Raw genomic sequence first — 53,271 nt, forward strand, 5'->3', positions numbered from 1 at the left:
TATATATAATATATATATACTCGACCCGTCACAGAAGAAGGTTGAGAAAATAATAAACGTCGCTCCCGAATGAGCAAAATCGTCGGCCGGTCGCCGACTACGATTAATGGGCGTGGCTTAAACGCCGCGTGCCTGCGCATCACGAAAACACCTAACAGCGCGTTCTCTCGGTCGTTGTATGCGTTTCGCTTTCGGTGTGGCGTCCTCTTAATGCCTTTTTTGTGGATTTTAAATGGGGTAACCAACTGAGTTTTGAGTCGAATATCATGCCGAGGATTTTGATTTTATTTTTAGTTGGAATGATTTTGTTGTTTATTTTTAACTGAGGTATTTCTTGGTTTCTTTTTTTTGAAAATAAAATATATTGGGATTTCTCACTGGAAAAATTGAAACCAGTGTTGTAAGACCACTTTGTAAGGCTGTCAATGGTTTTTTGTAGGTAATATTGTACCGTCTTTGTGTTTTGGCTTCTAATTACAATGTTGAAATCATCTGCGAATAGATTGGCAGTTACAGGTGTCCTTATTGTTTCGACGATGTCGTTTATTGCTAATAGAAAGATAGTTACTGCCAATGAGGATCCTTGAGGAATACCGTTTTGTTGTGAGAAAGTGGGAGAAAATGAATTGGATACTTTTACTTGAAAATGCCGGTCAATAAGGAAATCGTTTATATAATTATACATATTACCGTATGCTAGTATTTTGCTTAATATTATAAGTACTCTGTGCTTCCATACAGAGTCGTAAGCTTTAGATATGTCAAGGCTTAACATTCCTAGTGAATGTTTGTTTTCAAAAGCTAGGTCGATTTCTGATTTAATTATGTGTAGGTTGTCAATTGTGGATCTCGATCGACGAAAACCACTTTGTTCTTTATTTATGATATTGTTTTTTTCCAGGAACCAAATGAGTCTAGTGTTTATAATTTTTTTCATTAATTTTGTCATAGTATTTAACAGAGTTATTGGTCTGTATCCCTCAACGGAGTGTTTGTTTTTTCCTGGTTTAATAATTGGAATAATTGTGCCTCTTTTCCAATCATTGGGAAGAGTTCCTAATTTCCATATCGTATTGTACAGATGTAGTAGGTGGTTTCTGGCGATCTTGCCAAGATTGTGAATGAAGCAATATGGTATTCTGTCGGGACCAGGGCTTTTACTTCTACATTTCACGAGTGCTACTTCCATTTCTTTTATGGAGAAAGGATCATTAAGGCTAATTTGGACTGGACACAGAGGATTTATGTCAAATGTTATGGGTATATTTTCTGCCTTTGTTTTTATTTCGTTGATAAATTGTTGTTTGTAAATCTTATCACTGAAGTTGTCTTGGAAGTAGGAACCAATTTTTTGGGCAACCTCTTCAGGATAGGATGTTGTACCGGACTCGTCGGTTATGTGGATTTCTTGGTCACGATTTAAACCTTTGAGTGATCGAATTTTATTCCAAATTAGGGACGGGTGTGTATTGTTGTTTATGGTGCTTGTGAATTTTTTCCATGATTCCTTTTTACTATTCTTGATTAAGAACTTAGATATGGCTCTTAGTTTTTTGAGTAGAATAAAGTGTTCTTGGGTTTTGTTTTTTTTTTAATATGCTCAGAGCTTCCTTTTTATTTTTTATAGCTTCTTTAATCGTGTCGTTCCACCAAGGAACTTTTGGTTTAAAGGTTTGATTTGTGTGGCTTCCTATGGTTTTTTCAGCTGTTTGAGTTAATATAGTTGTGAATGTGTTGACCATTACGTTAATGTTTGATTGGTTAGAATTAGGTAATTTGGAAACTTCATCGTCGACCATTTCACTGAAAAGTGTCCAGTTAGGGTTTTTTAGGTTCCATCTACTATATTTGTTTTTGTTTGAATCGCCCGTCCTAGGGATGAAAATAATTTTGATAAGAATATGATCGCTACTGAATATGTCGGGTAATACTTTCCATTCAATTCTATGTGCAAGTGAGGCAGAGCAGAGAGTCAGATCGATACATGAAAAATTTCCGTTTGCTATATTAATGTGGGTAGGTGTTGAGTCGTTAAGTAACGCGATGCTGTCCTTTTCGAGTAATGTTTCGATTTCCTTACCCCTGGTGTCTGTTTTAATAGATCCACATATTGGACTGTGAGCATTAAAATCGCCTAAAAGAATGAAAGGTGTAGGAAGTTGTTGGATGATGTTTTCTAAATCTATTTTTCTGAATTTTTTTGATTGGGGAGATATATATTGCATATTGTGAGTTTTTCTTTCATTTCAATTTGTACTGCTAAGACTTCTAGATCACTGAGGATGTTTAAAGTTTGACTTTTTATAAATGCTTTGACATAAATGGATGTGCCTCCACTAGCTCTGCCTGCTTCTGAACAGTTTTTGCTGTAACCTGTGTAATTTTTAAGGGGAGCTATGTGATTTTCTTTGAAATTTGATTCTTGGAGGCATATTATTTGTGGATTATGGTCTTGTATTATTAGATCGAGTTCACCTTTTTTTTTTGAAAACCGTTTATGTTCCATTGGATAATAGTGGGGTATGTGTTAGCCATGGTAGTAAATTTTGTTTTATTATTATTATTATTAAATTACGATGTATATATATATATTTTTAATTTACTATTATATATATTATATATTTTTTATACTATAGTTAGAGTTGGTCTTCTGAAGGGTTGCACTCGAATAATGCTTTATTTAGTCTGGTGAGCCTGTTTTTGATACTGACATTTTTGATAGACGGGTAGATCGAGTCAATAATTTCGATCATTTCCATAGGTGAAATGTCGAGTTGGTTGAGTATGCTGGCGGGATTTTGAAAGCCAAGCGTGTTTTCTATAATGTACTTGAGCTGGGAGAAGTTTATTTTAAGGCAGCGGTTCCCAAACTTTTTTTTCCGCGGTGCCCTTTTAGAGGCACCAAGTTAGCCACGGTGCCCTGCTGTATATAACATGAAAGATAGAACAAAAAAAGTACTCATTGAGAACCAATTTTATTAATTTTATTAAACCTAATACAATCTAAGCATTCTAAGCTACACAACTAGTTTAATTATAAATTAATGCATTTTTAAAAAGATAAATAAATAAAAATTATTGTTATTATGATTATAATTATTACATAAAAATATTACAAATGAAAAATATTTACAGTTTAATTTTAATTAATGTGATGTATGTGGCTGCTTATTTTGGCACAGTTTTGCAATGTCAGGTTTTATTTTTGATAATTGGAGTCGGAGGTCAGGTTCAACATTGAGGCGGTTGCGGTATTTGGTTTTAGTTGCAGCGTATGACGAAAATCCTGACTCGCATAAGTAAGTAGTGGCAAAGGGTAAAAATAGTGTTTTCGCTTTCTCGCTTAAACCTTCTTAACTTTTGTCTTTCAAATTTAACCAAAATTCGGCATACGAATTGCTGTTGAAGGAAGATTTTAATGTTAAGTCAGAAGTTAAATCGATCAACCTTTCGTAATCACTTGAAGATAAGCTTGAAGGTTTCATACAAACTGAGAATGGATTCAGTACCCATTCATGGTCTTTCAACAATACTTCCCGATCTGCAGGAAAATATTGCTCAAAAGAATTTTTTAGCTGTTTGAGGTGCTCAATAATCTCGTTGACAATATTAGTAGAAACCTGCTCATCATTTTCTTCCAAAAAGGCTTGCATTATTGGAAAACATTCAAATTTGCCTTTAGTAGTACACTGTGCCCAATAATCAATTTTCCTTTTGAATGCACTTACTTTGTGGCTGGCATCAAAAATTGTCATAGTCCTTCCTTGTAAGGAAAGGCTCAGCTCGTTCATTTTGCTAAAAATATCAGCCAAGTATGAAAATTGACAGAGCCGTGTTACATCATTCATGATTTCACCCAATGTAACGTTGTGGTCCATTAAAAATGAAAGAACTTCAGTTCGTAATTCCATTAACCGCGTAAGAGCCTTGCCGCGTGACAACCACCTGACTTCTGTATGGAAAAGTAATGTACTATGAAGACTTCCCATGTCATCACACAAAATTTTAAAAAGTCGGGATTTCAGAGGCCGTGACTTGATAAAGTTGATTATTTTTATAGCATCATCCATAACGTTTTTCAAAGAAAAAGGCATGGTTTTCATTGCCAGAGCATGTCTGTGCAGTATGCAATGACTACTTCGAATTTCTTTAGATTTTTCTTTTATTTTAGCAACTGCTCCAGCTGTTGCTCCTACCATGGCCTTCGCACCATCAGTACACACATCAATGCAATTGGTCCATGGAATCTTATTTTCGGTGAAAAAACCATCCAATAATCCGAAAATTTGGACCCCCGTCGTATTTGATAAAAGTGGTCGACAAAATAAAAGGTCCTCTTCAAAAGAATGAATATTTTCGTAACGAACAAACACCAACAAAATAGCTAGACCTGCCACATCAGTTGATTCGTCCATTTGTAGAGCACATTTTCTGTATTTAATAATAGAGACAAGTGTTTGTTCTACATTTGTAGCTAAATCTGCTATTCGTCGCGCAACAGTATTGTTTGACAAAGGAATTGTTGACAACTGTTTGGCAAATTTTTCGTCAAGCATACAAGTTGCTATATCAATAAGACATGGTTTTATAAACGTTTCAGCAATAGTATGAGCTTCACCTTTTTGAGCAATGAGGTAGCTCACCATGTAGGAAGCTCTCAATGCATTTTCGTTGTCAGTTTGAACGTGTGTTTTTATTTTGTTTTGAACAGCCAATAGTTCAGTGCGCTTTCGTTTAAAATAATCAGTCATTTTACCTTCATAATCCGGATGGTTCTTTTCAAAATGACGACGCAATTTTCCGGGATACATATGGAACTGTTAGGAAGAACTTTCAAACAAATAACGCACTGTGGCTGGCAATCATTAGTTTCTGAGAACCCCATCTCTAAATAACTTTCGTTGTATTTACGTTTTTTGATCGGATTTATGAAGCCATTTGCATTTGAATTACAATGGTGAACTACTTGACTACCATTTTCGTCATTGATTCTGCCTTCTACGGACTGAGTACTAAGAGATTCCTCTGTAACAGGCTTCTTATTAAAATGTCCACCTTTCAACCAACGGTCCATGTTTAAAAAAAGAGAAGAACACGTAAACGACGTAAACAATGCGCGCACTAGATACTTAAATAACACAAATCGACTAAACGGTGTTAAGTCACGCACACTACTGAAGGTAAAGAGCTCAAGTAGTTCTAAATAACAGACTAATAAGTAATAGTTAATTGAATACATCGTCTGACATGATTAGATAATAAAGGTACAATCAGTCAACAATCAACAATTATTTGTAATAATTTATTACCCATAAAATCATATCTAGTAATAATATTATACAGATAAATACCAAACCCAGTAATTGGGCATATGGTTTTTATATACATTTTAAACTTATGAAACGTAGACCGCGGTGCACCGTGCACAGTTTGGGAACCGCTGTTTTAAGGTTTGGTATTTGATTGAAGGCGGATTTAGCAGGTGCAAGTGTTTCATCTAGCTTAATTACAATTATAACATTATAAATTATAATTAAAATAGTTAAATACATTAATAGTTAATAAATTTCATAATACACAATTCGGAAAAAAACACAATATTCTTTATTCACTTACGATCGTCATTTAAAAGATACAATTCAACAATATAATAATGAATTCATTTTCTTTTAGCGCTATAAGAATGATCGTTATATGAATGAACATTTAAAACACTTGTATTATTTAGTAAGGATTTTTTTTTATTTTTAGTAAAGAAACTAGGTTGTTTTTCAATACTTTTTTTTATGTTAATTGTATTTATATCTTCAGTTTGCATAGGTTTTGATTCGTTTGTAAGTATAGATACTATACTACCATCTATACTGATTTCTATTCAAAGGGTATTAAATTATGTTCAAGATTCATAATAATTATAATAATATACTTTCTTTATTATAATAGCTTGATTATTATATTTGTTAAATAATATTATTTTTACCATACATAAAAAATAATTTTATTATAATATCTATAAAATAATATTATGTTAGTTGAATAGTTATGTTATTTTAATAACATTATTTTTATAACAATATTTGTGTATTGTAATAATAATAATATCATTACACAATTGCTATCTGGGTATAGTTCGAATTTTGAAAATATTTATCAAATTTAAAATTTTATTATACAATTTAACTTTTATAGCTAAAGATGGAAAATTTAAAATAATGTTCTACGTAAATAGGTTGTACATTTATACTGTATTCTCAATGAATTGTGTATTTTTAAATTTTAAATTACGATATTGTGTTTTTTAATAACTTATTAACTACATTTAACTATTTTAATTATAATTAATATAATAAAATATAATATTATAATTTACTAGCTGACCCGGCAAACGTTGTTTTCCCATATAAATAATTTCCTAGTAATTTCTAGTGTAGACAAAAAATAGCTTACTTATTGTAAGTATGTATGTATGTTAGAATGTGTATATTGTATGTATGTAAGAATGTGGTATATGCGTGAAATAAGCATGGAGCGCTGTGAACGATGAGGGAATATAAAAATAACAAAAGGCAAACATTATTTTTAAGTTATATTATAATTTATTCCTTTAAATTATATATCATTAATTAAACAATTACGGCAGTAACACTATTAAACAATATCAATCTCTTAATGCTATAGCGTGAACAATATTTTTTGTTAGTCCTTCAAAAGTAAAAAATTAAATTTTATGAAAACATTGTCTCTTATAATTTTTTAATACAACCAATATTTCCATTGACATTTCAAAATAAAGATTCATAATGATTGATTTTTTGGAAACTATGAAAATCTTAATTGTTCAATTACATTTTTTTAATAAAATTAAATTAAAATTACATTTTTATAAGATCAACAACACTTTCGATATAAAAAAAAAGTATACTTACAACACAAAATCCGTTGTTATTGGAAGCTCGTGTCACGTGTTGAGTACTTTTGAGGTTATAAAATCACTTGATTAACTAATCGTGCAAAATACACACAAAATTGATAATTTAATTATTATTGATAAAATAGGAATGATTAAAAGTTAATATGAGAGTTACACTGAGATAGCAAAATAATAATTGTCAACGTTACTACTACACTTGATGCATAAACAATAATGATGGCCGACAACTGTGTACTGTGTAGGGAGTGAGAAAGAAAGGAGACCGGCTTCGTTCTCATCCCTACTCCGTGCTGTTTACTCGGTCAGAAGTGACACCTGTAGACATCTGGTGGGGATAACTAATTAAATGACGATACATCAGTTTTCGACCGGAGAGGAAAAATGATTAAATTACTAAAATGGCTATTAAAAAATAAGGGTTGATCGTAGAAGGGTGAAAATTGAGGATTGTATGTATTTTTGTATGTTGTATCATAAAAAAATAGAAATTAAAAATTTTGTCTAAAAAATAAAAAAAAAAATTTAGGGGTGGACAACCCCTAACATTTAGGGGGATGAAAAATAGATGTTGGCCGATTCTCATAGATACCGGATAAGCACAAAAAATTTCATCAAAATCGGTCAAGCCGTTTCGGAGGAGTATGGCAACGAAAACTGTGACACGAGAATTTTATATATTAGATAATGAAAATTATGTTATCGGTTTATCAATATTATTATCACATTTTGATAACTGCAAAAAAGGGGCTAAATGTAGGCAATACTATATACGGATACAAAAAATGTTTTCCTGCGAAGATCCATTCCTGGATTTATCGCCTTCCGTGCGATATTATTTACCACTAGGCCAGCCGACCGCATTATCTCAAATCGTTATTTTCACCTATTTAACCAGAATTTGTTAACCTAACCTCTGCCGCCTCGTCCCTCATCCCACCGCCGCCTCCGCCGCCGGCCGATCGCGTACGTGCGTAACGTATAATATAACCCCACCCCACCCTCCTTACCCGCCGCCGATCGCGTACGTGTGGGACATACGTCACCCTCTTTATCACACATTATTTTTATCAGTTATCATATGTTATCAGTTATCATATATTTAAAAATATAATATTTGTGTTACCGGGAGGGTATGAAAGTATCATTGCCCCGCCTAACCCGTTGAACAATATAGTTAATACTGATATATTTAAATACACGCTAAATAATATACACAAAAAAAATACGGACGTTGTATTATAAAAATATTTTAACAACGTATAGTCCCCTCTTGGGGAATTAATATACAAAATCAAACCTAATCTTGATATGATCTGCTTATTGTACTCGACCGGTCGCCAGGATATCGCACACTAATGATATTAAAATGCCTATTAGTGAATAATACACATTAATAACCGATAAACTTAAAAATGTCATACTCGCTCACGTCGCCAGGATGTCACTGACTCTTAATAGTCGTTATATATCAATACTTAGAACTCCACGGTAGAGATTTCAATTAATCACATTCCAGCAAAATCCATTAATATTGAAAAAAATATTAAAATGCCTATTGGTGAATAATACACATTAATAATCGATATACTTAAAAATGTCATATTCACTCGAGTCGCCAGGTTGTCGTAGGTATTATAACCTGCCATATATTATTCGTATTCAATTAAATATCGATATTCACACAATACCTTGCAAAAATTCTAAGACCGCCGTCCCGACGTTAGGCGTCGGATTTACAATAAGATACATTAGTCGTCAGGATGTGATATACACTAATAATACAAATATCTACCACAGGAAGTATTTGTTCTTCATCGCGTACCTGTGCTTATATATAACCGAGTGTAACTGAATCGGTTCAGTCTTAAATCGCCGTGAGTATATTTATCGTTCGATCCGTTTTAAATTGCCGTGCGTATATTTATCGTTTGTCCCGTCTTAAATTATTGTGTTTATATTTATCGTTCATTTCGTCTTTTATTTTTTTTTTAATGTTTCAATGCGAGCAATGTCCTTTGAAATTCAGCTATAAGATTAATTTGCTCGCTCACCGAAAAACACATTTAACATTTCTCAAATGTCAGCAATGTACTTCAAAATTCACGACGAAACGTAATTTGGTTAGGCATAAAAAAAAGAATGCGGGTGTGCGTTACCCGTGTACTAGGTGTTCCATTACATTCAGTTACAAGACCAATCTTATCAGGCATTTAAAAAAATTTCATGGAACGCCTACCCAACATCCAGCACCGCTGATGGAAAATATTCAGATCGCCCCACACATTTCTGTTCCCAACATACCAGCTGGAACGTCTTCTATGTATCCAGGACCTAGCACCCTAAACGATCGCTTATTAACAGACGAAATAACCAAACTACTCCCTTATCGACTGAACAAGATAATGCGATGGATGAATTTTTGGGCAACCTTGATGACGACGAATGTATGGAAGTTCTAACCACCGTCGAAAATCTTGGACTCTGTGATACGGTAGGTTAGTAATTTATATTATAGACTGGGTGTTGGATAACTTTTTTTTTTTTTTTTATTCTTAAAGACTCATACACTACGGGTGAAAACGGGAAATGGGTTTCTTCGGCCAACACAAAGTCAGCTATTATTTGCAAAAAAAGTGCGCTTGAATTTTGTACAGTCCCTTGGGTTTGTGGAAATCTCGTCTTCGTCGAACCGTACAGTCACCTGGCATTACGTTAAAAATATCGGTAATATAGAAAATTATGTATACTTCCTTGATTCGATTAAATCTGAACTTATCAAGCTATTAAAATCAATTGCGTGCAAACATCCTATTAAGTTCAATTTAAAGCTAGAGGCAACATACAATATTCCACACGTAGAATATTCGTCTGAAAACCGTGCTTTTAAAACTTCAGCTAGGGCGATTTTCACTGATACTGGAGTACACGAAATCGTTTAAGAGGCATTTACAAAATTAATGACAGAGCAAACCGAGTATTCGAGCAAGGGTAGTGGCTTTAATTTACAGTGTATTGATAGATGGTTTAATGTTAGGTAGATATAAATATACACCTATGGTTGGATCTTCCTACATGGCATTACCAGATCCAATAGAAAATAAAAAAGCCACTATCAACCCGCAAAACCTGGACATGCAATGCTTCAAATGGGCAATTCTCGCCAGACATGTTACAGGAAAAAATAAAGCTTATGTTGGTGAAAATTATTTTGAACACGAAGAACGGTATAATTTTTCTGATCTTTCGTTCCCGACATCTCTTCATCAAGTAAAAATATTTGAAAGTAATAATCCAAACGTGTCTGTAAATGTTTACGGCATTGAAAAGCAATTTCAACCACCAAAAGTTGTTAAATACCAAATATTTCCATTAAAAGTAGTAGATGAAGAAAAACCCGAATATTTCAATCTACTATTAATATCAGACGAAGATAACAACCACTTTAGCTACATCTCAAATTTTTCTAGACTCATTCGCTCACAAAAGACCAGACATAACGAGCAAACAATTTTTTGTAAACGGTGCTTCACGTCATTTGATGGTCAACAGTACAAATATAAATTGAATGGAGAGACTGGACTAGCGCAACATAAATTAATATGTGGTGCTCATAAGCCCATACTACCTCAGATGCCTGAACCGGGAACAATGCTAGAGTTTACTGCGTGGAAAAAATCACAACGTCATCTAATTGTAATTTACGCGGATTTTGAAGCATTGCTAAAAAAAAGTGATGAGAAAATTGGAGAAAAAACTACAGCTTTTCAAAACCACGAAGCAATGAGCTATGGATTTTTGGTTAAGGCGAATGATGACATACTACTCGAACTGCTTGAAAAATATAATATGCCAACTTCACCAATAATTTATCGTGGAAATGAAAACAACCAGGACGTTGCGAAACATTTTGTTGATAGTATTGTGGAAATAGCTGAAAAAATAGAAAAACTACTTAAAACAAACACCCCTATCATTTTCACGGATGGCCAATGAGAAACACATGAATCATGTCGTATTTGCAATCTATAGCTTCAAACACCAAACTTTGTACGTAACTTTATATCTAATTTTATATTAAATGTAATATATTATTTAAATTATAGGTAACAACTTGTACGGTCACGCAATGTCGCAGTTCATGCCATACGGAGGCTTTAAGTGGGTTGAACCCAAACTAGATGGGTTAAATGATTTGGACGAAAGATCACAGATCGGTCGAATATATGAAGTTGATATTTCGTATCCGAAAGATCTTCATGATAAACATAATGACTTTCCGTTCCAGCAGAAAAATAGTGTTTCGCCTGGCTCTAAGGTCAAGAAACTTATGGCGACATTAGATTCAAAACAAAATTATGTGATACATTACCGGAACCTTCAGCAGGCCATTAAAAACGGGATCTTAATTGAAAAAGTAACATATTCTAATATTTTTTATCCATTTATTACATTTACAGTTTTATTATAGGTTGACAGAGTTGTACAGTTTGATCAGTCAGACTGGCTTAAAAAATACATAGAATTAAACACCGAGATGCGGAAAAAAGCGAAAAACAACTTTGAAAAGGACTTTTTTAAACTTTTAAACAATGCCGTTTTTGGAATGACCATGGAATCAATGAGGCGGAGAATTAATATAGAGCTGGTGTCTAGTGAAAAACGTTTGCAAAAACTCATAAACCGTACAACATTCAAACACTGTACTACATACGATGAAACTCTCAACGCGGTTTCATTGGAAAATAAAATAATAGACTTTTGCAAGCCTATTTATATAGGTAAATATACTCACAATTTTCTATTAGTAACTATATTTTGATATATATATATATATTTTCATCAGGCTTTGCAGTGTTGGAAATTTCTAAGACCTTCATGTACGATTACCACTATGAGGTTATGCAAGCCCATTATGGAAGTAAAATTAACCTCAAGTACACTGATACAGGTAAATATTTTCAAACTATTTTAATTTTCTAATATTTTTATTTCTTATATATTAATTTATTTCGTTATTTTAGATTCATTTGTATACTATATTCAGACTGATGATTTTTACAAAGACCTGGAGAATAATTCCGATTTACACGATCGAATGAACACATCAGACTTGCCACAAGACCATCCATGCTACATTTCCGAACGAAAGAAAATCCCAGGTCTGTTTTCCGATGAGACAATGGGAGAGGTAATGACACATTTTTGTGCACTCCGCGCAAAGTTTTATTCATATAAGCTTAATGGGAAGGAAAAGATCAGAGCAAAAGGAATCCGTGGGCATGTGGTTAAAAACCATATGAACTTCAACGATCATTATCGATGTCTGTTTGGAGATTCAACCTTGGATACAATGACAAAGAATGTCTCTATTCGGTCGTTTAAACATGAATTGAAGACCATTAAATCTATCAAATTAACATATAATAGTTTTGACGACAAGAGGGTTATTCTAGAAGACAAAATCCATACCTTGGCTTACGGACATTACTTAACAAAGTAAATTTAAAATAAATTATTTTTAAAATTATTTTACTTATAATATTTTTAATTTTATAGGGAAGATGAACATGAACCTAGGGATGAGGAATGGCCAGATCGCGATTTTTCAGTAGATGCTGGTGGTCATGAGTGGGATGAATCAGAAAAAAATTTTATGAGAATGCTTTTACAGGAATGCATGTCCAAATAATTAAATACCATGTGTTTGTATATTTTGTTATTGTAAATATCACTCGAATAATTTTTGTATATATATATTAATGTAATCTACAACCATTTATTGAAAATGTTAGGTTATTTATGTAAAATAAAACCAATGTTAAAATATTATTATTGTTATATTTTTAAGAATTATTTACAAACCATTTTCTTATAGCAAAAACTTTAAAAAATTTACATTGTTTAGGATTAAAAACCATATGAAAAATACAACAAGGTTAAGTTTCGTCATCACATATTTGATCCAAACGAGGGCAGCCCAAGTCTTCAATGTTGATGAGTGCGACGTGTGGTATATACTCTAAAAGAACTTGTTTCTTCTGCTCACCTTTGACGTTTATGCAATTGAATTTCAATGAATTCAATATTTTACCTAGTTCTTCATACTCGATATCACCGTATTCTATAGATAGTTTATGATAATTGCGTTCCAACCACTTGTTGGTTTTACGACTTTGGTTATCCTCCATAGATTTGGAATGTTTAAAAATCCAATGTTGAGTCGCCCATGTTGCCGTGTCTACTATAGACATTTCTTTAATCATGTATTTATTGCTGACGCCAAGTACGCATTGCATGTCCAAGATGGCCGAAGACATTATTGCTTGTCTTTATAATACGTTTCCATGGTATTTAGACGGCTGAGTATAGCAGGTATTAATGGTATTATGTTTTTCAACACTTCTGTACTTTCTTTGATTAATTGTAATGATACTTCACCTCTTGTCATATACTCAGTTATTTGTATACATGTCAATTGTATCGCTTCTACTTGTTCTTCTTGAATTTGAAAGGATTTATGATTTTCTTCAAGTAAATGTTCGATTTTATCTAATTTAGACGAAAACGATTTGTTTGACTGGTCGAGATTTGAAATAATTTTTTTTGTTTCACCAGACTGAGAACTACCAAAGACTTTCATGTCTAAAGCTCGACTGACACTATTTTCTAATGTCACTTGTATTTATCCAGCTATTGTGTGTATTATCGAACCCGGACCATTTCACAAAAATTTGCTTCCCCTTCTTACGTATAATTTTCTCGACCAAATAGTCATTCGGATAGTTTGTTTTCAATATTTCTTCTGAATAAAAGCAACCGGCAATCGGTTTTCCAATATAATCTTGCAGCTGATAAGTAGTAGGTAATGTTTCGTTGATTTTAACAATTTTAAATACTTCTGTAGACCAGCTCGGTAAATATCCTTTTGCAAATACACTTTTATATGTACTTATACGAATATTATCACCAATGTTAAATTTAATTTTTCCATTAATAATTTGACGTTGCTTTATTTTCACTGAAGAAGGATTAGCATCAGCTTGCACTGGTGTCATGCCTATGGTCCTGTGTTTTGAGTTGTTGTACTCGTTAATCAATGAAGGTAAAATAGATAACCCTTCGTGAGAGCCAAGTGCTGTAAACTCTCTAAACATTTTTTCTTTCAATGTGCGGTTGAAACGTTCTACAATACACGCTTTCATAGTACTATAAGTCGAATATTTACGTATGTTGTGCTTCTCCATCAACGCGTCGAATGTAGAATTGTAAAATTCTTTACCATTATCAAGCTGTAATAGTTTTGGTCTGCGTTTATACAGTATTTCAGACATTGCGTTTGAAACTTCTTTAGCAGTTTTGGATTTTAACGCTATTTCCCAAGCAAACTTTGTAAAACAGTCTATCACGCATAGAATATACTTGTATCCCTTGTTTTTTATCGAATACGGTATCATTTCAACCAAGTCAGCTTGCCATAGATCATTTTTGCCGTAAACATTAACTCTACGCCGTGTATAATTTTTCCTCGCCGAGTTTATAAAACATATTCCAAATGTCTAAACGAGATATCGCAGTCGAATTACACAAACCGGCACAGCACGTACCAGCACGACAAAATATTATATTATTAGTTTATATGAGATAATGAACATTGGTGAGTACCGTCACCGTACCAGCACGGACCGGCACCGACCGATCATCATCCGAAAGAATGTTTTGACGGTCCGGTCCGTGCCGGTCTGTGTCGGTACGTTTAATGTCTGTGCAATGTGAACATACAAACCGGCAAACACCGGTGAAAAAACATTCAAATTTATATAATTTGATTAGAAATTAGAAATTAAAATGTTTAGGTTTTCAGTATTCCTTTCCAAGTACAAATGGTATTACTCACTTTAATGACATAATAAAGTACAACATTGTTACTTCCACTCTTTGAATTTACACAAGGATCTTCATATCAAGCATTGGTGGAAATCCATGGAAAAAGTTGGGGGGGTTATGATTTTATATGTGAAGATTCAATATATGCGTCATGCGATATAATATGAAAATCATGCAACATTTTTATATTTTTGCAAGAACTTTTTTTTTTCTATATTAAAAAGAACTAAGAATAATTCAAAACAAATTAGACAATTCTAAGACATGAATGATAATAATAATATATTAGTTATATAATAAAACTTCAAAATAAATAAATTCACCTGTAGTTATAACATAAGGCCGTCCTCCCACTAAGGCGACGCGACGCGACGCGATTTTAAATAAATATCGCGTGATAATCGTTTGTCTTATAAAACATGGATAAATATATCGGGTACTTCCCACTGACGCGACACGATGTGACTACGACGCGACACGATAACAATTAATCGCGCGCGACTAGTGCTGTCAGTCGCTTGATGAATAGTTGCCACTACATCACTTGAATTATACTCGTGTTTATTTCATTATATTTTATTATTTCATTGTAATAATATAGTATTATATAATATAATTATAAAATTATGTCGAAAAAAGAGTGTGTGTTAACTATAAACTTTGTTGAGGCTGTGGAAAAATATCCGTGTTTATATAATTACAAATTACCAGAATACGCCAGAAAAGATTTAACAGAAAAGGCATGGTCAAAAGTTGCAGAAGAAGTTAAAGAAACAGGTAATACTATTTATTATTAGTTCATATTATTTATTGTAACATAATGTGTTATACTATGGTATATAGTAAATGCTAAAAATAAAATAAGAACAAAGTACTAATATTAAAAACTCTATCACCCTACCCCAACGCATCCAGAATATTCGACAACTAATATTATCGGTCATCGATATTAGGTATAGTATTTTGTTTTTAACAAATATGTATGTATGAATTATATTTATTTATTGTATTAAGTAGATATGAAAACAAGTTATGCAGTTTACCGTATTAATAAATACAAAATAATACAATAGCTGAATAATACAAATAATAATTAATAATAATATGCATTTAAATACACTTTCATATACTCATTTCAAAACAAATTTAAAAGAAAATTATTATCAAATATTTAGACCATAATATTAATAATTATACACACTTATTCCACTGCCATGGCAGCGATGCATAAGGCTTAACAAAATATGAAGACAAATAATCTCTCATATCACTCGACACTCGCCGCTCGTGTTCTCAGCAACTCATTTTGATCGTCGTTGTCTCTGAGAAACTCAACTGGTACTTGAACGTCTTCTGGACAGTTTTCATCAAAATCAACGGAAGGTATATATTGTCGACCTTCCCTTTAACGTATAAAATTGTGAAGAATACATACTGATCTTATTATATTGTTAATAGTAGTTTCGTCATTACATCGTATTGGTGATAATAGTACTTTGAATTTTTGTGACATCATACCAAATGAACACTCAACAGTTTTTTTACCTCTACTGAGTCTGTAGTTAAATATTCGTTTTTTATTTGTTAAAGTTCTCTGTGGGTATGGTCTCATTAAATTTTTTTTCAAAGGGAATCCTTAGTCAGCTACAAAATAATAAGGAAAACAAATGTCGTTAGGGTCATTAGGCAATGGTTTAGGATGTGGCATATTTAAACCATTTCTTTCAAACCACCGACCCATTCTTGATGCTCGAAAGATACCTCCATCGCTATTTCTACCAGCGAAACCAGTTTCTATCATAATAAAATGCCCATCTGCATCACTGCAAGCCATTGAAACAATTGAATGGTATGATTTATAATTAAAATTAGTGGATCCTGCATCGGGGAGTTTTTGTATTCTTATGTGTTTCCCATCTATTGAACCTAAGCAATTTGGTAAATTCCATAATCTATTATACTGATTTGCTATACACATCCACTGTTCTTCGGTTGGTATAGGCATGTATTCATTAAATAAACACTCCCATATTTTTTGAGTAGATTCTGAAATTATTTTACCGATTGTGTTGGCATCTCGAGCAAAATAAAATGACAGGCTGGAATAAGTGCAGCCCGTCGCCAAATATCTAATAAAAAATAGTTTTTAGGTAATTTTCTATTTATGTATATGTATATTTCAATAATGTATTATTTTTGTATTATTTTATTTTTAGTTTCATTGTGTAAAGAAAAATGGAAAAATTTAAGAACTGTATTTGTCAGGAATATGAAACAAGCACCTAGTGGATCTTCTAGAAAAGCAAAGAAACCATATTATTTGAATGAATATTTACAATTTCTTTTGCCGTATGTAAAACCCAACACTGATATAACTAATCCGGGAAATCTTCCTTCTCCGACCTCAGATAATGAAATTACATTTGAAAATAATGAACAAGGCGATACTGAAGTCCAAGATGAAGATATTATACAACAAGAAGAATATTTAACCGATAAAATTAAAAACATTGAAAACCCAAACAATGAAAAAGGTCGTCTTCCTCTTGCACAGGAACGTAACCAAGGAAAAGGTAACAAAAAGAAACGAAAATTAGATGTTAGCGAAGTAGACAAGTCCTTTATTGATTTCGTGAATATGAAGAAGGAAAAGTCCTGTGAAGCTGATCCAAGAAAGATGTTTCTTCTTAGTTTGTTACCAGATATTAAGAACATGACTGATCAACAAATGAGAATGTTTAAAAAGAAAGTATTGGATTTGGTCGATGACATTTTAACTGAAAATCCAACTCCTCAACATCAATTACCAATAACCATGTTCAATCCATCTCGTCCTCCGACTACATCTTTAACTTTCTCAAGTTCATCATTATATTCTTATAACCACTCAAATAGTTTCACGCCAATCCATTCTCCTGAAGAATCATATGTGGCAGCTGAAGTTAGCAACCAGAACGAAAATGTTTGTCAAGATTTCATAAATATGTAAAAATGTATATGTAATAAATTACAAGGAGTATACTACCTGTTATATTAAATTAAATATTATATGAGTCATAATAATTATTTATTTTATTTATACTAGTATAATTATTTTTATGTTAGTAAAAGTTAAGCCATTACCTCAATGTTATTAGTAGTCTTTCACGTACACAAATACAACGGCGGAAATGTGTGTCTTATTTTTCAATTTCTGGTCCCACTTTTTCCACAAGTAAGTTAAAACTTTCTTTCGACATTCGATAAAAAGATTGAAATTTAACGCCATCTTGTATTAATTCATTTGCGGCAACAAAAATACGACAATTAATATTATTCTGTATGCATGGATGTACCCAATATCTCCTTTTCGTTTTTCGTTTCTTGTGGTTTTGATAATACCAGTATAATGCAATGGCATCGTCATCTTCAGAGGACGACATGTTTGCAACTGACCAATTTTAGTTGCTGAAACATCGTCTATAGTGTGCAGAACTCACGGAATCAGATCGTACGATTTTTGCTAGGCAACTATTTTTTTTAGTCGTGTCAACGTCGCGTCGCGTCCCTAGTGGGAGGACGGCCTAAATAAGTTATAATAAAAAATGTTCAATCAAAAAAAAAACCCTATCAAAATATAATTATTCCAACTTTAAAATATTAATATATTATAACAATATTACATTATATTATTATAATAAAACATAAAAAACAACATTATTTAATTAAAACAGTATAAAAAATATAAATTAAAATAAATGAGACTTCAAAATATTAATGTACACGATTTTGATAAAAAAATTTAAATATTTTCTCCTGTATTTGTTTGAAAATAGGTACCAGTTGAAGAAGAAGTAGTAGGTACTGAGCTATAAAATTGAGATACATTGTCTATTGATGTTTCGATGTTTTGAAAGTTGTATGGCTGAACTGATGGATGAGCTACAGCTAATTGTTGATCTGTAAAAGTATTCAAGTATATTTGTGGTTGTGTATACTTCAATTGTTCCAATTCCATTTCAGATACTATTGAAAAAAATGTATTCTTAGCAACATGTTGCAAATATGGAGAAAATTGTTTCACTGTTGAACAAATAGAAGAAAAAAATTGATCTAAAGAGTCTAATTTTTTATCTGCTTCGCTCGATTTGTTGTCTCTGTTGTCTAAAATAAATTTCATAAGTGTAGCTGATGCATTTTGAGGTACAGTGGAGTCAGTGTTCGTTTCATTTTTTTAAAATTTTTTTTTAGGAAATGATTGCTTAGTTGAAAGTGCAGATGTTTTTACACTCTGATTTGATAATGGCTCTATAACTTCTTGACCAACTTCAATTATTGATCCATCTGAATTTTCACTCATGTATTCCGAACGAGTTTCTTCATTATTTGAATTAGAAAACTCGGTATCATCATCATCACTAACCCTGTTAACACTACTAATAGATTCTCTTTCTTTCGTGTGCTTTTTCAAAAATTCCATTTCATCGCAAAAATTTCCATTTCTTAACAAATTTAGATTTTTGACCAGAAACAGTTATTAATTTTTTGGATGATCTCCTATAAGCATCAGCATCTGCATTATTTGGTAATGCTTTTAATCTCCTACAGTAAATGCGAAATTTAGCTGTTAATTGACCAAATGTGTCTTCGACTACTTTCCGTGCTCTTGAAAGCCTTTCGTTAAAAATTTTTTTGTCTCGTCATCGTAACTTTGAGGTCCAGGATATAGCCTCAACAAATAATTTTTAAGAGGAAATGCTTCATCTCCTATGATAACATAGGGTAATTCTATATCTGTACCGGGCAATACTCAACCATTAGGAATGTTAAATTTATTTTTTTCTAATGCTTTTCCAAAATTTGAGGTCGATAATATACCTCCGTCACCATTTTTCCCATACGCACCAATATCGACAGCAATGAATTTGTTTATTGAGCATCAACTAATCCTAATAGCACAATAGAAAATGTTTTCTTGTAATTAAAGAATAATGAGCCACTATTCGGGGGAGCTTCAATAGAAACGTGCTTTCCATCTAATGCACCTATACAATTGGGAAAATTCCATAGCTCCCAAAACTCGTTGGATATTTGCACCCAATCTTCTTTTTTGGGACATGGTATGCATTCATTTTTCATTTTAGATATAATAGCATCACATACTTCTAAGACAATTCCCTGGACAGTTGAATGACCCAATCGAAAACTGAATGCTATAGTTTGATAAGAATCTCCGGTTCCCAAAAACCTATATAAAATAAATAATTTAATATTTGAAACCAGTTTTTATAGTTTTATAGGTCTATTATATTTTTTTCGGGGTCAACATTATGAAGAATATTGAATTTAAATATGAAAATTAATTTATCATTTTTCCTCGTGATCTTCTAATTGTCGACAAAGAGTAGCAAATTCACCTTTAGTCTTCCGTTTTTTCAAAATGTCGTGAACCCAAATCGACCCTTTTTTAATATTTGTTTGTCTGACATCTTGTTCTTCTTCATCTTCGTCTATTAAAACCGCTTTCATAGCCAATTCGGGCATAGATAAATGACGAAACATATTTATTATTTTTTTAATTATCACCGAACCACGTAAACTCTTGTCGACCGCACTACAAAAGAGGCACGCAAATACAAACCAACGTTATAATATTATAGATCTAGGAAATATTATTAGGATGCTGGTGGTTGCTGGTGGTTACTAGTGGCTGGCGTTGGTTGCTGGTGTGTGCTGGTTCTATGTGAATTAACGGTGCCGTTACGTTACGGTCTGGTGCTGTGCCATGCCGTGTCGGACTAGTGTGAATCGGGCTTAATTCTTTTAACTTGTTGTTCTCGCCGACGAAATTAGTCACGTTGTCTGAGTATATTGCGACGCTTTTTCCACGTCTGTCGAAAAATCTATTTAATGCATTTAGAAATGACTGTGTCGTGAGATCGCTGACTGGTTCAATATGAACGGCCTTAGTGGCGAAACAAACGAACACACAGGCATATTATATGATTTAATTAACGGGGCTCGACGCAACAGACTAGATTTTATAAAAAATGGTCCGGCGAAATCTACACCGCATTTTAAGAATGGACGCCCGGGTTCGGCGCGATCACTAGGCAGGTTTCCCATAATAGGTTGCACGGTGATGGGTTTACTGCGGAAACATACAACACATTTATGTACTATGTTGCGTATCAGGTTGCGTCCGTTTATCGGCCAATACTGTAATCGTATTGCGGCTAATACCGCTTGCGGTCCGCCGTGCATCAGGCGCTCATGCTGATCGCTACATAATAAATTAGTAAATGTACTATGAGATGGTAACACAATCGGGTGCAGGTGTTGAATATCAATTAACGACGCATTTTTCAGCCGACCTCCGACACGTATTAAATCATTATCATCCAAGAAAGGTCGTAGGCGTATTAGTTTACTTTTCGATGATACGCAGTTACCTTTTTTTAATTCATGCAACTCACTAGCAAAATGGTCAGCTTGTACAATTTTTATTAATGCCATTTTTGCGTTATTCAACTCACAGGCACCAAGTGAACCACTACATTTTGTCCCCTTTACTACTGCATTATTTTTAAAACTTAAACACCATGCCACTATACTTATACATTTTGATAACGACGAAAAACGATCTAAAATCATTTCAGCTGTCACCGCAGCGACCATGGCGATCGACTTGTCCTTCCTCATCTCTACCACACTATCATCAGCATCGCATTCGTCAATTGGCATGTTCCATAATGGTTTTGGCCACTCACGCTCGTTTTGCCGTAACCACGCAGGACCAGCCCACCATAAATCCTTTTCGGCTAATTTCGACGGGCAACAACCTCTTGAGATTATGTCAGCGGGATTGTCGCTTGTTTTAACATGATGCTATTCCGAATGTAAAGTGCTGTCCTGTATTTCACTCACCCTATTGGCTACAAACGTTTTCCACTTCGCGGACTATGATGCGATCCAAGCCAGTACGATAGTGGAATCAGTCTAAAAGTATCTTCGCTGTATATTTATTTGCAACTTTGGTAGTAAGTTGTTTGTTACTCGAACTAATAGCAAGGCTGCGCATAATTCTAAACGTGGGATTGACAGAGACTTTATTGGTGCTACTTTAGACTTAGCGCATATTAAGCTAGTATAACATATTCCGACACTATTTGTGCATCTCACGTATAAACAGCAACCGTAAGTCTGTTCGCTAGCGTCTGCAAAGCCGTGAACTTCTATCTCGTCGCTAGTAAAATCACCTGCGATTTTACGTGGTATGGTCAGATTATTTAATGACGACATCCATTAGCAGTATTTACGCCATTCTTCTTGCATATACGCTGGTATGGCCTCGTCCCTATCGATATTTTCGACAGGGCTTGTAATAATATCCTTGCACGTATGACTACCGGTCCTACCAAGTCTAACGGATCAAAAATTGACGCTATATCCGATAATATCTTACGTTTTGTTATCGTATTTTTTGTACAATTTGGTACTATCGTAACCTTAAATCTTAATGTGTCAGAGCTGGCGACCCAGAATAGTCCCAAGATTTTTTTAACTGCAATCTCGGTTTCAAAATCATTCGATAATTCAATATCTTCCTCAGGTACTATAGATTTAATCAAATCAATATCGCTCGATGACCATTTTCGCAATTTCATACCAGCAGCACCCAACAGTGCTGTAAGTTGCATTAAAAGTTCCGCGGCTTTCTCCTTAGATTCCGCACCTCCCAAGAAGTCGTCCATATAAATATCGCGTACAATTTGCCGACGCCTCGCGATACTGGTCTGGATAAGTTTCAGCCAAGCCTTTGAAACATACGGTGGCCAGATACGACGCCGGTACTGTACCGTACGTTACCGTATTTAACCGATAGGTCTGCATAGGTGCATCCGGACTAGTACGCCACAATATGCGCTGCATATTGCGGTGCGCTCTGTCACCCAAATCTGTCTATACATTTTCTCTACGTCAGCTGATAAGACGTACTTATGCGTCCGAAAACGCGCTAAAATATATATGATGTCATCTTGTATGACAGGTCCCTTTAATAAGATATCATTCAGACTAACACCTGTTACACGACGCGTCGAACACAACGCGTAATTTTGTCGACGTGCTGTCCTCTTTTGTTACTGCGTGATGTGGCAGGTAGCACGTTTCGCCTTCGATTTCACCGTCTTCATCTTTCACCAGCTCCATATGACCTAGATCTTCGTATTCCTTCATGAAGCGTGTATACTCGAGTTGTAAGGGCCGGTTATTTTCGAATTTCTTTTCCATAGATAATAATCGACGTTTTGCAATTTCGTATGATTTTCCCAATTTTTTGAACTCTCGCGGAACGGTAGTTGAACTATAAAACGTCGGTCCTCTTCACATTGCGAAACCGTATTATTAAAAAAATGTACGCATACTTGTTCTTCTCGCGTGTGTGTGACGTTATTTCTTGGTTCTTCAATGAACCAAAACCTTTGTAATAGCTTTTCTATCGTCGGCCTGTTTTCCGTTGTAAAAAATGTTGAGCTCGTGATCATTGCATTTTTCCGATGATTTATTCCAATAGGTCCGGAGCCTACCCAGCCAAATTCTGTTTTTTGATATAACGGACCACTAGGATTTTTTCGTATTTTTCCTCCACATAAAATATCAAAAAAATGCTCTGCACCTATTAAAATGTCGATTTTTTGTGGTGTATAGAATAACGGATCTGCCAATTTAATATTGTCGGGAATATCATACATCGCGTTTACTTTTTTATTTGGTAGGTATCCGGTGATTTTGGGTACTACCAACGTTTGTAAATGCAATGTATGGCTATTATTTATACAAGATTTTATTAGGGTAAAGTAGGCAGTTATTGGCACCTTAAGGAAATTTCGCTCTTTACCTAACCTATATCTTGTGTTTAACCATGGTTAAAATTACTGAATTCTCTTTGACTTTATTTAAAATGTTTTTATCTTTCTAAGTTTACTATCAAAATTGGTTTAGAGTTATAGGTTTTTTTATATTTATAGTTCTTCACAAAAATATCAAAACATTTAGTTATTGGCACCATTGTTGAGGTTATTGGCACTCTCATCATTAGTTATTGGCACGAGGGGATCGAGAGCAAAAATCATGAACCAATCATTGCTAACCATTACTGAACATGCGCTGGGACTTATTATTATTATTTAGTGATTACACGTTATCAACTTTTTTCAAACTTCATCTAGAGTTTAGACTTTAGACTATGATATGAAATATTGAAGATAGAATGTCAAATGACAATGTCACATGATTCAAGAGTCTTTTAGTCTTTATGATTATGACATTATGTAGTAGGTATTTTGTAAAGTTAATTACAATGTCGTTGTCTTGTTCTAAATGCAATAAAGTGTTTGGTTATCATTGGAATCTTAAAACTCATGAAAATAAATGTAGTATAAATGTTCAAAATGAAAATAATAACTTAATCAAATGCCCAGACAGTAAATGTGAATATTCATTTACCAGCTATGCGATATTAAGAAAACATGTGGAAGATTTTCATTCAGTTGTTTTAAATAAAGAACAACATTGTTTCAAAACCTTGAATGGTACGTATTATGTGATGCATATTGGATATATCATATATGTAAATATGTTTAACACTAACACTTTCCTACTCATTTCAATTTTTGCAGAATTTATGGAATGGAAACAAAAAATTGAAAAAGAATGTGTTTGTTCCTATGTTTCAAAAGCAACAGCTCGTTTAAAAAAAGGAAAGCGAACTTATTATTATTGCCATCGAAGCGGTTACTTTAAAACTAAATCACAAGGTATAAGGCGTATCAAAAGCCAAGGCAGTAACAAGATAGATTCTACATGCACATCGTCAATGGTAAATAATGAATATGGTTGAGTGTGCTTTTTTTCAATTTATAAAGTACCTATCTTATTTAAATAATTAGGTTGTAAAAGAAGATACAAATGGAATAAGTGTTAACTATTGTAGTACTCATTTTGGACATGGATCTAACTTAGGCCGATGTCGATTAACTGCTGATGAACGTGCAATGATAGCAGGTAGTGATGTAAATTTGTGTATTGTTTTGAATTTATTTATTTTGAAAATTGTTTGTAAATATACCAAAATAAATATTATAATTTATAGAACATATAAATGGCGACAATGCAAAAGGGCATAAGCGACATTTTCAAAATTGTTCAGGAGAGCCAAAAAACAAATTTTAAACAATAATTGCAATTTTTAGATTATTTTTTTAATTTACAAAAATATGATAAAAATATAAAACTTTAGTTGTATTCTATTCAAGACAATCATGCTTCCATGTTTTTAGTTAAACATTTATATCATTTAGAATTGGGTCTTTTTATGTTATTTGGTGCTTATGCCCTATTATTTTAATTACCTGTAATTTTAGTACTAGTATTTTGGCGCTTATGCCCCATTAATTTCCTTTCCTGTAATTTTATTTCTTGGGCATAATATTATTATTATTATTTGTATAAATGCTGTGATTTTTAACTATATTAATTACTTTAATGTCATTAACAAAATAAATAAACTTAGTAATACATTTTTTCATGTATTAAGCCAACATAATATAGTGATAACTGTTAACTTTAAAATTATATAAAATATTTTTCCTTAATATTTAACTTTAGTATTGGCCAATAAGATATCAACCGAATTAGATATTTTTGTACTTTCTTGTAATATATTTAGATTTAAAGCTTTAGAATTAATGAAATTATAGTAATTATTATACTATTTTTGTGTTTTTGATATGATAAATTAATAAGTTTATATACCTACTAGTATTTTATACACAATATGTTATTAATATTACAAAAGTTATTAAAATATTGTAAAAAGGACATAGCCTGTCAAAACATAAATAAATAAATAATAAATGTTTAATGTTTAATGTTATTATGAATTTGTTTATTTGTTTAATATTTTCCTTCATTTGTTTTTGTAGGAAAAATTGCAGAAGGAGTTACTTTTTCTAAAATTTTGGATGATGTTAGAAACAATGTACACAGTATTTATGATGTGACAACTCTTATCTCAAAAAGAGATCTGAGAAATGTTGAAAGAGATTTTAATTTAGTCGAAGGTAAAGATCATTCTTCAGACTTTGTTAGTGTTTGTATTTGGATAGAAAGGATGAACAATTTGTCTGAAGAAGAAAATCCTATTATTTATTCATGTTTGGAAAATGAAGATCTATTTTTAATCATAGCTACAAAGTTTCAATTAGAAATGCTTCAAAAATTTGGAAATGAAAAAATTTGTGTGGATTCTACCCACGGTACTACAGAATACGACCTGCTTCTTACTTCACTGGTAATAGTAGACGAGTTTGGAAATGGATTTCCTTGTTGTTTTTGTTTTACAAAAAAGAAAGACACCAAAACATGGACTACTTTTTTCACAAAAGTAAAAGAAAAGACTGGCATTATAACAACAAAGATTTTTATGAGTGATGATGACCCATCATTTTATAACGCTTGGCGCGATGTGATGGGTGACACTGAGCACAAACTTCTATGTAGTTGGCATGTTGACCAGTCATGGCGTAAACAGGTACAGGCAAAAATAAAAGGTTCATATGAAAAAAAAACTTACGTTTACAAAACACTTAAAATATTACAACATGAACCAAATACCGATGATTTTGAAAAATTGTTAACTGGGATATGTGAAGAGTTGAAAAATGATGAAGATACAAATGAATTTCATTCATACTTCCAATCTAATTATTTAAAAAGAGTGGAGCAATGGGCATATTGCCATCGCCGTTTATGTGGTATTAACACCAATATGTATTTGGAGTCTATACACAAAACTATTAAATATTTTTATTTAAATGGACGGAAAAATAAGCGTATGGACCAATGTATAAATGCTTTATTAAAGTTTATTCGCGATAAAATGTTTGAGAGATTTATTAAACTGACCAAAAATAAATACAGCGCCAAAGAAGATAACATTTTAGCGAGCCATAATATTGCTGTAAAAATACTTGATGACGTTAAAATTGAACGAGTGTCCGAGACAACTTGGAGAATTGACTCTACCACATAAAAAAAATTTAACATATGATGTCAGTAAAGTGCAAGATATTTGTGACACAGATAATTGTAAATTGAAATGCCGCAGCCGTCTCTGTAATATTTGTACTCATATATTTATTTGTGAATGCCCTGATTTTATTATTCGTTCGAATATTTGTAAGCATATTCATCTTATTGTACAGTCAGAGAAAGATTTTTTTCAGACTGTATTCACACAGCCTGTTGAACCGACCAAAAATGTTGATACTTTGGAAAAAGTTCTTGTGAATCAAGAAAACATAGAACCCATTGAAAAAGAAAAAAATTAATCATTGAAAAATTAATGGTTAGTGTTGGCTTGTTGAAATCAAGTGATTATTCAATAGAAGAATGTACTGTCTTGAAACATAAAGTTGATTCACTACTAGATACTATAAGAGGGAAAAAAAGGAAGTTAACAGATACAACTAATTGTGAGCCATCCAATAAAAAGATTGAAAAACAATTTCGAGTTGTACAAAAAAAAAACAATCGGCAACTTCAACTTAAAAGCACTACCACTGCACTTGAAAGAATTGAAGTAAAACGCAGTTTCAAAACACCTATAGCAGCAGGAGAACAAAGAAACATATTACACATTCATAATACCGATGACCATTAATATTAATCAAATAATTTATCCAACCAAAAAAATTTGATCATGATAGTTTATAATATAATAATTGCTTGTTTTATAAAGGACAGGTATAACATAATATACCTATTACCTACTAATTGTAATTTGTAATTGATATATACATTAAGCCTCTGAATATAAGCTACAGAAAATATAAATATTTTAATAATAGCACCAAATAAATATTCCAAGTTCTAACAAAAAATTTGTAAGGTACGTATAATGTTTATTCTGTAATACAACCATTACAACCTACAAGTTATTTTAAAATTAAGAGCAGGACATACTACTATACTAGAAGTATTGTTTTTCAACTAAGATTGATTCTGTTAGGACTGTTAAAATTTTTCATATTTTTAAAAAAATAAAACGTATAATATACAAGCAATAACAGTACTAACACACTTAAACACAGTGACACAGTGGCAATACTACATAGTACATTAGTACATAAGTGATAAGTCATAAACTTAAAGAGTAAAGACAAAGTTGATAACGTGTAATCACTAAATAATAATAATAAGTCCCAGCGCATGCTCAGTAATGGTTAGCAATGATTGGTTCATGATTTTTGCTCTCGATCCCCTCGTGTTATTGGCACCCACTAAAATTATATGACAAATTATGTTTTAATTCTTTAGAGACTATTAGAAACTTAGTTATTTACTATTTTTTTGTTAAGAAAAAATATCTACAGGTATATAGGTATTGATAAATTATTGTACTTACCATTAAATTATGTTCTTTAAACAATAATGTATAATTATCTTAAAAATATATCACACATCCTCATAATACTTAGGTACTACCTATGCAGTGGTTGTTATAAATTGAATCACAAACCAAATAGGTATTTTATAGTAAGCCATAATTATTACCTATCCCATATTAGGTATATATTGTATAGTGATTACAATACTAAACTGTCTACAACTATTTTTTTAACGATTCCAGTTAGTGTTAGTGTATTACCTCTACACAGGTAATACAATTTACGAAAATAATTTCACATTTATAATGATTAAGTAGTAGGTCCTATGCAAAGTGTGCAACAATTTTTGTAACAATTAAAAAAATATAAATCACTATTATTATTTAACATAATTTTTATTATAAATAAAAACAACAAAAGTATACCTAGTTAATAAAACAAATTTAAGCACCAAATAGGTAGTTAGGTTCTTGGTAGAACTTTAAATAGTATAATAATAATAAAAACATGAAAATCTTTTCAAAATTAGGTTGTATAAAGAAAACAAGAAAATAATGTTTTCAAGAATAATCAAAAATAACAAAATAAGTATACAAATCTTGAGTAAGTTAATTAAAATATAAAATAATGAAATAAATATCAATATCAAAACAATAAAATAAAACTAATTATCTCTTTATATAGGAACATATCTAACAAATTTATAATTGTAAAAACAACAAAAGTATATCTAAATAAAACAAATGTAAGTACCAAATAGGTCGGTAGGTTCTTGGTAGAACTTTGAATAATATAATAATAAAAAAAAACATGAAAATCTTTTTAAAAATAGTTAATATAAAAAAATCAAGAGAATAACTTTTTCAAGAATAATAAAAACAAACTAAATAGGTATAAAAAAAATCTTATGCAAGTTAATCAGTATCAAAACATTAAAATAAAACTTAGTTAACAATTACCGATTTTTCACAACTTTGGCAAATAAAAAGTGTTTCATCACTACTGAGATCACAAAATGAATCATAGTTGGCACATTTTTGGTGGAATTTATCACAGCAAAAATTACATTCAATACCCAAGTTTGATTGTTCTATGTCAGTATTACATAATTTACAACATCCTGTTTTAATAATGCAACTGTTATAGATATTGCTACAAGGGTTTGGTGAACTTGGTAGTTCATCTATAATAATATTATATGAAATTGTAAAGTTTCTAAATTAATAGTTTGACTAGTCACTGTTTCTGGTTTATAATTTCTACTTAAATCTGAAAATAAATTTTTTACAATATTTCTTTTATTTGTCTTTTTTGGTTTTGTTTCTTTCAATATTTTGTTTTCTTCCCTAGTTTTCTTTCTCATTTCTTTTTCTTCTTCAATAGACCGTTTATTTTTTTCTTTGTTTTCATATAAGTTTTTCCAATTATCTGATGTAATTACATATGGTACCCTTTCTGTTATTCTTGTACCTTTTCTTTCAGGAGTCACAGGCCAAATCAAACATGACTCAATTGGTGATATTTCTAACTTTTTTAGAATTATATGATTTTTATTGTTTTTTATTAGGGTGTCCGGGCGGTTAATTGGAATCCATAAAATTTCTTTTTCTAATTCCACTTCAGAAGAACTTGTTGTAACAATAGCAGAGTTTGACTGATCTGCATTAGATTTTTCTTTTTCAAGTTCAAGGTCTACTTCGCTGTTCTGTTGATTACCTTTTAATTGTTCATAAATTCTGTATAAAATAAAAAATTCTTCAGATTGATTTTCTGTTTCAACAATGTTCTCAATATTATTAAATTTTTCTAACGTTTCAATGCCAATAATATCAGAAAATTCTTTAAGATTTAAATTTTTGATATTATTGGCAATGTTAATTGTTGTTGTTGTTTCATTTATAGTAGAACAATAATTTTTACCCAAGCATTTTTTATAATCTATTTAATCTGGATTCCAAGGAAATAGTCCACATGCTTTGAAACCGTTTATTAGGGTACTACTTTTAACAGTAGTTTTTAATACAGCATCAAGTATCGGTGCAAAATCTTTTTTTGTCACCGAATTGTGTGGATTTTTATTTCACCATTCTGATAAACCTTTTTTCCATCCACATTTCAAAGGCCTAAATGCAGATACATCTGCAGGTTGTAAAATACGGGTTGCATTTGGGTATAATGCAATTAAAATTATTTTTAAGTCTGAACATAAAGTACTTAATTGATATGTTAAGTGGCTTTTATGCCCATCAACAAAAAGAAGAACTGGAAATTGAATATTTTTTTCAACAAGAAACGGGTAGAAAATATTTGCTATATATTCATAAAAAACTTCTGCTTTCATCCAACCTGTATCTGACCGCCCAACTTCCCAATGAGGTGGTATTGTGTCAATTATATTTTGAGGTATTCTTTGATATTTATAAATGATCATTGGATTACACATCTGACCAGCTGCATTAAATGTAAACATGGCAGTAATATTTTCTTTTTCATTCCCTTTAGCGATTTCATAAATATCTTTAGCCCCTCTTGGGCCTAAGACAGATTTGGTTTTAGGGCAGAGTGAAAAACCAGTTTCGTCACCATTGAAAATTCTTTTCTGGGTCATTTAAAACCCTTTAAGTGTTAGTGGTGAGTATAGAAGCCACTTATGTTGGTACAGTAGATGAGCAGAACAATATTAATGAATTGAACATTATTACAACTGTGGCATTTATAGAAGCCACTTATGAAATGACGGTAGATGGGCAGAGCTATTTTTATCTGAATATTTCAAGTTTAGTAGTTGAATACTATTCTTCTACTTATTAATAACATTTTTGTTTATATAACCATCAACATAGTATCAAAACCTAGGCCTGTAGATGGTGGCTTTAATGTATGCCACCAAACTATAAAGGGTCATGATTTTTCTTCGACTTAGAATAAAATAATATCATCATGAATGAAATTAAAAATTTAATTTATTTTTAATAATAAAATAATTTCAATTGCAACTTAATTATTGAAAAATGCTTTCCTTAGCATAACAAATTGATTGGTATATAATATATATATATATAAATATATATCTCCACATTACGATATTTGTTTAGGTTTAGTTTTAACTTTTTTTTAAATACAAATAAATTTAAAGTTTAAAATAAAATAATATCACAATATAATTCATTAAGTCTTTTCATTAAGTTTTTTTCGTAATAATTTAGTGTAATAGTGAATTTTACCTTTTTTTAATATTGTTAACATTGAAGTTTTAGAAATAAATAGAAGTTACAATTATATAATAGTTAAAATAGTATATTATGTATGATCAGTTTTAATATCATTATTATCAAATATTATCTTTGGGCTTATGCTGACAACGACAAATAATATATCATTCAAAACTACAGAACATAGCGGTTATATCAATGTATCATTTGTTAAATATACTTCATTAAAAAACATAAAAATAAAATACTTTAAAAAAATAATTTTTTTAAAAAACTAATGCTTACTCAGTGATTGTGTTAAAAACTCGTGTTAAAATAACTAAATTCGTTAAAATCGATACTAAACATATGTAAAATTGTATAATAGTTTCAATAATATACTTACTTAGTTAATATTCTAGCTAATATTTCGTTAATTTTAAAAAATTGACAAAAAAAATTAACTTTTTTTATTTGTTGGTCGTTTTATCAAACAGTGGCACATATTTATGCCACTTTTGATAAAAATGTGATTTTATACTGCTATCACGACGTTTTACAAATAACACATGTTCATAAACACTTATTCCAAAGACATTGTAACGATATTGATAGTAATAATCAAATTATTAATCATTTTACCGCGTTTTTTTCACTGATAAATAAGTGGCTACTATATATGCCACAGCTACGTATAACCCGTAATGCCATAAAAAATCCTGCGCATACAGACAGTATTATTGGTGGCTTCTATGGATGCCACAGTTGCCTTAATCTCTAAATTCAAAATTAAAGACTGCGCGTTAAAGGGTTAAAATATCTACCAATTTTTCATCAGATAAATATGCATGAATGTCATTTATATTTGTGTGTAAACACGACCGCCTCGGTTTTCTCTGCGGCTATCTGTAGGCCGAGATTGGAGATTCGCCTCGGTTGATGGTGACATTGGCTATGGATTCTAACTCAGTGATGGTATTGGACGAGGTCATTATAAGTGTGTCGTCCGCAAAGCCCAGTAACTTTGCTCCTTGAGGCACTTCTTCTCTGAGGACGGGGTCGTACGTCACGTTCCAGAGGAGGGGACCGACGACAGAGCCCTGCGGTACTCCTCCTGAGATGTTCACGTCCATACTTCCTCCTAGCGAGCTGCACGTTTGAAGTGTTCCGGATCTACCCGAGAAGTAGGAGTGGAACATTCGGTGAAGATGCGCCGGGACCGCCCACCTCTCAAGTGCGGTCAGGATGTCTGGCCATTGGATGGAGTTGAACGCGTTTTTGATGTCTATGCCTATCGCTAGGCAGAACTTTCCGTCATTAACTTCCTGGACGATGGTGTTATGCAGGTCCAGTACTGCGTCATCGGTAGACAGCTTCTTCCTGAATCCGTACTGATTTGGAGACAGTCCGCCTTTTCGGGTGATGTGGTCTTCTAATCTCTGAGAGAGCAGGGATTCTAGCACCTTCCCGACGTCGTTTAGTAGGTAGAGTGGCTGGTAAGACGACGGGACTCCCTCTGGTTTGTTTCCTTTCTTGAGGAGTACCACCCGAGATGTCTTCCACTCCAACGGGAAGGTTCCGTCTCGAAGACATTTATTGAAGAGTCCAAGCAGAATGTGCGGGTCAGCTTTATGTACTGCCGAAAGAATTTTGGTCGTAATGCCATCTGGGCCGGGGGATTTGCTTTTGCTCCTTATCCTGCACATTGCTGCCTCGAGCTCCGCCGCTGTAAACGGAACGGGGGAGTCAGCATGCAGTAGCGGCGATCCTATGCTGTTCCGGTACGTCGGGAACAGGGTGTCGATGACGGCATCCAGCGTATGGCGCTCCATTGTCACTGACGCGGGGGGGCCTCTCAGTTTCCGCATCACGAGCTTATATGGCTTACCGAAAGGGTCGCTATCTACTGATGAAATAAGCTCCGTCCAGCATGCTTTCTTGCTCTTCAGGATGGCCGATTTGAGCTGCTTCTTTGCCTCGCGGAATGCATCATTGGTCCGCGTGAGTTCAACACTGGCGCATTCGTTGTCGACATCGGCGTCCCCTCGCTGGCGTAGACGAGTTATGCGAGTCACCATTCGCACTTTCCGGCGTTTTGCCCTAACACATTCGGAGCGGAGGGAATCTATTTCTGCAGTCCACCAATCTACTGGAGGCTTTCCAGGTTTGGGGGCTCGGCGCTTGGGGAGGTTAAAATTGCATGCAGCCGTGACCCTCGACCGAAAAGAAACAGCTCCCGAGTCTGCGTCTTGCTCGTCCAGGCGGGTGCCCCCGTCAAGCCATTCGGCGAGCAACAGGCCAGTGAGGAGTGTGTCGCTGTCAATTCCGCCAGAAGTGTCCCTGCCACTGGGGACCTGCGGACAGCTTGCTGTGATGCCTGCTGGATTCCGCATCAGGGAGAAACGTATGTAGTGGTGGTCGCTGAAGTTAAACACCGACTCTAGCACTCTCCAGTTGACAACGCGACTGGCCAGAGAATCCGACGCTGCTGTGATGTCTACTATCGATCCGGCACCTCTGGCAAAGGTGGGGGTGGAGCCCACGTTCATGACGGTCAGGTCAAGAGACTGAATCAGTAAGCCCAGTTCCTCGCCTCTCCTATTGTCGACCCAGTCACCTCAGGTGGCTGACCTTGCGTTGAAGTCTCCAGCAACTGCGATGGGGACACCTCGCTGGACGGATCGGATGCTGTCCTCTAATCGATGGAGCATGTCGCAGAAATCTTCAAGCGGCCGGTTGGGAGACGCGTAGCAGCAGTATACCTGCACCCCTTTAAGGCGTGCTGAGACGAACTCTGGGTCTCGTATTACGTTACCCACGGTCACCGCATTATTCGGGATATAAATGGCGGCCCTGCTTGGTCCTGCATTGGCGATCCAGGCCGCAGAGGAGGCATCCGCTTTATAATGATCGCTTAATAGCGCGATGTCGATTTTCTCCTCAACCATGTACTGCGTGAGCAGATCTTGTGCCGCACGGCAGTGGTTGAGATTGCATTGATTGCATTGGACGAAGCTTAGGTCCGTCATTGCAGTTCAATCAGCTGCGCCCCTGGCGACTCCTCCAGCCGCTGTGTATTCCCCCGCTGGGATACTGTGGACTTCTGCTGGTTCTGTTGCCGTGCACTATCAGTCTGTTGTCTCCGCGGGAGTTGCATGCAGTCCATTGCAAGATGGCCCTCGTCTTGACACCTGTGACAGCGGCGGGGCTTTGCATCATTGTGGCATTCAGCGGCGAGATGGCCTTTTCCTTGGCATCGGTAGCAAGTGGGCTGGTTTTTTTCTATCAGCTTAACTCTGCATTTCGTCCATCCTATGACAACTACCTTTGTTTCCGCCAGCTGAATCGCGTCCTTGAGAGGCAGGGTTAGGCTGGCTACGTACTCACCCCGGCTACCAGCGTTCTTCTGGATTCTAACATCCCCAGCTGCGACCCCAGTGATTCCGGCTCGCACGAGTCCTTCTAAGACCTCTTCGACCTCTACCCATTCGGGGATGCCCAGTAGCAGGACGGGAGTCCGGGGTTCAGGTAGCCTGACCCTAGCAGTGTCCCCAATTACTGCCCGGATCTTGTCAGCCAGAAGAGAGGCTTTCTCGATCCCGTCAACCTCCAGTAGTATACCACCAGCTCTCGTCTTTCTCGTTGTCAATACGCTGACACCGAGCGATGCGAGGTTGATTGAGCTGGACACTTTCTTCATCGCAGCAACTAGTGAACCGTTGTCGACAGGGCGATCGATGGTGACCGCCGCCGTTTTTGAGACCCTGCGCTGTAGTAGGGGAAGTCTCTCCGCAGCCGTGGGTTGCATCTTTTTTGAGGGGGGGGGATCTTCCTTCTTTGACTTCTTGCTCCTCCTCGCCACTTGACTCCATGTTAGCTGCTGCTGTTGGTTATGATCTGCTTCCTGGGTTGGTTGCTCCGGCTCTACCCGATGTTGTTGCTGCTGCTGGTGCTGTTCCTTGTTGGGCCGGTTCTTCTTTTCTTTCCTCCCCGTGGCCTGCAGTCCCAGTCGCTGCTCGGGTTGCAGTTGCTGTCCGGGCTGGTTCTGTTGAGGCTGCTGCTGCTTCCGCTTCTCGCCTGCCAGCTGAGGCTTAGGAGGAGGTGGCTGGCAGGCGGGAGCGTCTGTGTTGGTAGTGGCGTCCTTAGTCGCCACGCCTGTTTGTGTGTGTTGTGACTTACAAACGTTAATCCTGGTGCCTGTGCTGGACGTCCTGTTCTTAACTTTGGTGTATTGCGTCAAGACCACGCTTGAATTTGCTAGGGTTTCCTTGAGCTCCTTGTGCACGTTCCTGTTGCTCTTTGCAAAGGCACACATGGAATTTACATATCCCCGAAGCATACCCAGGAGTTCATCTTCGTCCAGGGCACAAATGTCGATGACCCTCTTCTGCGAACTGGCTGTTGGTCGTTCCTTATCTCCGATTGGTCCTGGTTTGCGTTGCGTGCCACTTGGCACGACTGTCTCAGCAGTCGTATTTTTGCCGGATGAGAGGGCCATGCTGGACACCCCCTCATTCGGGATCTGGCTTGTTGATATCGACCTTTGGGGCGAGCCACCCCCAACTGCCGTCTCCTGGTGTCCGACCACCCAGGTAGGGTGGAACCAGGACGAGACTCATCATGATTACAGTTCTTCTCCATTTTTATTTTAAATGGCTGTGCCTCCACTGACGGCGCCAGCCTCACGCCGTCTGTCCTTTTTCCGGTCGTTGCCCTGATCTTCCGGGACACCGGGGGTCGATCGCGTCAACAATGATAATTTTTGCTCTTGAAGTTGTTTTATGGCCGTTGGTAAACATTCAAAGTTCGATTTGATATAAATCAAATTTGCTTGCAGCGTTTGAGACTTCAATACATCTTGAGCTTTTTTAATTGCTACGCTATCATTTGAATCAAACGATTCGACAACATGCTTAATTGACTCAAAATGTTCACAATAATATATAGCTGCCAAAATCCATGTTCCCCAGAGAGTTAGAATTGGTTCTGGTGGTAATACTAAATCAGGTTCAAGTGTTTTGAATATTAGTAAGCGATGTGGGGATTTTCGGAAAATTTTTTTCACATTAGCCACTAAATCATCAACAACAGGAAAATGTGAACGAATGTCTTCTGCTACTCGGTGTAATGCATGCGCAAGACACGTTACATGCACCATTTTAGTATAAAATACTTGTAAATGACGTGCTGCTTTCTTCGTATAAGGCGCTGCGTCTGTTAAAAACAACAGCACGTCATTATAATGTAACCCTTCAGGCCAAATTAAGAACAATGATCTGTCAAATGCTTTACAAATAGTGCTGTGGTTTGTTTTATCAAGTTCTTCGACATTAATTAAAAATATTTCAACGGGGCCATCGTGTGACAGAATACCAATAATTGTGTTGACTATATACCTTCCTTCGATGTCAGTCGTTTCGTCCATGGAAATCCATATTTTTTTCCCATTGATAAGTTTTTTGATTTCATTCATTTTCTCGGTGTAGCAGTCATCAATATATCCAATCCGCAATGTAGATTCGACAGGAATATTTTGTCCAGTATACTTGGCGAGAAAACTTTTAAACTGTGGATTTGCCAGCTTGTTTAACGGAATGTTTGCTGCCAACATAGCTCTGCATAAATCTAGATTAAAGTCCGACTTTTTTGAAGTTGTTGCAAATTTTTCAGCTCATTTTTTTTTTGATATCGAATAAGTGATGCTTTGTGTTTTTCAGTATTAATATGCTGCACAATACTAAAGCGTTTTTCACTAGCTACTTTTATTTCACAAACCTTGCAAAATAATATTTTATTGTCGGTTGAGAATATATTTTCACCAAAATCAGTAACTAATTGCTTTAGTTTAAAGGCCGAAGACGGTTTTTCTTTCGGCATGTTGGATATTAATATTATTGTTGGATTTAACGAAACAAACATACACGCACACACGTCAAAATAACGACTGAAACAGTCTCCAGTTAGAATAAAAGGACGGTTCGTAGCATCGGTCTAATCTGGCCCCGATAACGCGGTTTATGGACGGATGTCGTTAGTCCTCGTAGACCTAGTCGTTTCAAGAAACTATTGTTAAATTTACGAGTATCAAGAAGATAAGAAAAGAAAATATGGTACAATTTCTATTTTTAATTGTATACATATTTTATTTTTGATAGATTCTAATAGAATATTGTATAATATGCCCGATAAAGTAGAAGTATGCATAAATATGCCAAATAGGCAAAAAACCTCTAAATATGCAAAAACATGCAAAATAAGATTTCACATATTTAACTGTGGTAACTTGAAATAGATTTCTATGTCATCTAGCATTAAATACAACTTAGCAAGATTGATATGCAAATGCATGAACTTACGAGCCCTGGTTATGAGGCTTGGAGAACTTAAAACAGTACCGCGCAACACATTTCTTCTTCTCGTGCCGGCGCAAACAAATTTTACAAAGCCCTAGTTCGGCTGTCTTTTTAATACGATTATCGATGGTTAATGCTATAAAAGTAGGACATTTATATATTGTGTGTGGTGAGTTGCACACATAACATTTTACCTCTGTTGTCGTGGTGAATGCTAAACTATTTTTGTCGACCTTGTTTTTTCGGTTCGTATTTTTATTATCGTTTCCGATATTTGACGTCTTGACTATACCTTTCGCGGTTTCAACTGCTTCCAAAATATGAAAACGTGAATCCAAAAAATCAAGTAGCTCAGTAACTTTAGATATTTCACCTCGCGGGGTTTTCATCTCCCACTCACCAATTGTATCCGCGTCCAACTTTGTACTTATAATGTGCAGCAATAATGGGCCCCATTCATCAGGTCATTGACCTGTGCTTTCAATGCCGATAAATGATTATGCAACGCGTCCGAAAATTTCCGTAAACTCGTTGAAGATTTACTCTTTATTGTTGGTAAGTCACATATAGCTTTGACGTGAGTTTGCACCAACAATTTCTTATTGTTGTAATGCGTAATCAAATTAGTCCACGCAATTTCGTAGTTGTCTGATGTCGTTTCAATATTTTTTATGCAATCGGCTGTACTCTTCACTAACGACGATCGAAGGTGGAAAAATTTTTCTATTGCGGATAGGTTATCGTTATTGTGTACTAAGGAAGTATATATGTCGTAAAATGATGACCACTCGGTGTATGAGCCCGAAAATATAGGAATATTTAACTCGGGTAATTTTATAAACGGGGTGGCTTTGTAAGCTTCCTTTTTACTGCTTTCTTCTTTTTTATAATTTTCCTGTTGACTGCTAGTCCTAATACTATTTTGTTCGTATTGAATCTTTTTGTTGGCTGTAGCGACCGCTTTGAAATATGATTCTTCGAACTCGGTTCTATATTTACACAGTTCGTTTTCGTCATTTTGTTCATCCATTTCTAATTCAGATTGAACCTAATTAAACTCCTGTCAAACTTCTTCAATTTTTTCTTTTCTAACAAGGATTTGTTCTACGTCACTATCATCTGCGGAAACGTAGCTCCAGAACCTTGTTAATACGCCTTTGAGCTGTCCGCGTCTCGTTATCAATGTGGTAGTCATATTCTATTTATTCGTTCTCACTGTGTCAGTGTTACTCGACGTACGACGTAGTGTTGAAATCACTCTAATAATACGATGTAGTTAATTCCGTATGCACGTTTTCATTTCGCTTCGATAAAGTCAACAATCTCGTCTTGGTAATTGGTATTATCGTTTTTCTACGTAATTTATTTTAGGTAATAGGGTCGAGGTATATTGCATATGTGTACGCTCTGACAATGTTATCTCTCTCACATCGCAGTTTACCGATATGACAATTCTACTTTCCCTCTCCTAACACCCTGCGCTTACTCTCATGCATTATCTCGGGACACGTAATTTTGGATATTAATATTAAATTAAGAATATGAGACTCTCTTACCTGGTCTTGCCTCTCGATGTCTCGTTCTGAATAAACCAAAATGGCGCAGCTAGGCTGTCTGTTGTTTCTTTTTCAAGCAGCACGTCTCCCGGTCGTATTGGTAATATCTCTTAACGATTTGACGTAGACACATCCGAATGGTGAGATACACTCAAAATATACTACTCGAACGACTTTGCACGCGAATTTCGCTAGCGAGCTTTATCGTCTAGGAATGGCTTACGAAAACAGCGTGCATAACAAATATACACGAGAACGACTGTCTTGATAATCTGTTACTCGAAATTACTTTTAACGTGATGGTCACTTAACATGTCTTGACGTGTGATACTAAGACGAATTCGTTATACGATCGGGCTAACTCGAGGCCCGTACATGAATACGCACGTCTATCGCACAAAACGTTGAAAGTACTCACGTGGTTTGCTCGTTGTTTAAAACTTCGCACATAATCGCTAGTTCATCCGGTCGAATGGACCATATGTTTTACGACGTAAATAAAAACTATTTTTTTTATATTATGTGGACTGTATAAAACGATTTTATTTTAACGCAAAAAACAAACTATGCAAAATATAATAATCATTATTATCATCAAGACGAACGGTACGAGTCAGTCGCATACTCGCATTGTCGTAACGCACTCGTCACTCGACTATTTTACTTCTCGTATCGCCGCTATAATACAACGGCGCGGCCTCCGTCGAAACCTGCGCACGCATCACAATCATATACAGACACGAAGCTCCCGGGTTTATGTCTTCAGACAGGCCTTGTGGCAAGTCGCCCGACTACAACTACGGACCTAATGTTAGCATGAGGTGCTAGTCAAGGGCCGTAGAGGCATACATCCGCCAACTGACGGGCTCTCCCCACACGAGGCATGGCCAGAGGACCGCCGGGTACTGATGAACGCACGCCGTCTAAGGACTACGAGCACCAGACCCGCACGGAGGGATTCTCCGGCGAGTCCGTACCATATAGCTAGGGCGCACAGGCGCCTTTCACTGGCTTAGTGGGGCCGCAATCTATCCACTTTGCATTCCGTTTATGGTCACGGACAACCTTCGCTGCATATAGCTCAGACTGTACATATCTAACACCGTACAAGTCAGCACGACTCCGTCACTAGGCAACCTTCCCCTGACCAAGCGAGTGATCTGTTACCACATAGTATGCTCCTGCAAACTGCCACTCCGAAACCATTCCGCCGTCAGTCGAGACGGTATCCGCCGCGACCGACCTGTGAGGGCTCGGTGCTAATCTCTCAACACCGAGAGGCTCCCTCACATCCCGAAGCACCATTCTCGTCTCCCGTTAGGTAAGGCACATCCATGGTGGGGTGCTCGGACGAAGCTTCGTTGGCGACTTGCCTCAGCTTATGATCATCCCGAGATTTGGGCCGTGTACCACGGGCTCACGGTAGGCCCTGCCACGCCTCCCGGAGGCTACACCAGGTGGCTAAGTCCAGTGAACGACCCGCTCTTCTCGAGGTCGCGGTCGGAACCTCGCAACGCCCTAGTCCCCGGAGGTTTCGGAGCATCCGCGCCATGGGCGCCAGCCACATCTGGCCAACCCTTTTAGTCGCCTCTTACGACAAGCAGGGATTACTGATGCGGTATTCTGATTGGCCCCCGCAACAGAGCCGACTCCACGTCCCTGACGTTTATGCCTCATCGGTCCGTTCTGTTCGTTAAAGCCTCTTTTGCGAAGATGGTAAGTCTTCTTGCTTTTAAGAAAAGCTCCATCCTCTGGAGGCCATCCGACGCCTTCTTGTCTTAGGGTGCGTTTGAGTTTCAGCCGAGCGACCTTGGTTCTAGGACAAAACATAAGAACGTGCTTGACGGTTTCAGGCATCCGGTCGCATGCACATATTGGGTCAGGAGCCAGCGTAAAGCTATGTAGCTTGGCTCTGAAATCCCCGTGGCTGGTTAGAAACTGAGTGGTCCAGTGATCCAGATTCATCGATATGCTACACCTGAACTTTACCGATGGAATCATCTTTTGAGTCCAGCTTCCCTTCTCAGATGACTCATATCTGGTCTGCCATTCCGTCATTAGGTCATCGGTCCTGTCTGCAAAGGCTTCCGCTGTAATCGCGAGCCTAGAGTGCGCCCGTTTGAGGGCCTGGAATCGTACCTCCAAATCTAAGGGTAGTGTGCCCGCCACTGCTGCCAGGCAGTTCGTGGACGACGTTTCGTACGCGTTTGTGATGGCCAACAGTGGAGCCCTTTGCGCGGAGAGTAGCTTCTTTTGGCTTTTTATAAGTTTGGTGCCCTCAGACCAAATTTCGGTCGCATAGGTGATCCTAGGCAGGAACACGCCTCTGTATATAGTCCTGGCAGCTAATCTGCCCATGCCTCAGTTTGCAGAGTAGATGGATCTGAGTCGATTGTACATGGGCTTCGACTTCTGGCAGATGGAGACGACATGATCCCAGTAACTCCGCCTTGGGTCAAGAAGTACGCCAAGATACATCGCTGTGGCCGTCGACGAAATCCTGGGGGCATCCGCTCTAGAGCCGAACCCAACGCTGTACCCGGGTTTGAGCCCGCCTTTCAAGGACAAGAGCTGACTTTTTGCAGCGGAGAACTCGAGCTTGAACTTCGCAGCCCATGTAGTGAGGGTATCGAGTTCTTTTTCAATCCGGCGGAAAGCAGTTTGAGGCCTGGCTGCACCAATCATGAGTAGGATGTCATCCGCATAGGCAATGACCTTTACCGTGCGAGACTCGTTTATGGCTTCAAATATTGGGGTCATTGCGACCTTCCAAAGCGTCGGCCCGAGTTGAGAGCCTTGAGAACATCCCTGTTCAAGCGTCTTGCAATATCGAGTGCCCTCTAGGACAAACTCAGCGGTTCTATTTTCCAGGTACGAGTTTATAATTCTCTGGGTGCCAATAGATGCACCAAGATGGTCGAGCTGCTTTAAAAGTGGAGACCACTGCACGTTACCAAATGCGTCAGTAATGTCTAAGAAAATGCCAAAAATGTGTCTTGCACTGGACGCATCGATCCAGTTGTATACGCTTTCGATCGCGCTGATGGTGGATCTACCTGCCGTGAAGCTGTGCTGCTCCCTGTGCGAGTCTAGGTTCGTCTCACGCGTCAATTCTCCTATTATAACGGATTCGATTGCTTTCCCAAGGATAGGCAGGAGACTAATAGGACGGTAGGTCTTAATTTCACCAAGGTTTATCTTACCGGGTTTGGGTAATATTATAAGTCTCGCTGCCTTCCAACACCCCGGGAATGTCCCGTTCTGAAGGCGGTTCTGAAAAAGGTCTGTGATGATATCCCTAAGTGGCGTCCACGCTTTTCTGAGGATGCTTGCTGTTATCCCATCTTTTCCGGGATCGCTGTTCGTTTTTATTTTCCAGATGGCAGTTTTTATAGTGTCCGGGCTGAGTTCGCCTTTATGGTCTATTGGGCCCTGAACCTTGAATGTTTCCCCGTGAGGGTCCGGAGGAACAAACGTGCTTAGAATCAGGTCAGCCGTTTCGTGACAGTTTGTGGTTGGGAAATCATCTACCCCAGAAAGCGAGCTGGGCATGGGATTGCTTGAGTTGCCGCTTTTAGCCCATGAGAAGGCTTTCCCCCACGGGTTCTTATTGAGGTCCCCCGCAAAGCGCTTCCATGCGGCACTCTTATGATTCCTGATCTCCATCAGGAATTCATTTCTTAATTTGTTGTAGGCCGGCCTGTCGGTGTTCATTAAACCTGGTCGCCTCTGTCGGGCAAAGTTCTGACGCAGAGTGGCCAGAACTGGAGACCACCATGGACTTCTGCCCGTCACATCGGTTGGTTTCCTTTTAGGGATAGACCTATCAGCTGCCGTGGTAATCGCACGGGTGATGTCTTCAGCAGTGGTGTCCGTACTGTTGCAACTATCGGGTATGCGGCCAACTTCACCGAGTAGAGTAGACTTGAAGAGATCCCAGTCGGCAGATCTAACATCGTACCTTATCTCTGTTTTGACTCACTGTTCCGACTTTTTCACTGCCAGGCTGAAACTAATGACGCGGTGATCACTGTCAGTCAGGTCCGTAACTGTCCACTCTTTAACCAGTCTGGCCGTGTTGGCTGTGGACATCGTGACATCTATATTAGATGTTTGTCCATCTCTCCGGCAAAAAGTGTTTAATCTGCCGGGGCAGTTATTAACAATAAGGCCATGTTTTCCTATAAATTGATCTACGATCCGTCCTCGGCGGTTGCGTTTTTGTGAGTGCCATAGCTCTGAGTGGCAATTAGTGTCAGCACAGATAGCCATCCTTCTTTCTTTTTCAATAATATGTTCAAGCTGCTCAACGTGAGTAGTCGTCGGCAGACTGTATTTAAAGTAGGCCGAGACAAGCATGACGTGATCGTTGTTGTCGCTGCCGTAGGCGACTTTAATGGAGACCATGTACTTTGAGAAGAAGTATCATATACAGACAGTCAACAACAAGGATGTTGCAAAACATTTTGTTCGTAGGATTGTGGAAGTTGCAGAAAAAATAGATAAATTACTTGAAACATCCACACCTATAATATGGTCTTCTGAACAACGTCGAGCACATGTTACATGCACAACTTGCAATTTATGTAAAAATAGATTTTCTAAAAAAAACCGAAAAGTGGCAGATCACTGTCACTTATCCGGCCATTTTCGTTAATCGCTGTATAATAATTGCAATCTAAAGCTCTAAAGCTTCAAACTCCGAATTTCATTCAATGTTCTTTTCATAACTTGAGCAATTACGACGCTCATTTCATCATGACTGAGCTGGGATATGACGCACAAACAATCACTCTCATACCTAACTGCGAGGAGAAATTTATTTCCTTCTCAAAATATATTAACAATACCTTCACAATCCGGTTTATTGACACTCTCAGATTCGTGGCCTCTAGTTTGTCATCACTTGCTTCAAATTTATTAACATAGGACTTGGAGAAGTTTAGAGAAACCTCTAAGCATTTTTCATCCGAGGACATTCCACTCGTCACTCGTAAGGGAGCGTACCCGTATGAGTATACAGACAGTTGGGGAAAGTTGAAAGAAACGCATTTACCAGAGAAAGAAGATTTCTATAGTACACTAACGGAGGAGCATATAAAAGAAGAAGATTATCATCATGCTAAGGAGCTATGGAAGCATTTTAATTGTAAAACACTCGGTGAATATTCAGACTTATACCTGAAGATAGATGTTTTATTACTGGCGGACGTTTTTGAAAATTATCGTGATCTATGTTTGAGTACATACCAGCTGGACCCAGCATTCTACTATACTGTTCCAGGGTTTAGTTTTGATTGTATGTTTAAATACAAGTCTATGAAACTTGAATTACTCTCTGATTATGACATGTTGTTGGTGATTGAAAAGGGTAATTATAAAGAAATTGCTTATTTATAAATTATGTTTCAATATTTTTGTTCTTTTAAAAGAATTCGTGGTGGTTTAACTCAAGCAATCATGCGTTACGCTAAAGCTAACAACGAAAATACCCCAGATTACGACCCGTCAAATCCCAAATCATGACTTGTTTACCTGGATTGTAAGTATATTTTATAATTTACGTTATTCGAGTAAATAATATATTTGAATGTTTAGGTAATAACTTGTATGGCTGAGCTAATACCAGGACTGTTTTCCGACGAGACAGATGGGACTATTTTGACTGAGTTTTGTGCGTTGCAAGCTAAGTTATACGCCTACATTATTCAGGGCAAGAAGAAGATCAAGTCCAAGGGTATCCGTGGCCACGTGGTTAAAAATCATCTGACTTTTGAAGACCATAAGAAGTGTTTGTTTGATGACAATGATTTAGACGTTTACACTCAAAATGTCTCTATCCGATCATTCAAACATAAGCTCAAGACTATAATATCGAAAAAATTAACCTACAATAACTTTGACGATAAGACAGTGATTCTACAGGACACAATCCATACCTTAGCTCATGGGCATTATAGTTTAGAGTAAGTTGATACAATTTATGTTTTTAAAATTTTTTTTTTTTGTAATATTTATGATTTTTTTTTTTTAGGATGATGAAGATTAAATAGAAGAATAGAAGCCGAACAACTTGGATTTTTATCAAGAAGTTCATACGCGTGTACGAATTTCAAATTTAATATTTATTTGATCATCAAAAATCAATTAATTTGTATCTTTTAATGATAGGAGATACCTCGATGTGTGTATATGTGAAATATCTCTATATATGTGAAATATCTGTATATATGTTTTTATATTGTTTGTTGATTTCTATAATAAAGTTCATTTTTAATGCATTGTAATTATCATTTCTTTTTTTCTTTTTTTTTTTATCATAAAAGTTATTAGTTTTATAGTTATTATAGTATTTTAGTCTGAATATGAAAAAATAAAAAATATATTATAGTTTTAAAAATCAACATAGTATCCAAATCGTATAACTCTACTTAATTTGTGTAAAAAAAAAAAATATTGTGGATAATATCATATATTATTATTTTTATATTTTCAACAATTACTTTCACAAAATATGACATCATAACTCAGTTAAAATAATTTTAAAAATATATACATATACAATATATTATGAGTTAAAAAATTTGTTTAGTATACCATATGAAACAGCATCGGATAATCCTCATACTAAGGTTATCTTTTGAACTTTAATATTAAATTATTTTCTTTCGTCTTCGTCCCGAGCCAATAATTTATATTCAATTTTAAGTTGAAGTAAAACTTCAGCTTGTATGTGAGCCACCACCTCGTCTCTGGTCTCCATTTCGGATGATGATCCAGATAAGTACGCCTATCCAATTATTTGTTTTAAAAATAATATAAATGAAATATTGATGTTAGTACTTACAACACTTTAGGCCCTCAAAATCATCCCGACATCGCCTTCAATATCACAATCCACATATTCGGTGTAATTAGACCCGCGGAACAGGAGAAGACCTACCGTCTGCTCCAAGTTCATTTATCCAAAATGCAACATGATTTCTTGCCATAGTTCTGTGTAACCATCATATTACGTTCCCTCAGATTTGCGAGTAGTAAGATAGATCAGCTTCCATGAAATTTAACATGTCCCATACATGAACTAAGATATACAGGACTGGACACAGAGCCTTATCAGCCGGTCAGACAATGTTACGCATTACTCCTTTAAGTGAAATCTACGCTATCTGGTGACGAATTAATTTGTTAATGTTATTACTTAGTAATACTAAGTAACAAGTAACAACGCACATCATTAACATCTAGTGCATAGTATAAAGAATAATATTATTCCTTAATATACTATGTATTTTTAATATAATGTTTAAGATGTTCTAACTTTTAAATTTTAATCATTTGTTAAATGGTTATAAAATATATAAACTGCAAATAAAAAAAGGTGCGAAAATTATTTAAAATATTTATCATACTATATATTTAAACTAAAAATAGGTAAAACTATATGTTTGTAATTTTTCACAAAATCATCATAGGAATTAAACAAGCCAGATATTGGAGACCAATAAAAAAAGTAAAAACAGATAGTTAAATATTTATTTAGTATTTTTGGGTTCTTTTTGTTTTAGTGGAGGGCAACTATTTTATATTTATTTAATATTATTTCATCATTTTGGGGATATGGAAATAGTTCTGACAAAATTTCATTTTTCGGAGACCACTTAAGTTGTTTTCTACAAGATGGTTGAAGTGGTAAAGGCTAAAAAGAAATCTTAGATTAGAAATATTTAATACATTCATACCTTAGTTAATTTTTTCTCATTATAAGAAACTCTTAATATAATTAGGTTTGTAAGGTTAAGTAGTTAAATATTTTAATTATTATTTAATTTAGGTACCTCATACATAGACGATTGTAGTATATCAGAACAATAATAGTTATTAGTTACTATTTGATGTTGAAGGTATGTTATAAAAGCCAACACTTAGAGAATTACTAGTAGCAATAATATGTTGATCTAAAAATAAGATGAATTGAATAAAATTATATAAAATATATATACTACTTTGTCTAAAATGTCATCTAGTTCTTGATTAATTCTTTGGGCTCATTCATTATTGTTGGTTATATCTTTAATATTCATAAGAGTATTTATCATATCTCCACCGGAAACAACTTTGGCCACTGGGCCTCAAAATGTCTTAATCCTGACTTGCCCATGTGTTAAATAGCTAATTATTATAATATATATTTTGTTTTTATTATTGAAACCAATTTTAAGTCGAAAAACGTACATAATCCCTATTATACTACATGCTATAATTGTAAAATGTATAGAATTGCTATCGAACGACGCGCTCCTGGTGGCAGAATAACCTTGCGACTTTTGTCGGGCCACTTCATGAAATTTGAAATCGTGTCACGGCGACTCATTTAACTTGCCCCCTCTACCACTATACAACGCCGACCAATCCACCGTATTATCATCAGCAGATAATGAAACAAAATGTGTCACTAATAATGTCAATGAAAATGCGCATACTAGTTCAATCACACAAACCGCGGAAAATAATTAAATTCAATGCATTTCTGATAGTTAGGATATTAGTATTCAAAGGAAATCTTTAAAAGAAAATAAGTAAAATAATAGATAAATAAATCGTTTATTAAATATTTATAATTTTACCTAAATAACTTAATATTTTTGTCCACTCCATCGACATTATTAAAACCATACGCACAACATTTATAGGGCATAATTATTTAGTTACGATTAAACTAATTTTTACTACGATAAAAAGTATAAATTTCAAAAAAAGAGTAGAAAAACCAAAAACGTTGACATTTGACAGGATAACAGTGAACAGGTGGTCATAATTCGTTATTTAGTACTGTGATAATAATTGATTATACTTCTGGCCTCAGATAAAATGGCGGAACTTCGCTTCACGTATTATCAATAGTTAGCAATCTAGTTTATGATATATATCAGCTGTGCTGATAGGTGATATCATAATAAGTGATAAATGATAAGTGATGACGGTAATATATATCTCGCACACGTACACGATAAGGCGGCGGGCTCGGCAAAGCTCGGGGACTAGGACCAGGGACCAGGACCAGGTACCAGGGACCAGTGTTTTCGAATCGGCTATTTCATCCTACTACTTTATTTAAAATGATTAATTAATAGTTCACACGTGATTTGTTTAATTCGAGCTACATAAAGATCAAACATTACATATATGCATAATTATCGTTCATAAGGATTGAATTAGGTTGTTTATGACAGGTTAGATTCTTATGTTATAGATTACATTTGTCCACCGCTCGCACACGTACACGACTATATTTCCCACTTCGCCTATCCCGGGATAAGTTAGGGTAGTTTCATGTAGGTGAGACTAGGAAAATCAAATATTAAGAAAAAAAAAATTAAAGGTTATGATCGTCTATGACTTCATCTGCTCACGGTGAAGATGGAGTAACCTTTAATTTTTTTTTCTTAATTTTTAATTTTCCCAGTCTAACCTACAGTCTAAGAACTTCTTCTTCTTGTCGTATCGGTCTTCATATTCCCTTCGCTCCCCAGTAAGCCGCAATTTGTATTGCTTTGTCTGAAATTTTATGCGTCAAAAAATCTTCCTTTCTACACTTATTCGGTAATTGTGGGCTTACAAACAGATGGTCCGCATCCTGTTCCCCACCACATTCGCATTTCCCTTCATTTTTCAATCCCCATTTTTTCATATTACTCGCTGTCCTTCCAGTTTCGGTTCGTAATCTATTTAGTGTTTTCCATACCGACCATGGTAGATGACTTCCGGTTGATAAGCTTTCCTTCGGATCCTTCCATAGCAGTGAGTTACGCTCTTTCATTGCCTCCTTCCATAAGTCTATTCTTGTTGCTTCAAGTGTTTGTGATAGGCTAATTATTGTCTTCAAAAAATTTTTCCTTGATTTGAGCCGGCTCCCCATGGTTTTACCTCCATATAAAGGATGTCTTAAGTCTAATTCTTGTTTTGTTTTCTCTACCCTTGCTGCCACCTCTCGCCTTATATTAGGGAGTGCTATACCTCATAGTACTTGTACTTTCTGAACTGGTGTTGGTCTCAGACACCCCGTAATTAATCTGTTAGTTACATTTAGGGGTTATATCCTTTCCGCCATCTACCGCTGTTAAATGATGGTGGGAGTTTAGCATCATGTATTAAACTCATATTGTCCCTTTCTGCCCAATCTTCGACATTTTCACCATCTTCATTGTTCTCTGTGTATCCCCACATCACATTATGGCTATTAAAATCTCCTATTACAATTTTTATATTTCTTTCCCTGTAGTTCTCAGGTTCTTCAAATTCAAATGATACATTAGGGGGCTTATATATTGATGTTATGGTGCATTGTTTTATGTCTATTGTCATAATTTCTATATTGTTTTTGTCTGTGATCCCTGTCGATATTATATCCAAATCAGGTTTAGTAAATATAGCACTTCCGTATTTACTGTGTGGCCTTTATAACCACTAGCAGTGTTGGGAAATATCTAGATAAAAATTATTTATCTTTTATCTTATCTAGATAAATTTTAGCTAAGTTATATTTATCTTTATCTAGATAGAATTCTAGTTATCTATGAGTACATATCTAGATAATTTATTTGTGAACTTCCAAAAAAAATTGTTATGTTATTTATATTTAGGTAATTTTCTGTATACCGTATAACTATTACACGGGAAACAAACGTTTGGTAAAATTTACTATCTGATAATAGTTATCATATCAGGTATTCCAATAAGAATGTTTATTATAAAACTGGAATTTCACATCGTAAATATTGAAACGATCTAAAAGTATAAAATTAAAAATATGTCATGTTGCTTAGTAACTTGAGGGAGCAACTAATTGTAGGTGTAGGAACGGATTCGAGGTTAATACAAAATATATATATATGACACGTCGATTAATATTTGTGTTTATTATATTATTAAATCACAACTAACAATGTGTTGCGACGTGACGGCAACGACTGACAGGCAAAAGCTGATCCGTCGTCCGTCGCTGGCCGGGCCGGCGGCCGTGCCGCAGGCGGCGGAGAGACCGGTTGTCGGTCGCGATCTCTCGGACGTCGATAGAGACGCCGCGGTCGTTGCAATAACGACCGCGACATAATAATAGCAAAATCGAAAACATCTATCGCTGCTGCCCGTATGACGATGGTCGTCTGCATTAGCTGATACTCATTTCATAGAATTGTGTATAAAATGTGAACAAATAATAATTAGCAATAGGTACTCATTGTGTTGAGCCGACGAAAATAAAACAATATTCATGGACACACAAGCATAATTTTATATAATATATATTATATACTTATATCTAATATATAAATGTGAAAATGAAAACCTTTGAGTGATATGTTCTCGGAAACTACTGAACTGATCCTTATGATTTTTTTTTAAAATTGAAGAGCTCATTGCGGAGAAGGTTTATGGATTTTGATAGATTCTCTAACTTTAAAAACAAAGGAGTTATCAATTATCATAAATAATGACCAGTTACGTAGACTGGGTGGGTGAGGTTCGCGGTACGGCAACGGACGGCGGCTAGACGTGGCCGCCCAAACTTCCCCTTCCATATCACCGTTGTGCGATATGATAGTTCATATCGTTATTCGTTGCTAACTTAAATCAATACCATAGATTAAATATATAAAATAACACATTTATAATGTGTATAAAATGAGTTCAGTAAGAGAAATATTATTGTTTTCTGATCAAAAAAATGTGTCAATTAAACTTTTTTCCAATGCAGAAATTGATCAATATGTTCTCAAATTTAAATATAGGTATCTCGTATCAAACATTCACTGGTATATTATAATTACTTGGTGTATTGTATAGATATTGCAACACGCCTACCTCGTTTATTAAGACTTTAAGTGGCTGTCGATATTAATACCTAATTCCATCCAGTTAAGGAGTAGCTGGTTAGCTATTCCCACTACACGAACCGATGTTGTGAACCGGGTTGTATAGGACTGCCTTTGTGAAAAATTAATCCGTTTTCCAGAAAGGTGTTTGTTTATAATACTGTTAAATTGTTCGCAGATATTATTATCTACGTTCATTAATAAGCTGTCTGCGTTATTAGCTAAACGACTAATAATTTGGCTAAATTCTTGTATAAGACCCGACTTGTTTGCTAGTGTAAAATAATTAGTTTCATTCAATTTTGAACCCTTACAAAAGTATTGTTCACATTGTCTATGATCGCCAAGAATGTGTAAAAAACTATTCGTTATATCTTTTCTTAAACCTAGTACAATTAAATAAATGTAAAATATTAAAAAAAAATCAGTTTGATGTACCTATACATAAACGGAACCCGTCAAATTAAAATTACAAACCAAATATTTTCTGAGCTTTTGTTTGATTTTCTAATTTATTGCGATACTCAATTGCTTTAGTAATAGAACATCTAAATCGTAACTGATTGCTCTTTATGTGATTTCTCAATGCTATAGGATAATTAGTATTTTTAATCATGGCAGCTAATTTAGTTCCGTAATTACGCAATAGATGATTGCGACATTCAATTTTTTCAACTAATAGATTAGGTCCATATGGCATTAATTCACGTAACCGTTTGGTGACACTAGAATCTCCATCACCTAAAACGAATTTGCGGTTTATCATTTTTACCAAAAAAAAAAAAAAAGTTCGTGAAGAAATAGTTATCATATGACTCATATGTCATGAGTGATTAGTATCCAATAGCGTAAAAATTTGAACTTCAATGTTTATAAAAACTAATTTGACTCTCAGGTAGAAATATTTTTGTTTTTAAATAGATTGAAAATTTAAAAAAAAAATCTTAATCTAAATTTTTAAATCTTAAGTATGAATAACAAAAATTGTATGCATTTTTAACTAAAAAATAATATAGAACAAGACACTAAAAACTCACATCATTGTACAATTTAAATTTAAAATTAGGTAACTTCTATAATCCTATTATATCGTAAAGTTAATTTAATATATTATACAATTAAATACAAATTTACCGATTAATTTATTGAATTTAAGACCATGTATTTCTACGCTTCGTTTGAACCCTTCAGCTATTGCATCAGCTTCCATACTAGTTGCTCCTTTAGTCCAATTTAAAAAACACTTATGGTCAGGTACAGTTGTCTTTTTATTAGCAGCTCTTTGACATAATACGCAATAGCGATTACGTATACCAATAAACAAAATTTTTTTTGATTTGTAGCCTATTATTGTAGCCTGAAAACAAACATAAATAATATAACATTATACAAATACAAATTTGTATAAAAATATTTTGTTTTTTTTTTAAGTTATCATTTACTTACGACTCCAGACAATGCGTCATATTTGGTCTTATAAGACCGTTTTGACCATTGTCCGTCAGCTATCACGGTACACATTGGTACACCATCATCATCAAAACAACCAGTTTCAATAGCAAACTTTCTTTCCTCCTCCCCTGCAAGTTTCATCTCTTGTAATGCAGCATCGTGTATCGTATCACCCATTTTGGAGAGAACTAGACCGTATGTGGTGTTTGACATACAAGGAATATCTAATGATGCTGATAATTCTGATAACTGAGAATATCCAATACCAGCTGCAATTGTACCACTAACAATAGCTTCATTTATTGGAATGCATGAAGAAGGCACCTTTTCTTCCGAATAAATTATTAATTCACAGTTACACATTTCGCAAGAAAAATTGAACGAAGACCTAAAACCACTCTGCTTTTCAGATACGAATTTCATATCCAAAAAAGTACAACCAAAACCACCGATGTGTCGACTTTTTTTGATTTGTTTGAATATAAACATAATATCAACAATACGTCTACCAAAACATTGTTTTAAAGAATTCCTAGATGTCAAAAATAAAATTATTATTACATATAACTTTTACATGAAAATGTAAGACTTACTCTTCGCT

At 35.2% G+C, this 53,271-nt stretch overlaps 5 protein-coding genes across 5 annotated transcripts; 4 read left to right on the top strand and 1 right to left on the bottom strand.

Moving 5' to 3' along the window:
* Window positions 1-3,353: 3,353 nt before the first annotated feature.
* LOC111042345 (zinc finger BED domain-containing protein 5-like) lies at window positions 3,354-4,751 on the bottom strand. Its single transcript, XM_022326923.1, has one exon. The coding sequence runs from the start codon at window positions 4,749-4,751 to the stop codon at window positions 3,354-3,356; it is 1,398 nt and encodes a 465-aa protein (XP_022182615.1).
* Window positions 4,752-9,844: 5,093 nt separating this feature from the next.
* Window positions 9,845-44,871, top strand: LOC111042346. The gene is given in 5 exon segments (XM_022326924.1): window positions 9,845-10,259; window positions 43,881-44,023; window positions 44,026-44,207; window positions 44,292-44,699; window positions 44,778-44,871. Coding segments are annotated over 5 exon segments (1,128 nt in total). The 5' UTR covers window positions 9,845-9,958.
* LOC111042348 lies at window positions 11,058-12,431 on the top strand. Its single transcript, XM_022326926.1, has 4 exons — window positions 11,058-11,345; window positions 11,400-11,709; window positions 11,775-11,879; window positions 11,953-12,431. Exons 1-4 carry the CDS (start codon window positions 11,058-11,060, stop codon window positions 12,429-12,431), a joined length of 1,182 nt encoding a protein of 393 aa, XP_022182618.1.
* Window positions 24,004-25,333, top strand: LOC111042349. The gene is made up of 3 exons (XM_022326927.1): window positions 24,004-24,387; window positions 24,475-24,674; window positions 24,745-25,333. The coding sequence occupies exons 1-3, from the start codon at window positions 24,111-24,113 to the stop codon at window positions 24,979-24,981; spliced, it is 714 nt and encodes a 237-aa protein (XP_022182619.1). The 5' UTR covers window positions 24,004-24,110; the 3' UTR covers window positions 24,982-25,333.
* Window positions 44,872-44,955: 84 nt separating the features above from the next.
* LOC111042347 lies at window positions 44,956-45,387 on the top strand. The gene has a single exon (XM_022326925.1). The coding sequence runs from the start codon at window positions 44,956-44,958 to the stop codon at window positions 45,313-45,315; it is 360 nt and encodes a 119-aa protein (XP_022182617.1). The 3' UTR covers window positions 45,316-45,387.
* The last annotated feature ends 7,884 nt before the right edge of the window (window positions 45,388-53,271 follow it).

This window comes from Myzus persicae, unplaced genomic scaffold (assembly GCF_001856785.1).
Source record: "Myzus persicae strain clone G006 unplaced genomic scaffold, MPER_G0061.0, whole genome shotgun sequence".
NCBI classification, from domain to species: domain Eukaryota; kingdom Metazoa; phylum Arthropoda; class Insecta; order Hemiptera; family Aphididae; genus Myzus; species Myzus persicae.

What these genes read in the sequence shown, in the direction of transcription:
- LOC111042345 (XM_022326923.1), bottom strand. Translation starts at nt 4,751, where the DNA reads ATGACTGATTATTTTAAACGAAAGCGCACTGAACTATTGGCTGTTCAA.
- LOC111042348 (XM_022326926.1), top strand. Translation starts at nt 11,058, where the DNA reads ATGTCGCAGTTCATGCCATACGGAGGCTTTAAGTGGGTTGAACCCAAA. An exon ending in TTGCAAGCCTATTTATATAG is followed by an intron (nt 11,710 to 11,774) that starts GTAAATATACTC and finishes TATTTTCATCAG; the next exon opens with GCTTTGCAGTGTTGGAAATT. An exon ending in CCTCAAGTACACTGATACAG is followed by an intron (nt 11,880 to 11,952) that starts GTAAATATTTTC and finishes TCGTTATTTTAG; the next exon opens with ATTCATTTGTATACTATATT.
- LOC111042349 (XM_022326927.1), top strand. Translation starts at nt 24,111, where the DNA reads ATGATTATGACATTATGTAGTAGGTATTTTGTAAAGTTAATTACAATG. An exon ending in TTGTTTCAAAACCTTGAATG is followed by an intron (nt 24,388 to 24,474) that starts GTACGTATTATG and finishes CAATTTTTGCAG; the next exon opens with AATTTATGGAATGGAAACAA. An exon ending in CTACATGCACATCGTCAATG is followed by an intron (nt 24,675 to 24,744) that starts GTAAATAATGAA and finishes TTAAATAATTAG; the next exon opens with GTTGTAAAAGAAGATACAAA.
- LOC111042347 (XM_022326925.1), top strand. Translation starts at nt 44,956, where the DNA reads ATGGCTGAGCTAATACCAGGACTGTTTTCCGACGAGACAGATGGGACT.